At 34.4% G+C, this 71,522-nt stretch overlaps 5 protein-coding genes, 1 long non-coding RNA gene and 2 other non-coding genes across 11 annotated transcripts; 5 read left to right on the top strand and 3 right to left on the bottom strand.

Moving 5' to 3' along the window:
- The first annotated feature begins 3,557 nt into the window (after positions 1 to 3,557).
- LOC114760367 (U4 spliceosomal RNA) lies at positions 3,558 to 3,708 on the top strand. The gene has a single exon (XR_003742044.1). It is a non-coding gene; the product is annotated as a U4 spliceosomal RNA (small nuclear RNA).
- An 8,350-nt stretch (positions 3,709 to 12,058) lies between these two features.
- Positions 12,059 to 12,209, top strand: LOC114760365 (U4 spliceosomal RNA). Its single transcript, XR_003742043.1, has one exon. It is a non-coding gene; the product is annotated as a U4 spliceosomal RNA (small nuclear RNA).
- Positions 12,210 to 12,484: 275 nt separating this feature from the next.
- Positions 12,485 to 13,041, bottom strand: LOC114760291 (uncharacterized). Its single transcript, XR_003742034.1, has 2 exons — positions 12,847 to 13,041; positions 12,485 to 12,749 (listed from the first exon to the last, which is right to left on the bottom strand). It is a non-coding gene; the product is annotated as an uncharacterized LOC114760291 (long non-coding RNA).
- A 10,617-nt stretch (positions 13,042 to 23,658) lies between these two features.
- LOC114760308 (uncharacterized mitochondrial protein AtMg00810-like) lies at positions 23,659 to 25,201 on the top strand. The gene is made up of 3 exons (XM_028949567.1): positions 23,659 to 23,728; positions 24,510 to 24,773; positions 24,879 to 25,201. Exons 1-3 carry the CDS (start codon positions 23,659 to 23,661, stop codon positions 25,199 to 25,201), a joined length of 657 nt encoding a protein of 218 aa, XP_028805400.1.
- An 18,741-nt stretch (positions 25,202 to 43,942) lies between these two features.
- Positions 43,943 to 49,918, bottom strand: LOC114760345 (lipid phosphate phosphatase 2). 3 transcript variants are annotated; one of them, XM_028949608.1, is made up of 9 exons: positions 49,598 to 49,705; positions 48,452 to 48,660; positions 48,254 to 48,341; positions 48,048 to 48,157; positions 47,748 to 47,841; positions 46,746 to 46,934; positions 46,556 to 46,612; positions 45,250 to 45,406; positions 43,943 to 44,181 (listed from the first exon to the last, which is right to left on the bottom strand). In XM_028949608.1, exons 1-9 carry the CDS (start codon positions 49,617 to 49,619, stop codon positions 44,157 to 44,159), a joined length of 951 nt encoding a protein of 316 aa, XP_028805441.1. In that variant the 5' UTR covers positions 49,620 to 49,705; the 3' UTR covers positions 43,943 to 44,156. The 3 variants fall into 3 exon arrangements, with proteins under 3 accessions (XP_028805441.1, XP_028805440.1, XP_028805438.1); XM_028949607.1 differs by lacking the exon at positions 49,598 to 49,705 and adding an exon at positions 49,734 to 49,918 and having other exon boundaries at positions 44,150 to 44,236; XM_028949605.1 differs by having other exon boundaries at positions 44,150 to 44,236.
- A 7,440-nt stretch (positions 49,919 to 57,358) lies between these two features.
- LOC114760361 (flocculation protein FLO11-like) lies at positions 57,359 to 59,843 on the top strand. The gene is made up of 2 exons (XM_028949625.1): positions 57,359 to 58,565; positions 58,685 to 59,843. The coding sequence occupies exons 1-2, from the start codon at positions 57,400 to 57,402 to the stop codon at positions 59,577 to 59,579; spliced, it is 2,061 nt and encodes a 686-aa protein (XP_028805458.1). The 5' UTR covers positions 57,359 to 57,399; the 3' UTR covers positions 59,580 to 59,843.
- Positions 59,844 to 62,355: 2,512 nt separating this feature from the next.
- LOC114760297 (uncharacterized) lies at positions 62,356 to 65,903 on the top strand. Its single transcript, XM_028949553.1, has 10 exons — positions 62,356 to 62,651; positions 62,850 to 62,927; positions 63,026 to 63,290; positions 63,381 to 63,607; positions 63,723 to 63,825; positions 64,334 to 64,434; positions 64,536 to 64,707; positions 64,843 to 65,013; positions 65,126 to 65,226; positions 65,352 to 65,903. The coding sequence occupies exons 1-10, from the start codon at positions 62,409 to 62,411 to the stop codon at positions 65,409 to 65,411; spliced, it is 1,521 nt and encodes a 506-aa protein (XP_028805386.1). The 5' UTR covers positions 62,356 to 62,408; the 3' UTR covers positions 65,412 to 65,903.
- A 412-nt stretch (positions 65,904 to 66,315) lies between these two features.
- LOC114760288 (NEP1-interacting protein-like 2) lies at positions 66,316 to 70,789 on the bottom strand. Of its 2 annotated transcripts, XM_028949544.1 has the most exons (5): positions 69,975 to 70,703; positions 68,751 to 68,912; positions 67,144 to 67,242; positions 66,884 to 67,030; positions 66,316 to 66,784 (listed from the first exon to the last, which is right to left on the bottom strand). In XM_028949544.1, exons 1-5 carry the CDS (start codon positions 70,554 to 70,556, stop codon positions 66,650 to 66,652), a joined length of 1,125 nt encoding a protein of 374 aa, XP_028805377.1. In that variant the 5' UTR covers positions 70,557 to 70,703; the 3' UTR covers positions 66,316 to 66,649. The 2 variants fall into 2 exon arrangements, with proteins under 2 accessions (XP_028805377.1, XP_028805378.1); XM_028949545.1 differs by lacking the exon at positions 68,751 to 68,912 and having other exon boundaries at positions 69,975 to 70,789.
- Between the last annotated feature and the right edge of the window lie 733 nt (positions 70,790 to 71,522).

Raw genomic sequence — 71,522 nt, 5'->3', positions numbered from 1 at the left:
TAAAAGAGTAAAAAAAATTAATTAAAAGCGTTTAACCAACTTTATCAATTTTTCAAATTAAACTCGTTACAATTTTTCCTCTCTTTCCCTCCTCTCCATTTTCTTCAAATTATGTTCTTACTAGAGGAGAGCTAACTACTCCTATTTCAAAGTTTCTAATTTAAGAAGAGGTGGTGTTCATTTCATAAGTTTCAATTTGATTTTGTTTTAATATTTAATGTATTTTTTTATTCTACCTTTAATTATTTATTCTATCTCTTTTGGCAGACTCCCTCCCATCACATTTTTCAATACATTCTCTTTCATTATTTTTTTCATTCATTACAAGAATATATTTAGAAACAAAAGTATATTTCTAACATACTTATTATTTTTGACTAATTTTAACTAATAGTTTGTTATCTGTGAATTAATTATTTGAAATTTATAATAAAGACCGAAAAGAGTGATTGGTAAAAATTAAGAAAATAATTGGCTAAGTTGATTATTTATAAAATGATGTATGTTAATGTTGTTTTGAAATACCCTATGTAATCATTGTTTGTATTAAACTTTTTCGGAGATACCCTTGTTGTTCGTATCCAATAGGAATAGTAAAAAAAAAGTTATAAATTTTAAAAAAAAGTGAATTGAAGCCATGTATTTATGATTGAAAATAAAATCTCAAACTAAATAGGAGGGGAGGGAGTATATTGTTTTACGTATAATAACATTGAATGAATTAGCACAAACCTGCGATGACATGAATGGACTGCATGACAAGAAGTAGGGAGGCAATGAATAGAAGCAGTGTCATAAAACGGTTCAGAGAGGCTAGACCCATCGAATCTCCAACAAATAATGCTTTATCTAGTTTAAATGCCTCCCCAGAGGCTTTGAATTTATATAGAGTTTAGATTTATTTTTTTAATAATTAATATTTTTATAAAATAATAATTTTGAATTCGATAAGAAGTGATAATTAATAGGAAGAAAAGAGGGGAAGAAAACAGGGGAAAAAATTCCAAGTCATAATCTTAGTTCAAACCCAATTGTTCATGCTTTCAAACAATGTTGGTCAAAGAAGAAAAAATTCAGACAAGCTAAGGAATTTACATTCATTTGCAGGTGGCGCACTGAGGGAAACCAAAATATAAATAAATGAATTAGAATAGTATAAGAAGAAAACTTGTTGTTGACGTTGATTTTACCAGATCAACCTCTATGCCCTGGGAAATTCTAATCTAAGATTTGAAGACCTAAAATATACATGCACAACGAAATTCTCTCTCTCTCTCTCTCTCTCTCTATATATATATATATATATCAATGACAAAATTAATCTAAACGTATTATTTTACCAGCGGAACACCTTTTCCTACTTATCGTTTTTAATTTCGGTAATTTGTTTTAAATGACGGATTAAAGCTTTGAACATATATATCGAAACCATCTTAATTATACATTTCATATAAATCACCAAAAAAAAAAATTGCATATATTAACTTTTGAGTTTTTATACGATTATTACCGTAAAATAAAACGATTGCCGAAAGGGTATGACAACTATATATGGAGCTTATTCAGGTAAAAGAAAAGACTATATGTGGAACTTTTACCCGACTTTATTGAAGACTTTCAATTTTTTGGGTCTGTCCTGTAAAATGAAATATTAAGATTTGCAGAAACATTAAAGGAATTAACTTCAAGTCTATATATGTAGCGTACGTAACATTTGATCAACTTGATCAGAAAGACTGACTTTAGTTTTGATCCTCTAGATTTGAAAACATCGTATGGAGGCCACCTTTTGCCTCACCGAGTCAGACACAAAACCGCGTTATGAATTATGATTTGCTTATACTACACTAATTTTCTTTTACTTTTTCTTTTTTATTCGATTATTTGCGTGCATGACGGTAAGTAGAGAACCCTAGCTAGACCTTCATCTCAACTCTCTAGTCCAGTCCGTCCACCTTGATTTGTATATATTCTGTTTTAATTCCATCTGTTCGTGTTCGTTTAGTTAACTTCGTTTTCTTCTTTAATCTATATTGCTCTTATTGTATGTGTTAGAGAAAATCAAGCAATTGAAATTCATCCTACATGCGTCCTTAGAGTCTAGGAAGTTAAGGGTGAGTTCTACTAGGAACCCTGTATTATATATGAGGTAAATTAAGCAACTCGGAGCTAAATTCCCGTTTGATACAAAACATTAAGAATAAGATATAAGGATTGTGTGATTGAGATTGGCAAAGACCATTAGAAAAGTATTTAATATGAGTGATTAGTTGTTACATGAGGTTCAACAAACCCATAAAAGTAGAATTAGAGAATACCACCTCTCCCCATAACATTTCTTGATGTCACCTACATGAGTTTGTCAAATCCCATGTAATAAGCAATCATTTATGCTAAATATTTTTTTAATATATATTTTTAATCCTAACAACAATTATTATTCCCCATTTTCAATGTTTAGTATCAAACGAGACATAACTTATTGGTAAACTACAAGGCTACTACAAAATATTTACTCATGAGTGTGGCAAGCTCTTCTATTCTAGTTCATGATTTTTCTTGGCTATATGGTTCGTCCAAGAGAGAGACGAGATCCATTTCTTCTTTGCTCGAGTATTCCCTAAAAATATTCATTTTTTTTTGGTTCAGCATATTCTAGATGTACAGAAATGGACTATAATAAAACAGAGCCAAGACGCATGAAATGAGGAATGGAACAGAAATTGTATTTGTATATCGTAGGACTGCATAAAAAGAGTGAAGGGAATAAGTGGAAGAATTATGAGAAAGTAGTAAAAGATACCATAAGATCATCTGGTTGACCTTTTGTGAATTAGGCCCAAATCCAATACACACGGAACTACAATGTAAATAACAAAATAATAAGTCCAAAGAGAAGTATTGCCTTTATGACTTAAGATTCAAATCCTAGTAATCACTTATACGGAAGACATGGGAGTATATACGTTTGAGGGAGTTGGTTTTGGAGATACAGATGAATAAATGTTTAAATTTTTCTCTCGGTTGGTTTGATGTCACTTGTTGTGTGTAATTCAAAAACTGTCATATGATTCTATACAACATGCACATACTAAAAATTTTGTAGAATCCTAAGTATGAACTGAAATCCTTTAAACATGAAACACAATAATAAAGGAGACGAATATAACTTCTGAAGGTTCTATTGGCTTTTCTTTTTACCTAATGAAACACGCAATACCTAGGAATATATTATTAATGAAGGTGTCCGAGAGCAATGTTACGTTGATGATCTTCCAACTTTTTCAGACCCTTCTCTCTCACAAATAGAGTGTCACATGCCATTAATTAGCGCCCTAAAATCAGAATCTTGTGGACTGTTTAAGATGTAAATTAGATGCATGCTTTAATTAGATAAGAACATGTATATGTAAGGACGTGGACGTCATAACTGTACGTGTAGTGGGGCACGTTACAGAGCACAGCCAAGTTCTCGTTTTATGTCCCACATCGGCCAAGGAATAGGCGAGGGCTACGAGAATGGGTACAAAAAGGAGACTAGAAGGACAGCAAAACTTATCTTTGCGCTTGGGGCAATGACGCAGCTAGTGAGGTTCTAACCGAGGCGCGTCTATTGCTGGTTGAAAACTATTTCCAAACCCCCTCTTGGGTCTGGGTTTGGCCCAGGCCTTTGAGAATTTCTGGAAGGGCTCCCTTTGGGGTAAAGTCCTGCAATTATCAGTTAAGGCTTTACCTGCTTTATTCGTGAGGTGTTTATATGGGCCTCTATCAATTGGGCTGGTAGGGGCTATGGAATGGGATTGACTGCTCTTGTTGTTTCCCATTCGTGAGATTCCATGTTCTTCTTCCAGGGTCTTCTTTCGGGCCTCGTCGATTAGGCTGTCCGTCCCGGATTTTCTACCTCACTTCAGTTAATTGGGTCCATTTATGAGCAAAATCATGTTCGAATATTGACTAAGATCAAGAAAAAAATTAAAAAAAATTACTGATTTCTACAAACTAATTTGTTCACATAATCTAAAATAGATATAAATATTTTAGAAAAATTATGTAACATATTTTATAATTAAGTATTACCTCCGGTTCTTAATTTAAAATGCAATTAACTGATTTGAAAAAATTAAAAAAAGTTAATAAATTACTTAATTATAGCTTGTCACATGATCTTATTGGAATTCTTATGTGTATTATTAGATTATATATCAATTTACGAGTTAGAAAAATTTGTTTGGAAAAAACAATTAATATAAATACTTTAAAATAATTTATTAACTTTTGTTAATTTTCTCAAATTAGTAAATTGAATCTTATATTAAAGATCGAATGTATCAATTTTTAAATTTTTTTTAATTTCTTAAATTAGTCATCTGAATTTTACAATAAGAATAAGAAGCAGTGTTATGTTTTTCTCTATTTACGTACTTAAGTTTTTTTTCTGCTATAAAAAAAATAGTAAATTTCGTTTTCCAATCAAATCTTACCATATGTGATTTTAATTTTACCAAAATTTTAAAATTTTATTCATCATGTCAATTTTTATTATTAAAAGAATTCATGTGATTTTAATTTTAAAATTTTATTCATTATGTCAATGGATCTAAATTTTGTTTCGTATTTTATATATTATATATTCTGCTGGTAACAGTGAGCGCACACAATTATTTGGGTCTTTATATGAAATTTTAATTCTGCTTAATTGAGCGGGTTTTTCAGCATGTATAATTTCACAGAGGAGGAAAAAGAAATTCACTAATAACTGAAGATTTTTCAGGCCGAGAATTGATGGCAGACGAGGTCGTAATTGTCATGGACAAGATTTTTTTTTTTTGGGTAGAATGGACAGAAGATTAGCACAGGACGCAACTGAAAGTTGAGGGGCTTAACATTTGAATGGCCCAATATTCCTCTGTCCATACAATAAGTCTTCTGTGACTCAAATAAGACATGAATAATGGGAAAGAAATGAGTACCATAGTGATGTACATGTTAAGAAACTTTGCGTAATTGGTGAGAGAGAAACTTTTGAGAAAATGGTGGAAGCAATGAGGAGAAGAATCATCAGAAAACTGTGAAGAAACAACACATGACTTCGGAAGGCTCCATTAGCTTTTCTTTACCAATGCATACCACAAGGAGAAGAATGAAGTTACAAGAGTAATTTTGATAATCTCCTAAGAGAACTTCAAATGCCATTAGCACCTCAAATCTGCATCTTATGGAGTAATTTTTAAAATGTAAATTGGATTAGCCGCTGTGTTATTTAAGACCGCGTATGTGTAGACGTAGCAGTCAGATCTATTTGACCATATGCATTGTAGCCAGCTATACTGGTAGTGATTCACCTAAGTTCGCGTTTTATGTCCCACATCGTCTAATAGATGGAACGAGAGTGACGAGAATGCCTATACATAACAATTGGATCTTATATGAGAAATGGGTTTTAGAACCAAAACTAACTTAACAATTGAATCCTATATTAAAGACCGGAGGAATATTTGTTACGAATAACTAATTTAACTGCTTTTCTTAATCTCTTCAAATTAATCAACTTATAATTAAGACAAGTAGTATTGAAAAAGAGAAGGCAAGAAGAAATCCCACCGTAATTCTAAACCCGACAGTCACGCGGCAAGTTAATCCACTAGCGCGAAGCCGGTCCAAGGTGGTAATGACGAGAGCCTGTTATTAACTGGACCGGGGTTTTTGAGCATGAAGCCCAATATCATATGGACCCCATAGAGTTTAGACGCATCACATTTCTTATAATTAACTAACTTATCTATCTTTTTTAATCTAATCAAATTAGTTAAATAGGTCTTATATTAAGGACCGAAGAAGTAAGTGTTATTTGTTTTAAAATATTCTTATTAATTAAGTGTATTAACTAGAACTACTATTGTTAGAAGGACTAACTTGGGAAAAAGTACATAAATATAAGAGACAAAGTAGATTGAGATCTTATACTTAGGATCAAGATAAAAGTCAAATAAGATCTTATATTAAAGACTATACGTAGTATGGATAAGACTTATGGCGCCATCGCCAAACTTAATGACCCGGACCCGAACTCTTAGAGCCGTTGGGTGCAGGAGGTGACTTTGGCAAAGAACCCAGTTTCCTCATCTTCATATCTGCTAAAAAAAAAAAAGAATCACCACACACACAAACTTAGGCGCCAAATTTGCAGATTGAAAGCATTGAATGGTGTGGAAAACAGAACACAAACCTGAAGTAGCTTCAGTGGACTGAATGATAACAAGAATGGAGGCAGCGAACACAATCGACAATAGCATCACACATCGGTAAACAAGAGACATACCCATTGATCTCCCCTTAGTTTCTCTGCTTTATCAAATCATGGTCGCACCTCCAGTTTATATATATAAGTTCATTGATGCTTCTTCTTAATTTAGTATGGTTGTGTTGAATTTTCAACATAATTTGGCCAAAAACAATTGAGAGACGAGGTCATTGTCATGGACAAAAGACGCAAGACTCAATTATCCCTTTGTCAGCCCCCAAGTCAACCAAATTTAGCAGGAAAATGTTGGCGGGTAGGTTAGTCCCCAAAATTGACTAAGTGCACGGCTGGGCTTGAACACTAAACACTATGATTTCATTTTGTCAAGGCCAAGCCAGGTCATAATATCAACGAAATTGTGACCTCATGCCATAGAAGTTCCTTATAAGTAGAAGAGTTTGTGGGTTTAACCCCACTTATAATTTTAAGTCTTTAGTGTTAATCCTCTAATTGGGGAGGAAGAAAAAAAGAATCCAACTCATAACTCATGACTATTTTGGTTTGATTATTACCTTATTTTGGAGTTTGACTAGACAGCGGCATGTTAATATATGATAATTATGGGTATAAAATGCAAACGTTATGTTAGTTACCTTGACAAAACAAATCAATATAACATCATAATTTTCACATTTGACGAAAATCCACCTTCCATGCATCTACTTTTAATTTGATGACTATGGAGGGAAGAAATTGATGATTAAATATCATTAATAATGCAGCACTTATAAAAATCTGTCGCAAGAAATTGCTGTGTATTGTTTCACATGTGAGAGCCATCAATTTCCGACCATATGAGTCTCTTAATAATAATAAGAATGGTCAGAAGATGAAAACTTAGGATTGGACACATAATAACATCAAAATAAAAGAAAGAGAGATTAAAACGTATGTCATTATTATAACAAGGTTTCCAGAACAGACGTAAAAGGTGGCTGATACGGCCCGAAAAATGGGTAGCCTGGGGGGAGGAAGAGAGGAGTAAGTGGAGGCAGCGGTTGAGTGCACAAAACCCTAGGAATCTTTTACTATTTTTTAAATAATCAAAATGTGAATTCAAAGCATGACACGTAGGATTAAAATAGTTTAAGATGTTAAGTTTTCATTTGCTAGACCACGCATGACGTGGGACTTTAGGAGCATCCAAGAATTTCTCCCTGATCAATAAGTAATTTTAATACACATGAATAATAATTAACTTAACCATATATATTACCTGCAAATTAGTTATCTAATCTTCATGTTAAGTACATAAAATATTTAATTACTCATCCGATCCTTAATATAAGACCTATTTAACTAATTTGATTAGATTAAGAAAGTTAGGTAAGTTACTTAATTATAAGAAAAGTGACACATTTTTCCTAAAATACCATAACCATCTTTCTTATATCCACTCTCCATCTTTACTTGATTATGGTGAAAGAGTATGCATGGGGGTAATTTTAAAAAAATTGATAAATATCTGAAATGGGTTTTATATTTAAAATCAAAACTAACTCAAAATTAGGTTTTATATTAACAACCGGAGAAGTATTAAATAGTACGACTTGTTTCTTAAACTTTGTACAATGCACCCAACCCACACGCAACTGAAAAGTCAATAAAATACATTGATTTGTCGAGGTCAAAGCGTGCTTGGATCTAACTCTTTAATTCTGGTGTTTCGCTTCTCTCCGCTGCCTCTCCCATCCGGTGCCCCCTCGGATGCCTTAAAACTACACTGTTTTCAAAGTCAAACTCCTTTGCTTCCTCTTGACTTCCGCCTCAAGTGGGTTCCTCCAAGACAGAGATGAGAAAATAGTTGAGGGTGCTCTCAGAAAGTTCTTACTAGTAAGTGAGAGATTTTTTAATTTTCTTTTCTCATCTAATTTATTTTTTTCTACCAAATCAGTTTCCACTCATTTTTATTTATTATTATTTCATAAATATTTTTATTTCTTCACTAAAAAATAATCATAATAAAATTTACAGTACATATGTAATATAATATGAAAAAAAGAATAAATAATTACAAAATGTATTCAGAATTTAAAAATAATATGAAATATAAGCATCAACAAACGACGATAGGATTGGTAGTGTGTTGTGATGGCAGTTGCAGTTTCAAATTGGAGTGGTGAATAAATGGGATAAATGTTAAAGACGAGGATATGATTAAATGGTTGGTACTTGTACCAGGATTTAAGAAAGTAGATCGGTGGTCTTTTTTTTTTTAAGTTTAAAAAATGGCAGAAAATAAATGTTAGAAGAGAAGGAAATAAATTAAATTTTCAATCAAAATAATACACATCAGACGCTTGTGTGTCCGTCACGTAAGATTTTTCAGTCAACCTTCAACAGAATCAACAAGGTAACAGTCAAACTTAACTTTTCTATTAGCCTAGGATATGGACGCACCATTTTAATTAGTTTGGGACACTGGATGCATCAAAAATTACTTTAGGACACTGGGTGCACCTGGAAAAATAGTTCAGGATACTAGGTGCACCTTAACCCATCAAAATAACACACATCAGTCACCTGCGTATTTGCCATGTAGGATTTTTTGGTCACCCTTTGGTTGAGTCAGCAAGGTAACGGTCAAACTTAACTTTTCTATTAATCTGGGATATGGGCGTACTGTTTTAATTAGTTTGGGGCACTGGATGCACCGAAAATTACTTTAAGACACTGGATGTACCTAAAAAAATAGTTTGGGGTGTTGGGTGCACCTTAACCCTATTAAGATCAATGTTCATGGGTAACCAGAGCACCTCTTATAATTTACTAGAGGGCCAAAATTAGAAGGTGTAAAAGTCTTGGAAGCCTAAGGGGGGCTAATGACTAGAATGATTTCTTCAAGTATTGAGAATGGTTCAAACTTCAACTTATTTGTTATAAGAACTCATTTGATATGACTATATGAATCACCTACAAAAGAATGTTGGCAAATAAAAAAATCACTACAAAAAATGATAAAAATAATATATGAGTGCGCTCACACATCACACCAGAAAGAAGGGGGGGATCTCAGTGATATTTGATTTCCTGCATCACATCAAATTACTAACAAGTAGAAGTTTATTAGCTATACTAAACCCTAGCTCATACAAGTGGAAAAATACTCCTCCGGTTTTAAATATAAGACCCTTATACACACTAGTATAAGAGTTTTATATTTAGGACCGAAGGAGTAGTTTATTGCAATGTGGCTATCCATTTACACATGTTTTCTTGACGTGCATATTATTTATACACATAGCTATTGCCGGACTTAACGAAGTTGCTGCTGCCGGACTTAACGAAATAGATCCCACCTGTGGGGGCCCCGCACTTGGCAACGCACCCAGTTTCCTAATCCTCTTGCCTATCTCTGCGAAATGATCACCAAAACTCCCGTACACAATGTTTAACGAGTTTACTTTCGGTGTCGCCTTTTCTGTGTAAAAGTTAAAAGAAGGAAAACAAAGTTATTCAACAGAGAGACAAATTCGATCTGAACACAAACCGCCCTTGAGAATTTCTGGAAGGGCTCCCTTTGGGGTAAAAACCTACAATGTTTAGTTACCCTGTACTTGGTATAAGAGAATTGGAAACAAGAAAAGGGAGAAAAAATTTTAGTGAGTTTGATTTAAAAAATTAGAGAAGTTAGATTATAAAATTTTAATGAAGAGAATATCTAAGATAAAAGAATAAAAAAAATTAATTAAAAGCTTTTAACCCCATTTTATCAATTTTTTAAATCAAGTTCGTTAAAATTTTTCCTCTCATCTCCTCCTCTCCATTTCCTTTGTGCCAAACAGATTAAGGGTTACTCCCTTAATATAGGAGGACTAACTACTCCCTTATTGTCTCTCATATTTATACACTTTTCCCAAGATAGTCATTCTAATAATAATAGTTCTAGTCAATACACTTGATTAATAAAAATATTTTAGGAAAGATAACACTTATTTATGACAAATAATTAACTTAACTTATTTTTTTAATCTTCTCAAATTAGTTAACTAGTTCTTATAATTAGGATCGGAGATAGTAAAAAGAAACTTGTTGACATTGATTTTACCAGATCAACCTCTATGCCCTAGGAAATTCTAATCTAAGATTTGAAGACCTAAGATATATATGCACAAGGAAATTATGTGCGCGTGCACAAGGGAATTATGTGTGTGTGTGTGTATCAATATATGGTAAAATTAATCTAAGCTTTTTATTTTACCAGCGGAACACCTTTTTCTGCTTACTGTTTTTGATTTCGGTAATTTGTTTTAAATGATGGATTAAAGCTTTGAACATATCAAAACTATCTTAATTATACATTTGATACAAATCACCAAAAAAATTGCGTGACAACTCTATATGGAGCTTATTCAGGTAAAAGAAAAAACTATATGTGGAACTTTTACCCGATTTTATCGGAGACTTGTCAATTTTTTTGGGTCTGTCTTGTAAAATGAAATATTAAGATTTGCAGAAACATTAAAGAAATTAACTTCAAGTCTAAATATGTAGCGTACGTAACATTTGATCAACTTGACCAAAAAGACTGACTTTAGTTTTGATCCTCTAGATTTGAAAACGTTGTATAGAGACCACCTTTTACGTCACTGACTCACACAAAACCGCGTTATGAACTATGATGTGCTTATATTAACCTAATTGCGTGTACGACGGTAAGTAGAGAACCCTCGCTAGACCTTCATTTCAACTCTCAAGTCCAGTCCATCCGGCCACCTCGATTTGTATATGTGCTGTTTTAATTCCATCTGTTTGTGTTCGTTTAGTTAGCTTCGTTTTCTTCTATCATCTGTATTGATCTTATTATATGTGTTCGATAAAATCAATCAATTGAAATTCATCTTACAGAAGTCTTTAAAATCTAGGAAGTTAAGGGTGAGTTCTATTAGGAACCCTATATTTGAGGTAAATTAAGAAACTCGGAGCTAGGATCCGATTTGGTTCAAAGCATTGAGAATAAGAGGTAAGGGTTGGGATTGAGATTGAAAAAAGACCATTAAAAGAGTATTTAATAATATGAATAATTAGTTGTTACATGAGATTCAACAAACCCATAAAAATAGGATTAGAGAATATCACATGTCCCTATTATATTTCTTAATGTCACCTATAAGAGGGAGTATTGCTTTTATGACTTAAAATTCAAATCCTAGTAATTACTTATACAGAAGACATGGGAGTATATATGTCTGAGGAAGTTGGTTTTGGAGATACAGATGAATAAATGTTTAACTTTTCTCTCGGTTGATTTGATGTCACTTATTGTATAACTCAGAGACTGTAATAGATTCTACACAACATGTACATACTGAAAAATTTGTAGAATTCTAAGTATGCCCTAAAATCCTTTAAACATGAAACACAATAATAAAGAAGAGGAACACAACTTTCTGAAGGATCTATTGGCCAACACCCAATACCTGGGAATATATTATTAATGAAGGTGTGCGAGAGCAATGTTGATGATAGTCCAATTTTTTCGGACAGATTTTGAGACCCTTCTCTCTCACAAATAGAATGTCAAATGCCATTACTTAGCGCCTTCAATCAGAATCATGTGGACTGTTTAAGGGGTAAATTAGATGCTTTATTAGATAAAGCAGGTATATGTGAAGACGTGGCCGTCATAACCGTACGTGTACCGGAGCGCCTTACAGGGCACAGCCAAGTTCTCGTTCTATGTCCCACATCGGCTAATGAAAGGGCGAGGGCTACGAGGATGGGTATAAAAGAGAGACTAGAAAAACGTGGGAGTTCATCTTTGCGCTTGGGGCAATGACGCAGCTAGTGAGGTTCTAACCGATGCGCGTCTATTGCTGGTTGAAAACTATTTCCAAACCCCCTCTTGGGCCTGGGTTTGGCCTAGGCCCTTGAGAATTTCTGGAAGGGCTCCCTTTGGGGTAAAGCCCCGCATTCCTTAGGTTAAGCTGTTTTTTATGCCTCTAAATCTTGGTGGGGTCCATATAATGTTGGGCTTCGTGTTAAAACCCTGGCCCGGTTAATAGCAAACTATTGTCATTACCACCTAAAACCTGCTTCGCGCCAGCGGATTAACTTGCCGCCTGGCCGTCAGGTTTAGAATTATGGTGAGCGTGATTTCTTCTTGCCTTCTCTTTTTTAAGAGTTGGAAACTCCATTAATTCAACATGGAGAAGACCTATGACGCCATCGCCAAACTTAACATTTAATTGCATGCCTATTTGAAAATTTATTCATTTCCTCCATAAAATAACAAGATCTTGCCCCCGTTAATTTGGGACACATTATCTCAACAATACAAAGAGATTGCTTGCGTGATAATGTAAGAGTAAATTTAATTCAGTTTATATGTATGCCTGTATGAAGATAAATGACTAGCGGCCATGGCCACGACGCGGAGACAAATGATGAGAGCCGATGGGTGCAGGAGGTGAATTTGGCAAATCACCCAGCTTCCTCATCTTCATATCTGCCCAAAAAAAAAAAAAAAATCACCACACTCACAAAGGGAGGTGCCAAATTTGCAGATTGAAAGCATTGAAAGGTGTGGAAAACAGAACACAAACCTGAAGAAGCTTCAGTGGACTGAATGATAACGAGAATGGAGGCAACGAACACAATCGATAATAGTATCACACATCGGTAAACAAGAGACATACCCATTGATCTCCCCTTCTTAATTTCTCTGCTTTATCAAATCATGGTCGCACCTCCAGTTTATATATATAAATTCATTGATGTTTCTTCTGAATTTAGTATAGTTGTATTGAATTTTCAACATAATTTGGCAAAAAACAATCGAGAGAGACAAGGTCATTGTCATGGACAAAACACGCAAGACCCAATTATCCCTTTGTCAACGCACAATATGCAAACAGTTCCTTTGAATTCTATTAATAAAACCACACTTGTTTGTTTACTTTCAAACTAGGCATGGATCTTCTTCAAATAATCCAATTAATTTTTTAAACGACGATGCTGGTGGACTTGGCAAAGCAGCCAGCACGTTTTCACACAAACTGATAATATAATAAAGCATGCTTCCAAAGTATATATGTTAGGAATGATGCATTATAAGGAGCTTATGTAACTGCACGTTGGACAAATTTAAAGACTGGAAGTGGAAAATTTGGAAACATGGTGACCTATAACACAAGAAATTAAACGGCTAGGATTCTCCAATTTCCATCGCCATTATTTCATCAAATTAGCATTTTATAAAAATTATTATTATTATGATTATATTATTATATGTTGAATAATTTTCAGCTGGTAAGAACGTGATTCATTATCCCATAAGGACGTATGTTCAAAATTCAAATTCTGTTGTCATTGTGATGATCTTATTGATAATTGATATGTAGGTACCCTATAATAAATGTTGTGTTACGTTATAAGTATCTTAATGTGTGGATCTTTTTAGTGAGTGATGGGTGAGTATTAATAGTTGATTCGCATAACATAACATAACTATTATAATGCCGACCGTATTTCTTTTGGTCAGAACGCACTGAATTTAATCAGTATAAAATATTAGGTACTTACTCCATCCAATCTAAAATTATGCCAAAGTTAAAAAGCCCTACTTCATTTAAAATGTAGGGCAAAAATGTGATGTTATTATTATATTTCCAATCTTGCCCTTCATATATATATATATATATATATATATTGCACCAGATAGTTGGTGTGTTATATATTAATTCTAGTTCAATACTTTATTACGGACGATTGGACATTAACTTCAATGAAGGACAAACTTAAATATATGTACATATTTGTACAAGGTTAAGGACACCAACTACTTTCAGCATTTCTTGTGAAATGCGAAGTGGTTAACTTTATTCACAAGCAGGACACAATACTAATTTGCAGGTCCTGGATAATTATTTTCATAATTAGCTTCTCCATTTTTTCTCATTACCGACCATAACGTGCCCTGTTAAACCCCCAAGTCAACTAAATTTAGCAGGAAAATGTTGGCGGGCAGGTGAGTCCCCAGAATTGACTAGGTGCAAGGCTCGGGTTGAACACTAAACAGTATGATTTCATTTGTTAAAGCCAAGCCAGCTCATAATGTCAATGACTCTGTGAGTTATTGATAATTATGGGTATAAAATGCAAACATTACGTCAGTTACCTTGACAAAACAAATCAATATAACATCATCATTTTCACATTTGACGAAAATCCACCTTCCATGCATCCACTTTTAATTTGGTGAGTATGGAGGAAGAAATTAATGATTAAATATCACTAATAATGTAGCACTTATAAAAATCTGTGGCAAGAAATTGCTGCGTATTGTTTCACATATGAGACATCATCACATCAATCTCGAACTATATGAGGCCCTTAATAATAATAAGAATGATCAGAAGATGAAAACTTAGGATTGGACGCATAATAACTAACATCAAAATAAAAGAAATAGAGATGCAAACATGTGTCACTGCTACAACCAGACTTCCAGGACAGACGTAAAAGGTGGCTGATGCGGCCCGAAAAATGGGTAGGTAGTAATACATAAAATATTAAATTATTAAATAGTATGACTTGTTTCTTAAACTTTGTGCAATGCACCGAACCCATATGCAACTGAAAAGTCAACAAAATACATTGATTTGTCGAGGTCAGAGCGTGCTTGGATCTAACCCTTTCTGATGACAGCAATGACATTTGACAGTCCACAAGGGTTCTAAGTCTGCTCCGTTTCAACGATTGGGAAAGATATGAAGTAACGATGCGCGGTGCATGAGAAGCTCATCATGAGTTGTAAACTCGAACAATTTCAAGGCCTCAGTTTTTGGTTTTATTCAGCCTTATCATATGTTATACTGGACGAGGCTTTAAAATTTGGCAAGATAGCTAGAGCTGAGACTTTGGCTTGAGTCAAAATTAAAAGTACTCCTCCGGTCTTAAATATAAGACCCATTTTGTAGTATAATTTATGCTACAAAATGGGTCTTATATTTAGGATTATACTACAAAATGAGTCTTATATTTAGGATCGGAGGAGTACTTTTAATAAGTATTAACATGTAGCAGAACTTGATATGTTGACGGAGTCTTTTTTTTCTTCTGGTACATAAGCAAACGATCTATAGAAAGCTAAGTGGAATTAAACCCCAAACAATCCTTCTCAACTAAATTTCGCATATGACTCGGACAAATATCAAAATAGGAGGAAGCAGAGATCCCTTGTTTGGCTAGTGCATCAGCAACTTCATTAGCCTGCCTTCCAATAAAACACAGCTTGATCTCCCAGTTGTACTTACAGCACATTATGAATCTGCATTAACAAAAGCCTACAAGAGTAGCTGGGATTATTCTCAGCTAGATAATCAATCAAAGCCTTTGCATCAGATTCAAGTACAACCTTTTTGAATCCAAAATCCCGAGCCAACTTCAAGCCCTTAAAAATAGCCCAAGCTTCTGCCTCAAGGACACTGCATGAACCAATTTGAAGAGAGAAACCAATAATCCAATTGCCAAAATGATCTGTAATAACACCTCCAAAACCAGCTTTCTCGGAGGATTTTGAAACAGCACCGTCAACATTTAATTTGAACCATCCTTGAGGCGGAGAGACCAAGAAACATAGCAAACCGTAGACTCCTTCACAGCATGTATCATAGGTTCAGTCACAACCGTAAAATTTTGCTAGCTATGATTGATCACAGCAGTAGGATCCGGAGGCTTTACAAAATTAGCGTCCAACGTTGCTTCATTCCTCCAAAGCCCAAGCTTCCATATTGAAAATCCCCAGACCAAATTCCAATCATCATTCCCATCAAGACCCATGTTTTCCTGATTAAGGGCAATCCACTCTCTCATAGATGCCGGAAAAAAATCTGTTCACGTACTTATGATGTACAAGAGAGTCCCGCCCAGATTTTGCATAGTCATAGTCTCTAAGAACATGTAAAATGCTTTCCATACGTTGAGGCAATAGAACACAAGGGAGAACATTGAGACCATCTGCTTCTCCAAAGATTGGTAGGAAGTCTACCATGAAATTAAAGATTCTCTAAATGAAAACCCGAATCCCTTCTGCACCTCTCCATTTCCAAATAAGTTTATAAATCTGACTGTAGAGAGAAATAGGATTCTCCTCAATAAGAAAATAAGCACCCTTTATACTGACAATGCCAGCCTTTGAAGCTTTCCACATTAAAACATCCTCCCCAGCAGAATCAAAAGGGATCATAACACAAGTGAGTCTGGCCAAAACTTTGGCCTGAACCACATGGAGCAACTTTGAAAAATCCCGTGTACCATCACTAACCCAATCAGCCACAACAGTATTCTGTTCTTCAGCAGATAAATCTCTTAAACAAAGGTCTTTTATATGTTGACGGAGTTCATTGTTAACGACCTTAAATAAATCAAGAATTTGATTAATAAAACTTAGGAAAAGTGCCCTGATTTGTTAATTAATTTTCTTGGTTCCTTCAAGCATGTATCGCTACTTGTGAGAGAGAGTCCTCATCAATTTGTTTGTTGCTTCAAGCTAAGACTATTTCGATCATCAAATTAATTCATATAATTTCTTGTCTTCTCTTTAAGAGTTGGAACGTTTATTAATTGAAAATGGAGAAGCCTTGAGATGCCGTCCATCGCCAAACCAAACTGAACATCTAACTAATTGCAGGACACACATTTTTTAATGATAAAAAAGAAATTATTACTTGCGTAATAATGTAACAGTAGATACTAATTTAATTCAGTTTTACTGACTTTTACACACACACATCAATGATCATCAATGACTAGCGTTAATAGCCATTTGCCGGAGGCACACTGTGCGATCCGACGGGTACAGGAGGTGAACTTGGCAAATTACCCAGTTTCCTTATCTTCATATCTGCATAAACAACACACACACACACACAAAAACAAAGTTAGGCCCCAAATTTGAGTTGAAGGCATTATTTCAGTTGTGTGAAAAACACAAGACAAACCTGAAGAAGTAGCTTCAGTAAACTGGATGATAACAAGAATGGAGGCGATGAACACAATCAATAACATCACACATCGGTAAACAGAACACATCCCCATTGATATCCCCTTCTTTCTTTGCTTTACCAATCATGGTCGCACTTTACACACACACACACACACACATATATATAAAAATTGATTCATCTTTTCTCTTAATTTAATATGGTTGTGTCGGATTTTCAACATAATTTGGCCAAAAACAATTGAGAGAAACAAGGTCGTTGTCATGGACAAAACACGCAAGACACAATGTCCCTTTTGTCAACGCACTACGCAAATTTCATATTTGAACTCTAGAATAAAGTTACACATTTGTGTTTATTTTCAAACTAGGCATGGATCTTCTTCCAATAATCCAATTAATTTTTAAAACGAAGATGGTAGTGCGGTTGGCAAAGCACCCCCAATGTTTTCACACATGAAAGCATGCTTCTAATTAAGGTGTGTTAGGTATAATATAATGCACAATAAGGAGCAGACTCGGCGTGCTATGAGAAATAAAAACTGATTCTTTCTTTCTTAAACGACTACTTGCTAATTTGGCATCTAATACTATATTTATTAATATATAAATTTCAGAAGGAGCATGCTCCAAATAGTAGTCATCTACTTTTGGTTTGCCGTATGTATTTGGTCGTTTTTACTTGTTTCGTAGTTTTACCTTTTTGGTTGGTTTTTATTTTGTCTCCTATGCACGTTCAAGCTCAGATATTGCAGTATAATAAGGTCCGTCGGGGTTCCTTCCTGTTCCTGGCTTTTCGTCAGGTTTCAGACGTTTGGTGAAAGTTTTTCCTAGTTATCTTTAATTTTCAGTGTCCCTTCCTTCAGATACCCTTTCCCATCGGTAATTGTTATAAGTTTTAAATAACTAATTTATGAATAATGATTAACGAACTAGTTAAAATTAATTAAAAACAATAAATAGGTTAAAAATATTTTTTTATTTTTAAATATAACCTTATAATAAATCAGAAAAAGGATAAAAAAATATGTAGGAAAACGTGATAAGAGAGATTATGACAAGGAGAGAGAATAAATAATTAAGGATGAAATTAGAAAATATGTATTAAATGTTCAAACAAACACAAAATTAAAACTTATAAATAGGACGGGAGGGAGTACTATTATAAATAATGTAATTTACTATATATATTTATTAATGGTGATATATTGATTTGTGGTAAATTTACACGAAATTATTCGTTCCAATATTTTATTTTAGGGTTAATACAACGATTGGTCCTCATAGTTTACCTCCATTTTGCTTTTGGTCCCTGAAGTTTCAAACCGGAGCTTTTGGTCCCTCTAGTTTGCTCCGTTTAAAACTGTTAGTCCCTCTAGTTTAAAAAGGACTTGGTGTTTGTGTTAATGGTGTTAATTATACTTGCATGTCTTTTAACACCGTTTAATTTGCTGACGTGGCATGGTATATGGACTTATGACCCGGAAATCCTTTTTTAAAAATAAATTTGTGATTATATGGGTGGGTGACCTGGACCTGAAAATTGTTTATTAAAAAAAAATAGAGGTGAATGGAAAACACACACAGGGTACGAAGGAAAAGGGAAGGCTAGGGCATCAGGAGAGATCTTGGTTGAGGTTAAGGGGAACAAGGAAAAGGGAAACTTGGGCATCAGTGCTGGGCAGAGCGTTAGAGAAGGTAGAGAAGATTCAACAAAGGTCAGAAATATTTGGTGAATGCAAAGGAGGTCCGACAAAGGTTAAGAGCATTCGAGACTTTCATTGAAAGGTAAATCATTTTCATTTTCTCCCAATTTACAGCCTTCGATTTCATTTGCAATCTCATCTTCTTCTCTATATTCAACCTCGTATATAATTTTATTTTATGTGCAGTGAAATTTCATGGCTTCTACTAGAAGTTCATTATCGAACACCATGGGTAGAAAGGTAGCCTAGAGGGGTGGTAAACGATGTAAATGTGGAGATGAGGTTATAATTTTGACTTCATGGATAGAGCAAAATTATGGTAGGAGGTTTGTGAAGTGCCCAAATTATAAGGTTTGTGGATTATATCTTCATGTAATAATTTGAGTGAGCAACTGGGGTAAATAATTTGTGTTATTGTGTATTGTTTGACATATAGGAGCATTGGGGGTGCAACTACTTTGATTGATTTCATGGACCAGTTGACAATTCAATTTTACATGAGCTGAAGAAGATGAAGCAAGAGAATATTGATTGTAGAAGGAGATTGAAGTTTGCGGAACAAATTATATGTGTTGTGGTTGTAATGAATGTGTTCTTAGTTTGGAAAGTACTCAATCTGAATTTGTAAACTTAGAAGCTAAAGTTGTATTATTTTAGTTGAAGTTGTGCGGTAATCTGTGTAACTGTGTAAGAGATGTTTTGAAAGGATTGATGTTGATATGGTTAGTAGGGAAATTGAAGAGAATTTGTAATGAGAATTTGGTATTTACCACACAACTTTGTTAAATCAGATGCAGATTATTTTCTTCTGGAAATATGGCTTATTCAATGCATTGACTCCATTCCTCTCTTGTCATTTATTCCCCATCACGTTAAGAAAAACTAATCATCAAAGAACAAACCACAAAAAAACATAGCACCGAAGCTCTATTGATTATAGAACCAATAATAATAAAAGCAGAGCATTCAAAGAGCACACCACGACAAGCTATTGCTTGTGCTCTTTTTGAACAGACTAACAAGAAGAATCCTTACCTTTCAACAAAATGAAATGCAAACAACAATGCTCCTATGACCTTCACCGACCTTCACCCACGATCATCGACATCAACTGCACCAGTGACGGCCATGTAAGGCTTCTCCGGCTGTGGGTCCAACTTGACCTAGTGCTTTTTTTTTTCCTTCAGCCTTTAACCGTCTTTGTTTTTTTCCCACTCAATCACACTTGTGCGTTTTGTTTCAAGTGCAGGTATTGTTTTGTTTTTTCTTGTTTTTTTAAAAATCACAAATCCAGGTTGGCAAACTAATCACTCAGCCTTGTTGCCCAGTCAACATGCCACGTCAATGAATTAAACGATGTCAAAAGACACGTCAGCATAATTAACACCGTTAACACAAACACCAAGTCCTTTTTAAATTAGAGGGACTAACAGTTTTAAACGGAGCAAACTTGAGTGACCAAAAGCTCCGGTTTGAAACTTTAGGGACCAAAAACAAAATGAAGGTAAACTATGAGGACCAATCATTGTATTTTCCCTTTATTTTATTCTGATTTCTTCAGTTGTCTCGTGTTCACTTTACATTTATTTCCCTCAAAATTATACGAAGTCCAATTAAATCCTTCGGAATGTTTGTTGTCCGCACGCAAGCCCCTGTGGCGTGCTACTTAACGGCAGAAATGTCAAGTTAAACTAATTATAAAAATCATTATTAATTATGATAAAGCATGATATGCCGACAAAATATGCTCACATTTAATAATTGACATCGACTTGGCAACTTCAGTTCAAAAATTAAAACAGAATGAAAGAGACATATATGGTCAAGGTCAGTGTAAAAGGATTCAAAATGTTAACATTAGATTTTTACTTGGAGTTGGTGATGAGCTTGAGTAAATATAGGAAATAGGAAAGGTATTTTTGTACTTTAGGATATTTACTTATTTATCTTGCTTGTATTACTTATATGGGCTTTCTTTTCCTTTCTTGTTTTTTTTAATAGTTTTCAATTATGTTGTTTTGGGCTCTATAAAAGGAGCCCGGTTTGGACTATTATGGAGTAGTCCGTTTTCAGATGTATTTGGACTTAGTTTTTCAGTTAATGAATATACAGAGCATTTTCCAGTTAAGCGATGCGTTTAAGGGTTATTGGTGAGGTATAGAGTTAGTCAACATGGTATCTAGAGCCGAAGGTTTGCCTTCAACGGAGTAGCTAGCCTCAGACCAAACCCAGATCGTCGTCCTCGCACCGGAGAAAACTCAACGGCAGAAGCAAAATCGGCTACAGAGAATCTTCTATTTTCCCATCCCCTGTTTTTACACCCATTAAACACGCAAGGAGCTTCAATCGTTCAACACATCTTGACAGGCACCGAAAATTGCACAATCTGGAGTCGTGCGATGAAGATCGCGTTGATGGAAAAGAATAAATTAGGGTTCGTCGATGGATCCTGCAAGAAGAGTGACCAAGATTCCGAATTGAAAGAGTAGTGGGAGCATTGCAATGCGGTTGTTCTTTCATTGATTTTAAGTTCAATCTCGAAGGAATTAGCAAATAGAGTTATCTTCTTCCAAAATGCACATCTTGTTTGGATGGATTTAAAGGAGCGTTTTGATAAAAAGAATGGTGCACGGATTTTCGCCTTGCATCACGAAATCACGTCTTTAAGGTAAGGCTCTCTATCAGTATCTGCGTACTATTCAAGATTAAAGGAACTCTCGGAGGAGCAGTTAGCCTTGGTAACTTTACCTTCATGTACTTGCGCAACATCAAAAACCTATCTAGATGTCATTCAAGAACAAAAATTACTTCAATTTTTGCTCGGGTTGAATGATTCATACTCTTAGGTATGAATCAAGCTTCTCCTGATGAATCCTCTACCATCAGTTAATGAAGCTTACTCGATGATCATACAAGATGAGACTCAAAGGTCTATTATCAACGGAGAATGAAGCTCACCCACAGAGGGTATAACAGTGACGGCTAGAGGTCATGGACGTGGCAGGGGCAGAGGACGTGGTGAGAACTTGCCAGAATGCTCACACTGCCACAACAGAGGACATATAAAGGACAACTATTATCAGATCATAGGCTACCTAGTGAATTTTAAAGGAAACAGAAAAAAGACAAATAAAGAAATGAATTAAGGAGTCGCTGATTCGTTTTCTGCTCAAGAAGCACACCTGAATGAGGCAACTTCTGTGGCGCCTAGTTTTACTCAAGAGTAGTACCAGAGGATTTTGGAGCTACTTCAAAAGGACTCAGAACCTAAAGTGCACGCCCTCATTGGTACAGGTTTGGCTATTCCTATAACTTATAATGCTTCTTATTCAACATGGATTCTGGATTCTGGGGCCACTACTCACATGGTGGGTAGTTTAAGTCTTTTAGAAGATTATAGAATTTATGATGGACCGATCAAATCCATAAAGATACCTGATGCTGACTATGTGCCTGTCACTCATATAGGAAAGGCAAAAATTTCTGATGAAATAACTCTAATTGATGTTCTATTTGCTCCTAAACTCAAGTTCAATTTAATATCCATTTCAAGGCTTACAAAAGAGCATAAATGCATAACTTCTTTTTTTCCTGACCTATGTTTAATGCAGGGCCTTTGGGATGGGAAGATAAAGCTTATTGGTAAAGAATTTGGAGGGTTATATGTTTTTGAAAATAGCAAGAAATCATCATGTTGTGAACACTGTTCAAAATAGTTATGGTATTCAAAATTGTTCTGAAATATCTCTATGGCATAAAAGATTAGAACATGCGCCCCTTTCTATAAGGCAACACCTTGATTTTGTAATAAACTCTGATGTTTCATTGAATAAAGGTTGTGATGTTTGTGTTCAATCCAAGCAAACAAAATTTCCTTTCACTACTAGCTGTATAAAGACTAAATGCTGTTTTGAGCTTCTGCATATGGATGTGTGGGGTCCATATAGGACACCAACACATCATGGTTATCAATACTTTCTCACTGTGGTTGATGATTTCTCTAGAGGGACTTGGATTTATGAGGAATAAATCTGAATCTGTCATGCATGTTAAGACTTTTATTGCATATGTTTTGAATCAGTTTGATAAGCGTGTTAAGAGAGTGAGAAGTAACAATGGAACTGAATTTAAAAATCATGAGATGAGATCTTACTTTCAGCAAAATGGCATAATGCATGAAACATCCTACCCCTATACCCTTGAACAAAATGGGGTGGTAGAAAGAAAGCATAGGACCATAATATAGCTAACTAGAAGTCTACTAATAGAGTCTAATGTTCCAACATGCTATTAGGGGGAATGTGTGAAAATAGCTGTTCATTTGATTAACAGAATTCCTTCCAAGATAATAGGTTATAAAACTCCTTATGAGAAGGTTTATGAAAGTAAACATGATTTATGTCATTTAAGAGTTTTTGGATGTTTAGCTTATTCCATTAATCTGAACCTTATAGAAAAATTACAATCCAGAGCAATTCCTTGTGTTTTTCTGCGCTATCTAGAAAATCAAAAAGGATTCCTCCTTTTAAATCTGGAAAATAAAAGTGTTTTGGTTAGTCGTAATGTTAGTTTTGCTAAAGAAAGATTCCCTTTCAAAGATGTCATAACTAAAGAGCAAGGGGGAGTGCGCCAAGATTTAAAGGACATGTTTTGGTATGAATTAGTAAGAGTGTCAACAGAAAGTAATCAAGAACCAATCATTAATAATGGGAATAATCAAGTTCAGTCTAATGATGCTGGAGAACCGGTTTCCTAATGGTATTGATAATCTGAATGGTACTCCTCCTGCTGGAAATTAGACTAGACCAAACAGAGAGAGACATCCACCTGTATGGTCTAGGGACTATGTCCTCTCAACTGCGGTCTCCCATGTGAATGTAAAGTATGAAGGTAAATGCAAGTATCCTCTTCATGACTACATTTCTTATGATAATATTTCTTTTGATCATTTGTGCTTTCTTTCATCTACGGATTCTAAATCTGAACCAACCTGTTATGAACATGCTACTTTAGATGAAAATGGGTTGATGCCATGAGATGTGAAATGAAAGCTTTAGAGGATACAACACTTGGGATATTGTACCTTTACCCAAGGGAAAGAAACCCATAGGATGTAAATGGGTATACAAAATCAAGTATAATTCTGATGGGAGCATAGACAAGTATAAGGCTAAATTAGTCGCCAAAGGTTATAGTTAAAGAGAGGGAATAGACTATCATGAGACTTTCTCACCGATTGTAAAAATGTTTACTGTTTGTCTAATCCTTAAGCTGGCTGCCATAAATAGATGGAGCCTTCATCAAATGGATGTTCACAATGCATTCTTGCAGAGAGATTTAAATAAGGAAGTTTATATGAGAATTCCTCAAGGTTTTGAAAGTAAGGGGGAGAACTTAGTTTGTAAATTAAAGAAATCTCTATATGGTTTGAAACAGACTTCTAGACAATGGAACAAAAAATTATCTAGTGCTTTGATAAGGGGAGGCTTTAAACAGAGTTTGAATGATTATTCCTTGTTTGTTAAAAAATCTGATAAAGGTGTTCTGCTGGTTTTAGTATATGTTGATGATCTATTACTCATTGGAAGTTCTAAGATTGCAATTCAAGATACAAAAGATTTTTTACACAGCAATTTTAGAATTAAAGATCTTGGTTTAATGAAATATTTCCTTGGAATGGAGGTAGCTAAGTCAGAATCTGGTATAATATTATCACAAAGAAAATATGTGCTTGATATGTTGACAGACATTGGAATGACTGGTTGTAAACCTCTAGCTATTCCAATGCCACAGAATCTTAAACTGTTGCCATACATTGAAGGTAAATGCAAGAAGGAAGAACTGTTAAATGAGCCAGAAAGATATAGAAGGTTAATAGGAAAGCTTATTCATTTAACTATGACTTGCCCTGACATTTCTTTCTCAGTACAGACTTTGAGCCAATTCATGCAGAACCCAACCAGATCACATATGGCAGTAGCAAAGAGCATTGTGAGATATCTCAAGGGATCTATTGGTTTGGGGATATTTCTTAGTTCTGAAAGAGAGCCAGAACTCGCATGTTACTGTGATTCTGATTGGGCATCATGTGGAATTACTAGAAGATTTGTCACAGGATATTTATTGAAGTTTGGAGGCTCATTGGTGATATGGAAAATGAAAAAACAATGGACTCTGTCTAAGTCATCTGCAGGGGCTGAATACAGGGCATTAAGCATGGCAACTTTTGAAATCACGTGGGCCCTATGACTACTGCAAGACCTGAGTATTTTTCATAGAGGACTGGTTAATATTTTTTGTGATAGTCAAGCTGCTATCCACATTGCTGCCAATCTGGTTTATCATGAGCAGACCAAACATATTGAAGTGGATTGTCACTTTGTAAGAGAGAAATGGGAATCCAAACAGATTGATTTGAAGCATGTAAAATCAAGTGAAAAAGAGGCAGACATACTCACTAAAGCAGTCATTGGAGAAGTACAGAGAAGATTGTTGAGCAAGTTAGGGACTATTAATTTGTTCAGTCCCAAACGTGAGGGGGAGTGTAGGAAATAGGAAGGGTATTTTTGTACTGTAGTATATTTACTTGTTTATCTTGCTTGTATCACTTATACGAGCGTTCTTTTCCTTTCTTTTTTTTTTCAATAGTTTTTGGTTATGTTGTTTTGGGCTCTATAAAAGGAGCCCAGTTTGGACTATTGTGGAGTAGTCCGTTTTCAGATGTATTTGGACTCAGTTTTTCGGTTAATGAATATACAGAGCATTTTCCAGTTAAGCAGTGCATTTGAGGGTTATTGTTGAGGTAAAGAGTTAGTCAACAGTAAATTCTTACTTTATGTTGAAACCACATACGAATATTGCTGAAGGCGAAAAATTTTCTGGCACCAATTTTAATTATTCACGCTTTAGTGGGGTTGCTAAATCCTAACCACCACTAATTAAAGTACATACATATGGGTTCTCATGCCCGTGTCTATTCAGTTATCAGAAAATTAATTAACTCATAAATTCTTACATAGTTTACTTTAATTTTGAATTAGATATCTGTAATTTACTTTGTTTGATTTGACTCTTTATTGTTTGATTCAAAAATTTTAATTTATAGATTTAATGCAATTTTATTTATAGAAATACACAATTGTTAAAATAAAATTAAATGAAATGAAAGAATTTTTATAAAATTCATGAAATTTTGTAAATTAAAATTAACAAATTTTAAACTCAAGGATGAATCATAACGGATCAAAAAATAAGGACTCATTTCAAACAAAATAAATTACGAAAACTTGGTTTAAAATTGAGGTAAAAAAAAAACTAAAAATTATAAGTACCTGCCTACGTGTTAATTTTATCTTCAATTATTATTAGGGTATTAAAACCTAATTTGGATTAGCCAGTCAAACCAATGAATCAGTAAACCGGTTTCGTGATCGGTCCAATACAAAGTTTTGAATTGGGAGTCAACCGACTTGAATTTTAAAATTTTCCCTTTGCCGAGTCTAAACTGACATCATTTTGCGTTAAAAAAATAGCGGCATATCAGTTTTTTATTAACTGGTATTTGATTGGATAATGTCTTTTTATTTAGATATTACTCTTTTTTTCTGGAATACATATGAATATGTCTGTATATTTTAATTAAGTTATATTATTTTAATCATAATTGGCTTAGCTCTTGTCCAACCACCATTATACTACTGATTTCTAAGCCAATGTCTTCACTAAATCAATGACCAGCCTGATTTTCAGTACCTTAATTATTATGAATCATATTTTTATTTGTTACAACAGAAAAATTTTATATCCCAAATCACTAACCACATTTCACCTTGTTCTTATTGCTTGAGTTAGCCTCAAGTATGAATTTATAAGAGGACAACACACACACACATTTTGCACGGACAAAGACCATCCTAATGCAGTTTTATTCTTTTCATTCTGAAAAACTTCTACTGCGGCGGTGGTGGGGAAGCCGCCAGAGGATGGCTTGACGGATTTGGGAGTGGTTTGATCCCTTTAGATGGTGATGGCGGCGGTGGCGAGCTTGGCAGCGGGCCCGCTAGTCTTCTCATGGTCATACCTGCATATATAATTGGTGCGTGATTATTAAAATTTACACTGACTTTTATATAAAATCTAGAACAAATCAAGAATATACTATCTCTTATCCTTAATATAAAAGCTAGTTTGACTTTTAATTTGGATATAAATATAAAACTTTAATCCACTTTGTCTCTCGTATTTATTCATTTTTTATAAAGTACTCTTTGTAATAATTGCACATATTAAATGTTCAATCAAATAGTAGTTTTAGCTAATACATGATTAGCAAGGGTATTTTATTAGGGAAAACAACACCTAATTACTACAATTAACTGACTTCACAAACTTTTTAAATTTATTCAAATTAGTCAACTAGCTGTTATATTAGGGATTGGAAGTAGTGATATATTATCTTCGAGCTAATTGACTAACTTGAGTAGATTAAAAAACCTAATTCAATTAGTTATTTGTAATAAATATGTGCTGTTTTTCCTAAAATATTTTTGTTAATCAAATGTATTGGCTAGAACTACTATTATTACAAGGACTATTTTGAAAAAAAAAATGGATAAATATATATGAGAAACAAAGTAGCTTGGGGTTTTATACTTAGAACTAAAATAAAAGTTAAACAGACTAACTTATTTTCATTTTAAGATTCAAGGCAACACAAAGAAAAGCATGTGTACGGGTGTGCGTTAAATCAGAGAGCCATGCATTAGAAATTCAAATTTTCCTGGATATGATAATTTTAACTTTTTTGCCAACTTGAAATGAGTATTATTTGGCTACAAGTTTGTAAGGACATAAAGGCATACCTGCACTCGCATTGTGAGACAGCGTGAAAAGACTGGAAGCAACAAGAAGAAGTAGCAGCATCAGAAATTGGGAAAAAGAAGACACAGCCATGTGTGTATGTGTGTGTTCTTGCTGGTCTGGATCTATATATGCTAAGGATACATATAATTATGAGCTTCATGGCGTCTAAATTTATACATGTTTCAGGGCAATTATTATATTGTCTTGCATTTGAGTTATCTGTTCCATGTAACTTCGCAGAAACCCAGTTGAAGTGGACTTACGACAGACACATATATCATTAAAAAAAGGCAAAGAAAAGGAGCATTTATTTATTATCATGAACTACTTGGTTCCTTCAAGCATATTGCTACTCAGAAATAACAATGGTTCTTTATTATTTTTTTATAGCATTATGACTGGTTCAGTCTTCAAATAAAACTACTTATAACCAATGTGTCATTCTAATTTAATTTCTTCGCTGAGACCTTTTCATTATTTATTTTCCTTTGGCGCAATTGGAGGATGTCAAGTATATATAGTAATAGAAGATGAGTTAAAAAAAGATATCGCATTGGCCTCGTCACAGTTACCACATACTAATAATTGAATCCATCAATACTTAGCTTGAATGAAACCTTTCTTATCCAACAAATGTGTGTGACTGTCTCTTTTCAACATGCCACCTCCAGTCCTTAATATATGACATCATTTCACTTTTATTTTGGTCTTAGATATAAGACCCTAATTCATTTTGTTTGTCATATTTATTAATTTTTTTCCAAGATAGTCCTCTTAATAATGGTAGTTCTAGCCCACACACTTGATTAATAAGGATATTTTAGGAAAAACAACACCTATTTATTAAATAACTAACTTAACTTATTTTCTTAATCTGCTCAAATTAGTCAACTAGCTCTTATGTTTAGCACCGGATGAAGTATATATTTAAGGAATCAGTTTGACATTATAGTTGTCACTTTTGATTGTTTACAGCATTTGGTGCCTTGAAAGGCAATAAATTAAGGAGGTTTAAGTTTACAGCTTGAATTCTTCAAAAGAAAGTGATCCCTTGGTCGCATATATATGCAGTACAATAAAAAAACAGGTTTTTTGAGTGGAAACACGCAGTTTATCTATTTTATTAATAAAGCTTAATTTAGTTTCTTACGTCTCCCTAGTCACGCGTATATTAAACCAAGTATAACAAATACCGATCGTTTCTAGGAATTTATTTGAAGATGGTCAAGGCTTAATTTTGGAATAACAAATAATAATCTTTATCTTCCACTACTTACGTGTGTTTTTCTAATTAGTAAGGTGTAATCACGTACCTTAATTTTGGTGACATTGACTAATTAAGGCCAGTTATAATAATTCGTGTTATGATCCGAAAAGACGAATATTACTTCTGATCCTTACATATAAGAGCTAGTTGATTAATTTGAATAAATTAAAAAAGTTTGTTTAGTTAGTTACTTGTAATAAATGTGTTGTTTTCCTTAAAATACTTTTATTAGTCATATGTAATAGCTAAAACTATCATTTAATGAAACATTTAATATGTGTAACTATTACAAGGACTACTTAAAAAAATAGATAAATATGAGAAACAAAATGAATTGGAGTCATATATTTAGAATTAAAATAAAAGCCAAACTAGTTGTTATATTAAGAATATGAGGCAATATTATAGTTAATCACTAATTATAATCATTTCAGAGATTAATTAGATTCTAAGAAATCAAAATGTTCTCGCTTCTCCCATGATTGCTTGTACTTGAACGCGATTATTATGGATGCGAAGCTGATTAAATCAGCTAATGATGATATTGGAGCTAGCTTGCTTGCAGCATATAGAGATGCCGAAATCATGATCTGATAATCTTTCTTTATTTACAATTGTATAATTCTTAATTCTTAAATCAAAGTTGATTAATATAGTTCATCAAATTCTTTGCGCTGAAAAAAGGAAATAAAATCACATAGTGAAACATTACAGTTGCCTATAGAATCCATCACAACATTCTCCAACCATGCAACAACTGAACTGGAGGAGCAAAGGAATTTAAAAGAAAAGATCCAAAAAAAAACATACACGTACGGCATGTAACTAATAATTTGGTAGTAATAGTTACGAAATTAAGACATATATATTAAAAGACACAAGATAATTTATGAGTACATTTATGAGCGATCTCTATGAGTCTTGAGACTCCTGCTTTAACTAAAATAAACCTTTAAAATCCAACACGCCTAATCTTATACATGATTAAAAAAAGGCATATATAAACTCATGCATATATGAATAACAATACATATGTTATGGATGTGGTGGGCGAAATGCTGGGCGGGGTACAGGGGGACGCACAGGTGGACGTGGAGGACGTGGCAAATCACCGCTGCCTGTCCTTTTGGTTATAGCTGCATATATAAAAATATAAATTTTATTGTGAATATATAGTTGGAACCTGCACTGCTTTTCATCTTTCATCAAAATCTTCATAGTTGGAAGAAATTACCACTATTGATCATCAATCAATATTAAGTATTAATCAATATAAATATGAAATTTATGACAAATTACATTGGTTACAAATTATAAATATTATGATTTTTTTTTACAATTTTGTGTAAAATGCGCAAACAAGTAGCTAGTTATGTCAAAAACTTGATAACTTCAATCAAGATATACAACAAATGAAAAGGGAGTGACCAAATTACTTGTTCTTCATTTAACTACACACGTGATTCGGTGATTGCATGCATGCGCGCAGATGTGTTAAACTAAAATGACTTGAAATCTTAAGGCTTAGCACAATTATCATTTAGCCGGATTTCTTAAGTATCTAGTATTCATGGTGCATATGGAGAGAGTTTCATAGCCTACCGTACAAGGAAATTAGCCACTACTACTAGCGGTAGATACAATGGGTTTAAAAAAAATATAAAAAATAAAATCAACCAACCAATAAAAAGTTAGTCTACCCTAAACCCAAAACCTCAGTCCCGGAAGAGACATTTTTGTAGGGATGGGAAGCCATGAATTTGAATCAGATCAATCAGTTGCTCAGATAACTGATAATGTGATCCAGAAAAAGCACTGGATATACCAAATGATGATGATGATGATAAGGGACTTCAAGAAAAGGGAGAAAAGAGATTGACCCAAAAAAAAAGAAGTAAAATACTAGTCCTATTTTTTATGGGACCCACTTTTGTGTCTATTTCACTATTTTCTCTTGCAAGTGTATTTATAGAAATATATAAATTTTAAGATACATGTACATACATACCTACACGTGCATGGACGGGCTGCGTGAAAAGAGCAGCGGTAATAAGAAGAAGCAGCACAAGAAAACGGTATAGAGAAGGCAGGGCAGCCATGGATCTCTATTCTTCCTGGGTATGCCAATGCTCAAGTATAGCAATTAGCTTCGTCATATATCAGGCCAGGTTCTAATTTATAGATCTTAGTATATAGAAATATATAGTGCACAATAATATAATACTCATAATAATCAAACAATGCCCTTATTTTCAAACACATCACTTCGCAGACACCCACCAGTGCTAGCAATAAGTAACATATTTAGAGCCCAATATTTGACCTGCTTCTCTTTTGACCCAATCAATATAATTACTTCTTGCCCTAAGAAAGTCTAGAAATCGACAAAGACAATTTCAGTGACTTAAAAAGTCCAATAATAAGGGACCATTCAGAAAGATCTCAAGATCTTACGGTAATGAGGAGTAGAAGTAGTCGTTATATGTCACCAACTTCAAAACCATGGCTTTTCGTCAAACAATTGAGTTGAATTCAGCATGAAACCGCGTATATGATGACAACAATTGATACAATCTAAACACAAGAAAGACTTTAGCTCTTATCCATTCGAAAAATAAAAAAGAAGGAAGAAACGTATTATATATATTTGATAGAGAACTGACGAGGGAAAAAGGAATCTGATTTGTTATAACTCGGGAATAATATGATTTGTTACATATTTTATTATATATATTGATAAATTGAAAATGATTATATAACTATATATATATCATCACTACAAAAAAATTGACTTTCAGTGGCGACAAAAGTCGCTGCTGAAAGTATAAAAGTCACCGCTGAAAGTTTTTAGCGGCGACAAGTCATCACTGAAAAGTCGTTGCCGTAGCAGCTGTGGCTGAAAACTTTCAGTGGCGACTTTTAGAAGTTTCGGCGGTGACATTTGTCGCCGCTGAAAGACACTTTTGGTGGCGACATTCTTGTCGCCGCCGAAAGTGTTTTTAGCGGCGACTTTTTTGTTGTCGCTGAAAGTAATGCCTAAGAAGAATTGACTTTACCAATGCCACGTCATCATCGCTGGCCGCCACATCACCGTCACCGGCTGCCACCTTATCACTGTCGGTGCCATGTCATCGTCGCCGACGACCACATCATCACTGTCGGTCGCCACGTCATCGTCATCGACGGCCACATCATCATCGCCGACCGTCACGTCATCACCGCCGACCGCCACGTCATTGCCACATCACTCCTTCTCGTCACGTCATCGTTCAAATATTTTCACCTTAAATGTGTCTTCTTCAAGGTTCGAACTCGTGACCGCCTCCCAGATTGAATTTGTTTATTAATATTGTAAAATAAAATATATATTATTATATTACACTTTCAGCGGTGACAAAAAAGTCGCCGTTGAAAGTCTTAGTTTCAGCAGCGACCTTTCAGCGGCGAAAAAAAAGTCGCCGCTGAATGTCCACTTTCAGCGGCGACAAAAAAGTCGCCGCTGAAAGTCTTAGTTTCAGCAGCGAACTTTCAGGGGCGACAAAAAAAGTCGCCGCTGAATGTCCACTTTCAGCGGCGACAAAAAATGTCGCCGCTGAAGTTCCACTTTCAGTGGCGACACTTTTGTCGCCGCTGAAAGTCTTAGTTTCAGCAACGAACTTTCAGCGGCGACAAAAAAAGTCACCGCTGAAAGTCTTAGTTTCAGCAACGAACTTTCAGTAGCGACAAAAAAAGTCGCCGCTAAAAGTCCACTTTCAGCGGCGACGAAAAAAGTCGCCGCCGAAAGTCGTCGCCTAAAGTCTGTTTTTTTGTAGTGCATACTGATTTTGCGTACACAATCATCTGATTACAATAGGAAATGACTGAATTACTTGTTTTAATAATTTCTTTTACTTCGATAGTTTCATCACTTCTCCGGTTCTTTCATTATTTAATGTCCCTCTCTTCAATCAAGTGAAAAATACTCTTTTCCATTATCACATCTTATTTATGTGCTGAAAGTTTGTTTGATCAGGTTAACTTCATGAGCTTGATTCTACATGTGGCAGAGTGTTCGGGTTAATAAAATGTGTTTTCTTAATTACGTCTCACTAGCCACGTACGCATGTAATACTAACTAGTGATATATACAGACGAAATTTAATTCGTAATTAGGATCCATATCAGTATAGTTAATACTTTCTTGTCCTAAATATAAGACATGTTTTATAGTGTTATTATATATGTAGTAGCCCATTGGTATATAAATAATTAAGAGTTAAGGTGCGGTCAATATCGTGAATTATTTTCTCAAGTTTATATAGTGTCCTGAAGTTATTTGTAGTACAATTATACTCCTCAAGTATTTAAAATGGTGTGATTTCATCCATCTCCAACAAAATGTTTAATTTGACCATTACGTTGCTGATTCAGTATAAATTTGACCAAAAAATCCTAATTGGCACATGACAGTAGATGATGTGGCCTTTTGTGATTGGATTTTTTTTTTTTTAAATTTTTGTTGACAAGCACTTTTTTTTCCTCTTTACTATCTCTAAATGGTTTTTTTATTCATCTTCCACAATGATTTTCCATCGATGAAAAAATCACATCCACAGGTCAGGCACTCTTTGTTTGAATCTCCAAAGCGAAGACAATGAATGGATATCAGATTTTTAAGCCTTCAAGTCCTTTTCTTCCACCAAGGCTTTCGATTTAGAGGGAGCTAGTCACTTGGATTCATTGCTCAATCTTGAAGAGAAAGAGGAGCGTGAATGGATTCCAGGTTCAAAGACAAAATTGGAGTATTTTGATTTTCCAAGTCTGTGTTGTAATAGCGTGAACCTCTCCTGTTGGCATTCCAAGAGGAATTTAACTGGGATTTTGTGAAGTCCTGGAGTTCATTCTTGCAGAGCTTCAGGAATGGCGAATGAAGCCAAGACTGCAAAATAATTGTGTGCAGGGATAAATCATAGAGCATATATCTGTGTCGGTAGTCGGTTATGCCTCGTTCATGTTAAAACTCATAGTCAAGCTCGTGGGTAAGCCTGCAGGCAAAGACCAGCGAATTTCATCGGCCGACTACTCCTCTTCGCAGACCATGTCCAAGATGAACGAACCCTAAGTTTCTTCTCCCCCCATCTGTGGATGTGAGTTTTGGTCAAATTCGTTCTTAGTCAGCAACTTAATGGTCAAATTAAACATTTTGTTAGAGATGGATAAAATCGCACCATTTTAAATACTTGCAAAGTGAAATTATACTGCAAATAACTTCAGGACACTAATTGTACCTGAAAAAATGGTTCAGGATATTAGGCGAAACTTAACCTGATAATTAATTGCAGAGGGATTCCTCAACGTCAACGCTACGCTGGGACTCAAATATTAATACTACATTTTCACTTGGAGCCGAGCTTGAACATATATATACATATATATGTGCGTGTGTATTATTTCCCCACCTTTTGATGAAGTGAATGCAAAAAATTAACGAACTGATTCGTGGGCTCCGTTATTCTTGTGATGAAGAAAATTCAAAATTGCAACAGAACGATGACATGTCATTGTACACATATGAGATCCATATACTCCTCCGGTCCTTAATATAGGACCCAATTTTTAAGTTAATTTTGGTACTAAATATAAGACTTATTTATCATATTTATTAATTTTTCCTAAATTACCCCTATGAATACTCCCTCAATCATAATCAAGTAGAAGAGGGAGATGAGGTATTAAGAAAGATGATTATGGTGTTTTAGGACAAATGTGTCATTTTTCTTATAATTAACTAACTTACCTAACTTCCTTAATCTAATCAAACTAGTTAAATGGGTCTTACATTAAGGACCGGAGGAGTATAACATTGTGGGACTTACAGAGCAGTAAGCTTGAGAAGCAACATACACATATATACCCAAAAACCCCTACATTAAACAAACAAGAACTACATATATTTTCATCCCAGCTGCTCCCAGAGAGGACAAATAAACTCATATATATATATATGATGATCTCTATATGTTGTCTTGACTCAGCTGGAAAATTTCTAATGCCTTGGTGGTAGATCAGATGCCTTTGGTGAAGGCGGTGCTCGGGGCAATGCACCCGCCGGTTTTCTCATGGTCGTCATATCTGCATGATTATTTAATTTAAATTATCACTATAACTGTTTTAATTTAATTTAATTTTTCTCCCAATTTGTGTGTGTGAGTGTGGGATATAAAGATATATATACCTGCAGTAGCATGGGAGGACAATAGGAAAAGGAAGATGGTACTAAGAAGAAGAAATAGCAGAAAACGGTAAAGAGCAGAGACACCCATTAATCGCTATTCCTATTTGGGGTGGATGTGCCGATGCCAGTTAATTAGTCGGCTATTGGCTTTATATATGATGAGGTTCAAATTAATTAATGATTTTTTTTAATGAAAAGAAATCTTGGATTTGAATAATCAATTAATTCAATCCACACGTATTCATCTTCAAACAAATAATTTCATAGAAACCACCATGGCAATAATTAAGTAATTGAAATTGACATAAACCTAAAATCAAATTACAATGACGTGTTAGAGAGCCACCTGAGAATTGACCAAAAACAACTTTAATAATTAATTACTCATAAGCTTTAATAAACCCAAAGCCATGGTTTTTTGATTTATGCCAGTACGCCTTTAAGTTCATACATGCGCGGTGTTGTTGTCACTAAGTTTTAAAACAATCGTCAATATCATAATAGATAGGCTTTTAATTTATTTACGTTGAAGTTAGACTTCGATTTCCAGCATGATCAACTCCTTAATTAACATATCATCACAAGACAAGATAACATAAGATAAGAAAATATTTAATGTCGATCCTCCACTTTGAAGTCAGTGCGACACGAAATTAATTATATGTTGATTAGATTGACCTTGAAAAGAATGTGGATTTGTTTATTATCTTGACTCCTTCAAGCAAAATGCAACTAATGAGGAACGGTATTTGCCGATAGCATTAACAATCTGTAGTTCTATCTTTAAATTAAATTAACTCACGTCGTATGAACGCTCTAGGCAAATACATTTTCAAAAATTCATCTTATACTAATAAAAAAATTCTCATGAGATGCATCCGGCTGTTTGGAAAAATATAATGAACCCATTATTAAAAGAAATAACACGGTATTCATAGTTTATAAATGGTGCAGCTTCTTATAAATATTATTTGTTTGTATTTATAAGTCATTTGCACTCTCAGTTTGCAAATCAAGAAATACATTAAATTGATAATTTTTTTGCACCTTTTGCCCTTATTAAAGAAATGGTATTAAAAAAATATGTTCTATATTTTCTCCCGCATATTTAAGTCAACAAGGGTAAAATTATTTTAAAAAAACTCATTAATTATCCTACGAGTAATTTATATTTAGAAACGAACTTTTTTCCTACAAATTAACTTATAAACAAGAACAGCGTCAACATAGAAATTCACTTGATTCTAATCCAGATTTATTAAACTATTATTGACCGTTTTTCCTATAAATTAGTTACTGCATCACATGGAATAGGCATGCCAAGGGAAGATCTCAATTGATGAAAATAGACAATTAAGATGAACTTAGAGGCCTAAGGGCTTGAAAGAGATTATATGCATGTGTGAATAATTAACGTTATTGTGTGTGTATGAGAAACTTATGAATTTGCTGGCTAGTCCGTGGCTTTGGGTTTACTATTATGTTTTAAACTTCAAGGCAAGGGTTCGTTAGCAGCCAATCAGGGGAAAAAAACAAAACAAGAAAAAAAATTAAGTTTGATACGTATATATAGACAATACGTAAGCAGAAGAGAAGAGACACCCACCCATCTCTATTCTTCTTCAATTTGATAATGTCAACTATAATTATTAGCTTCATGTGGTTCAGATTTATAAATCTTACTTGGTAAGAATATTACAACAGAAAAAGGACATCCTTGTGCATAAGGGCATAAGGGATCCACCATTTTAATCTGTAACTTACAAGAAACTGAGAAGCAAGGAAGAATTTGAGGGGAAAAACAAGGATCAACTCACACACACACACATGAGGAGAGAAAAAACCTTAAATTAAACAAACAACAAATGTTTATTTCCATCTCAGCTAGTCCATGCAGACAAGGAAAAAACTCACACACACACACACACACACACTCGTATCAATTCCCCTGATTGTGTGGTGGTTGGTGGAGATGAGTCAGGGAAGCCGTGGACGGGGACATGGGTACTTCCTCGGTGGTGGAGATGGCGTTGGGCCAGCCAATTTTCGCATGGTCGTCATATCTGCATCATACATACATACATACATACATATATATATATATATGTATGTCCAGATTAAACAAGTACTCCAAATATATATTAGTGATTATTTAGATTATCACTTTTCTAATTTTTTCCACTTTTTCTCTTCCAATTTGGTGTGTTGTGTGTGGTAAGTAAAGACACGTATACATGCACTTGCATTGGGAGGACAGGATGAAAAGAGAGATGGTAAGAAGAAGAAACATAAGAAAATGGTGAAGAGAAGAGGTACCCATTGATCTCTATTCTTCTTATGTGTGTTGGATATACATACATACATATATATATATATATATATATATATGCTAATGCTATTTGTCTATATATGTATTGGCTTTATAAATGTGTGTGTGTTTGTGCGTGTGCATGGGGTTCTAATTATTGATTTGTTTTTAAGTAAAGAAAATTAATCTTAGATTTGAATAATCATCAGTTAATCCACACATATGCTTAATCTAACAGATTACAATGTCAACGTCTGGCGCGATCAAAATTTGCCTTTATAAAGCCTGAAAATTGACCAAATAAAACAACTTCAACAAATTCAAAACCACATGGTTTTAATTTATGCTACTACGCCTTCAAATCATCAATCAATTATATTCTTGAAAACTTATAATACCCAATTCGCTTAAAACGGGTTGGGTATGATATTATAAGATCCGAATATATTCAATTAATAATAAGATCTGAATAATATTTTGATTAGGATTTGGGTATATTGAATTAAATGAGGAGTATTATTATTCAATGAGATTTTAATGGAGGTTCAAATGAAGAAATTAATAATTAATTTTGAATTTTAATAATATCTTAATTGGGATTTGAATATATTAAATTAAATGAGAAGTATCATAAAATAATATGTCAATTGGGGTTTAAATGGAGAGATAAATAAATAATTTTAAATTTTCATATGTTTCCCCTAAATTTCACATCTTTAATTCAAATACAATCTAAAGGAATAAAAAAAACACACTTCTATAAAAAAATAAATTTTGAGCTATTTTAAATAATACAATTTATTAGAATTTAAAATTAATTAAATATTTTAGTCCATGCATCGCATGGGGGAGAAATTTCTAGTTCTTAATGAAACCGCGTACATGATGTTATCATTGCTTTTGTTTTTTTGGGGGGGGGGGGGAATCTTGTCATCACTTAATTTAAAAGTATTGCCGATATAATCCTATAATATAAAATTTAGATGAAGCCACATTATGTATGATTTTATTTCTTCTTGCCATTTTTTCCACATTATATATTACTTGTGACTTGACTTGGCACTAAAGTAAGAAAAGAAAAGGAAAAAATATATTTTTAAAATTTTTCGAGAAACTGATCAGAGAGTAATGTAATATACTTAATTTCAACGCTTACATTTGAAGTCAGTGCAGAATGACAATAGTTATGTATATTCAAACAAAATGCAACTTAGAAACGGTATTTGTTGTGAGATTTAAGAATGCTTTTATCATCCTCAAATTGAAACCCTGCATGTGCATATACAATTTGGCAAATTCATCTGATTCCAACAGAAAATTCTCATGCATTGTTCTAACAAATGAATAAAATATATTCATGATTTGTGAATAGTGTTAATCTATTATATTGATTAGTATATTAACATATGTATTGATTATCAAAAGAAAATTATATGTATTGATTCTATGCATACAAAATCATTTGATTCAATAATAAAAAATTGATCGATTAATTAGTTACGTGTAACTAGCATATTAGAAGCACATGACCTCAATTGATGAAATTAAAATAGATTTCACTTGTACATATAACTGTGAGTTCTTCGGATGCTTTATTTAAATTTTTCCTGGTTGCAAGTGTTGCAGACATAATTTAGGTAAACTTATAAGCTTACAGCCTAAAAGAGATTATCTTTGTGAATCGATTAATATTATTTGCAGGAAAAAAATTGTAATACAAATTAATTATTTTAATTATACAAACACTTTCTCATTTTCACAAGTTAACTACATCTATTCATTCCAATATTTTATCTTGATTTAATTTTTTGTTAACATTATTTTACTTTAATTTCTTAGCTGTTATGTTTGCATTTATTTCAATCAAATGATAATAATCACATTTTGTTATTTACAGCATTTGGCTCCTAACTAAATACATATGTGCAGGACAATATTTGGGTTAATTAATTAATTGTGTTTCCTTACGTTTGCCTACTCGTGTTAATATTGAACTAATGAACGCCGGAAAAAAAAAAGGACTTCAATAATCCTTTCTTTAAAATTAAAAATAAAAAGTAACTATATTACGGCAAAACTTGATATGCCGGATTATGCTCGCTCCTAATCGAATTGCGATGACAGCGTTGGATTCAGTATTAAGTTATTGCAGAGTTAATTACTACCTTCGGTCCTAATTATAAGAGCCAGTTGACTAATTTAAGAATATTAAGAAAGTTAGTTGAGTTAATTATATGTCCTAAATAGGTGTTGTTTTTCCTAAAATATCTTTACTAATCAAATGTATTGACTAGAACTATCATTATTAGAAGGGTTACTTTAGAAAAAAAATATAAATATGAGAGACAAAGTGGATTGGAGTTTTATGTTTAGAACCAAAATAAAAGTCAAACAGGGTCTTATATTAAGGACCAGAGGTAGTATTACCTAATCTAAATCAAGCACTTCAGGAAGGGGGGCAGTTTTGTAAATTACCTTGGTTCCTTCAACCATATCTTGCTACTGATGATTAAACGGTCTTTTTCTTAATTTTTCAGAGCACTAGGACAATAAAATTTTGTTCACTCTTCAAATTTCTTAATTTATCGTAGCAGACAACCTTTGCGCTTATCATATACTCTTGGTTGCAAACAAGTTGGTAATTAACTTGTTTTTGTGAAATGCATATATAGATGCAGAAAGCCAGAAACTAATCATTACATTTATTTACAATTGCATAATTCTTACATCTAAGAATAAAATATATGAATAATCTCAATTTTTGTAATAAATAATTAATAAATACTTTGTCTTCTTAATTTGTGCTGGAAAAATCACCCAGTGAAATGCCACAATAAAGCAATATAATATATAATCACATATATCCTTCTATATATCGAATACATCACATTCACCAACCGTACAAGCTCGAACAGCAAGGGAAGGCGGGGGAAAAAAAAAACAAAACAAAACAAAGGATATCAACCAAATTAAAGATGAGGAGACATGAATTGATACTTAATACATCTTATTTCGTATGAGCTAAATTAAGACATATGACAAAACACGTACTTATGTTTATGGATTTGCCGGTGAATCTTGCTTTGGCTTCGACTTTACTGATGGTGTCCAGGGACCATGTCCTTCGGGCGACGGTGGTGGTGTTGGCCACGGACCTTGGCCGTGTCGACCTGCGCATTCACGTGTATATTTGTTACTACCTCTGGTTTTAAATATAAAGCTTTAATTTATTTTATTTTTTATATTTATATTTTTTTTCAAGGTAGTCGTTCTAATAATAATAATTTTAGTCAATAAACTTGATTAGTAAGGATATTTTAGAAAAGATAATACTTATTTATTGCAAATAACTAATTTAACTTATTTCTTTAATCTTTTCAAAAATTAATCAACTAGCTCTTATAATTATGAACAGAGGTAGTATTTTGTGAATATGATTAGAATTTTTACTTCTTCTCTCAAATTTTGATATTCTCAAAGAAACTACAATATATTTCAGTCAACATTAATTGTCTTTTAATTTCATATCAAATAAAGTTATCGATTATGAGAGAAATAGATACAAAAAGACAAGTCCTGTGGAACTTTTTTTTTTTTTTTTTTTTAACTTTTGCCTCTAATTAATTGTTCAACTACAAACTTTGGTCTCTTCTGGACATGAAGAGTATCCAACTAAATTATTACATACACAAGAATTTTCTTTATTTTTTTTAATTTGTATATATGTATTCTTATTCTTTGTTTTTCCATCATTTTTCAAAAATTCTTTTCTATCTTTGTTCTTTGGAAAAGTGCTCAAAAATCCATCTTTACCAAATCCATTGCTCAAAGGCATCTAGAACCTATTTGTATACAATATATCTTTAATTATATGTAATATATCTTTAAGTCTGAGAACGAGGTTGTACCTAAATTTTTGAACAAATTTCAGGTTCTTTTAGGTGATAAAATTTCGTAATTGGGAATTTTTCATCAATTTTCCTTTGTTTTTTTTTTTTTGCTCGCTAAAATGATCCAAAACTCAACTCTATATGTAATATATATTCTTTTATCCAAAACATATATAATAAGTATAATACTCTTTAACCCTTAATATATTAAAAAAAGGTTAAAATAATTAAGAAAACAAATATAAAAGCTCATATATAATTTTTTTATGCATATGGACACATACCTACGACACGTGCATCGATGCATTGCATGAAAAGAGTAGGGGTAATAAGTAGAAGCAGCATCAGAAAATGGTAAAGAGAAGACAAACTCATCGATCTCTATTCTTCTTCGATGATCTAAGAACTTGGATTTAACTATAAAGCTTGTAGCCCCGTTGGCTTCAAATTTATAGATGATAGTGTCTAGTTACAGAATAATAAATTTGGATTTGATTGATTGCACTTATTTTCAAACAAATCTTTTATTTTATAATACTTATTTTCGAACATATAATTATTACCGATAAATAAGTAAGTAAATATTAGACTTTTTTAGAACTACAACTGACGTATAGGATCAACCGAAAAAAAAAATATATATACAATGTCAACACTTGACCAAAGTCACTTCTGACTCAATCAAATTTCCGGTAACAAAATGTACTCGTTTTGAGAAAGCTTAAAAAAATTTATAATTTATTATTTAATTCGTAAATAAATATTTTTTAGGGAAAATTGCAAAAAAGACCTTGGAATTGCAAAAACGCAGATAGGGACCCTTGACAACTTCACTTTGGGTTTTGACAACTTCAGGGCATATTATTCTTGTCAAAACCCAAAGTGAAGTTGTCAATGGTCCCTATCTGCGTTTTTACAATTCCAAGGTCTTTTTTTGCAATTTCCCCTATTTTTTAGTTATATTAAGAGTACAAATAACTTCTTAATCGAAAGTTTAAAGTAAAAAAAGAAAAGAAAAAGGACCAGTTATATTATTATCAGTAGTAATAATTATTAGAAAAATTCAATGATTATTAGGGTTTCGGCTACATTACAAAGAGGGCAATAACAAGAAAACACCCATAAGAGCACTAAGACCAATTCAAACTTTTAGCTTATAATGGTTCAATTTTTCTTTCCAGGGCTAGAATGGTTCAAACTTCAAATTAATTATCGTCAGCAAATGATTAAAAAAAATTACATAAGACAAAAAGATTGGCGTCATGAATATCCAATATATTAAAAAAAGATATTGTATATAAAGTTGACATTTTCTTTCCTTCTTTCTTTGTTTTACCCCCTCAAAGTTGACGTATTTGTAGCGTTATGCTTACAATAAAAGGGTATCTTTTACAAATTTATTATGGAAGTATGGTGAGTGCTAGTTTGGTACGTTAGAAATGCAAAAATTATTGCATAGCCTCATGCCATAATTTTATTTAAACTATGTGCAAAAAATAAAAATAGAATAAATTAATAATAATTTTTTCAGCGTGCTGTATGTGTGTTCTCTTAGGTGAAAAGCTTTCATTTTACCTTATCTCTTTATATCTAGGTTGATTTTATTGAGAGGGTGGAGTGAACATTTTTTTTCTCACTAAAACATAAATATCCTTTATTAGAGACACTGTCGGACACTAAATGTAGACATCTCTCCTAATAAAAATTCAAACATTAATTCACCATATTATGAGGGATTAACTCCTTCCGTTAGACCCAACTCATTAGTAATAGAGTGAACATTAATACTGCACATTTATGCTTCTCTATGACAGGTATTAATTTGGGCACGGGCCTAAAATTAAAAAGTTAATCTATGTAATAATTATTTTACATATTTGTCAAAATTATGAATTTCATCATATCCGCCAATTTTGTGAATTAGATTAACAGAACCCTAGGGCCATATGTTTCTCTTAAAATTCTCATACTCCTTGCTCTATTTATGCTGTCCGACAAGAGGTACCTATCTACTAATTTAGTGAATCACTTTATTCGACGCCAATTTTCGTTTTATTCTTATCTTTATTTCATTAACATTTCCCCCCACTTCGATCCGTTTTTTTTTTGGGGGGGGGGGGGGCCTCAATCACGTAAGGCCTTGATTTTGAATTCCCAAATCAAATGCCAACTTTTCCTTTTGGTGACAAAATGCCACTTATTTATAAGATATTTTACAATGATCGTTTCATTGATGTGAATTTTAATAATAAGACCTAAAAGAAAAATGAAATATCCTAAAGAAACAATACTATTTTTTTTTTGCCTGAAAAACACTAATATATTAATTCGATCACAATAAGTGCATTTGTGGTAATTTTTTTTAATATTTAACATTCCAATTGAATATTAAGTTATACGTATTTAATTACGCGCTTTTAAATATGCAACATAAATAAATCAATTAAAGAATTGCTTATAGCCATTAAAGGTCAAGAGAGGCCTCCGTACCAATGTGAGCTTCATTCAAATAATCCAATGGATAGCTTCAGGGTAAAAGAACCAGCAAAATGAGCATATGGATTTCATGATTACGTCTAGGGTGCCAGGATAGGACACTTACAAACACAAGCATGTGGTAGGGGAGGCTGATCTGTAGTAGAAGTAGGGAGTGGGCTTGAAAGTCAACCCATTTTCCCTTTGTCAAATCTGCAAAATTAGGCCCATAATGTGACAACTTCCAAGCTCCAACACTAAGCATGCCCTAAAAATATATGCATATAATGAAACTCATCATCCACCACTTCAAAGTCGTGCAAGTTAGTACACTTTTTGGTAGAATATTTTCAGGAGGAGTAAAAAAGCATATAGAAATTTTACTTCAGCAATTCTTAGAATGTTCAAAGAAAGATGCTCCTTCCGTTGCTCATCATATTTCTATGATGAAACTGAACAAAAATGTATAGCAAGAGGCCAACCTGCATCAACTTTTATGAATTTGTGTATAGGTAGATGCTCAATGCAAACTGATGCTTCCCTTAATCCTTCCTGCTTTTGTTCTATGGTTGCTAAGACTATGCTCAACATATAAGAATATGATGGGTATCTAATTGGGATTAGGAATCCAACCTAGACGCTTACTATTGAGGTAGGAGAACCATCTCACTTCAGCAATTCACACTACTTGATGTGGGACTCAGTATTCTATACTAGCAGAGTATTAGTCATGAAAATAATCTAGAACTAACATGCGTCTCTCTACTGTTAATAAATATTAATGCATCATTTGTAATATATATTAGGTGTAGCGGATTTGAATGAGCAGAGCACCAACACATTTTCTTCCTCATTTGCTATTTTTCTCGGTTCGGAAAAATCTATTCGCATTTACAAGCAGAGCAGATAAGTCAAAGCTGGGGGAAATGCGACTACGCAAGACAAGGAAGCAAAATAAGTTTTGGACGGAGATCCACGAAATCCACTATACTCAATATGTTTCATATTGAGACGTCAAAGATACACAGTGTTCTCAAGTTTGAGGCCCTTGGCAACGTTAGACCTTGACAAAACATATCTTTTACAATCAATGGCCAACGCCATGACAAGGTCAACCGAATATGTTTTCCAAATTCAGATGTCAACAAGTACCTTCTTACATGTACGTGAGGCACCGCAACTAATTACACATGCTTACACCTATGACAATATTTAATATACCATAAGCATAGAGGAGCACCGTATTTCATTTGGTTTAAGGTAAAGGTCAGCATTCAGTACCTTCTTCCGGGTTCCAGTAACTCAATGTGCACACTCAAATCTTGTGAGCCACTTGCATTTGCAGATTTAAATTGTGGTTGCAGAATGGGAAGACAATCCTCCGTCGAATTACCTTCTGTTCTACCCAACATTTCAAAATAGGCATGAGGGGCCCAACCTGCACATTTGGAAATAAGCAGAAGTCCCGTGAGAGTTCAAGAACCATAATATTTACTTTGGGATTTAACCTGTTTAAGCAGCCTCCAAGAGGAAACACAAACTACTGACAAAACTATAACCCCAATATAATATGGGAAGATGAATTGTTTTCTCAGCTGATTAATTTGTTGACTCTGAGAGGCTGATGGTTAATTAATCTTCTTAGAACATCTCCGAAGTTTTAAAAAAAAGAAGGCATGAATGCAACACGTATACAGACTACCGTGTACAATACTTGAAAGGCTCAAGAGACCACAACAAAAATAAATTAACACTCAGAAACTAACACCTTGATGATTCAAACTGTAAATAATCTTGATGGGCCCCAACCCACCACTGCCACCAAAGCTTAGAGCAGGAGACAAAAAGGAGAAACAGAGGACAGAAAAGGGAGAACTACAGGTTTAGAAGAAGTCCAAAGGTTAAGAACCAAATAAGACAGAAAAGCAGAGAAGCAAAAGATGTAAGGTAGGAGACAGCAGTTGAAACAGTAACAGGGGCAACTCAGAAACAAGCGTGGAGAGGAACTTCAGTCACGTTTTGGTGCAAAGAGCCAACCTTACAAAAGATGGAAAATTTTCACTGTTCTTTAAGGTTCTAGTTTTGTATTTTCTTGTGCTTGCCGCATTTCTGTCAAGCAGGACACCTGAGTTCTTTCTGTTACGAGAGATTCCAGGGCGGATACTTACTTACAGTGGATGTGTCGTAAGCTCTATTGCAAAGCATATTTCCACATTAATATAAGAACTCAACTGTTTCAACTTCCTGTGTTGTATGCGTTGTGTTGATAGAAGGTTCCCATCAGATGCTTTATGCAACACTTTTTATTTCATTTTTAGCATAAAAACCCGCCCATCACTATTCTCAGTTTTAAAATGGAACATCAGCGAATTCCAGTGGCACAAACAGAGTAGAACTATTGTGACAGATGCTAGAGGATGAACTTTATGAGCGAGCTCACCAAGCCAAATATTATAACTCCCAACATCACAAAAATGGACCTTCTATAGCAAATAAAGCCTAGCAGGCAACAATTCTTACAATGATGAAAATAATTCACATTTGTGTTAAGAAACTACAAAGTAGTTAGGGAAAAAAAAATGCACACCTGATTGATGAGGAAAAGGAAAGAGTAGTAAGTAGCAGGTTGAAGAGACAATAATCCCTGCAGGAAAAAGGGGCAAAAAAAGAAGATAGAGTCGAAGTCAAAGCCCCTGCCATTTAAATTGCTTAGGTCTCTATTTGACAGTAATAATTCCTAAATAGCCACTGGATTTTGATCCGTTGCAACTACCAACCTAGTAGGCCTCCAGCGAACACGTCCTGCCAATGATGCCTGTAGTCATCAACCCGGGAAACTCCCACAAAAGCAGCAAGAAGTAAAGGAAGCAATAAAAGACATAATTTGCCTATGTGACCCCTGCGATCAAGCACTCGAACTTTTCCTGATAAATACCATGCAAAAAATCCTAAACCTGCAAAGGCCCCTGCAATTTGGATGAACGTGTACGCATACACATAATTAAATTTGAAGGGCTAAGTTTCATAAAAGGTTAAAAGCACACTACTTCATCACAATAAAACACCCCATCTCCATCTGTTAAATCACATGATAAACCAGATGCTAAGTTATTTTTTTTATACCAGCAGAAAGCACACTCTGGACTGAATCTGAAATTGGCGGTATTTTCATTAAATGGAGAAACGTTTATTCTAGCTACAGATTTGAAAACGAGATTAAAAAAATGATATTTTGCATAGGGAGATGCGTGTAATAATTAGCCTCAAATAGTAAGGTACAGGAAATATGTGTGTCTAAAAGAAGTTTGCTCAGAATGCTAGTATTTTAAGAAGATTTCTGCAGCTAAAGAATAATACCTTCTTGACCCGGCATTGTATAAGCAATAGCAGATTTTATTTCCAGCAAAATTTTCTTCTTTTTCTCTCCAGTGAACATTAATTACTTAAAGTACAATTGTTGGAAATAATTAACAAATGGTTGGTCCCTTTGGTTGCATTGCTATGCAAACGACAGCCCATTCACTATGTTCTTTGTTTAGTCATGATAGAAGCAGCTTCATTCCTCAACAAAATACAGTTGGATACATTTTGTTACTAAGAACATCTTTGAAATAATGTGTGTAAGAAAAACCAATTCAACAAGACAATAGTGAGTCACAACAAGAGGACGAGGCCTATGCCAAATGTACGTTTTTATATGAAGCCATGCCCATCTAATGGTAGAGGTGCTTCATGAATTCATGAATACCCAAACAACAGGAAATAGATAATCTACTTACATGAAGTATGCCCACTTGGAAAACTTTTGTATCCTTCCTTTATAATCTTCTCATCCCCATGACAAACAACATCATTTGTGATGGCATCAAATACCTGCATATCAACGAATGGCAGCCACTCCCTCAGGTAGTACCATTAAAACAACTACCATTACTAAACAAGAGCAACAAGGGAGATAGAAAAGATTTTCCAAACTCACTTCCCCCTTCCTCCTCATATCATGCCCCTTGTAGAAGAAAGAGAGAGAGAGAATAGTTTGGAGGAGGAAGAAAAGATCTTGAAAAAGAATGAGAACACACCGCTTTACCATCAGGGAAACATCGCCAAAAGAAGCTCGGTCTTGGTCGACCAACTGCAACTTTAACTAAATCTGTGATGACCCCAGTTATAAGTGCAGAGAAAAGAATACCTGAAGTTCCCAAGAGTTCATTCAAGTAAGATACCATGAGCCATGAGCATGGGAATAACAGTAAACCAGTTACAAAGTCAAAGCAATGGAAAATACCTAATATTGAATGGTGCAAGTCATAAACATTCCTTTTACAAATGTAGAACATAAAAAAGACAGCAATAGGAAATAATATGGTAACAATCTGTTTCAGCAAAGATGAAAAAAGTCAAGGTTGTTCGTTCACAATATCAACATAGCTATATAGTTAATTAAAAGCCGAATGTGTATTCTTGGTGCAACACATAAACGTACTTGAACAACCCTAAAGGGTATAGTTTCATCTTTGTATGGGTATTTCAAATCCGTCATCATGCCCTCTCCCACAAAGCGGTGGAAAGGTTCTAATGAATCCAAGAATAGGTCAATAACCACTAGAAGCAGAAGTACTAGCCAGTCAAGTTTATGTGTCCTTGCCACCCTCCCTCCATGTGACTTTATAGTGTAGCATCCCATCATATAATCTGGAAAAGTTACAAAAGGAAAGGCTCTGTCACTTGTTTTATAACAGATGATTGGAAAAGGAAAAATAGAACTTGGAAGTTTAGAGGTGCTTGAGAAGCAAAACAACCAAACGAATATAACCAATGCCATGACCATTATCCCTATAGGCATAAAGTAGCAAATTCATGAGTAACATGTGTGGATGATTGATGCACTATTTTCTCGGAAAACAGATTCAAATAAATAATCTAATCCCAACTGCTAAGTATCTCCTTTTTCTTTTTTCTTTTTGTGGGAAAAAAGAACGGATTCCATGTTCTCTGTATGTATGAGAACTATGCTATAGATTCATACAGGCCAACATTTATAAGTAAAAGCGGGAAAAAGGTTCAGGCTATGTTAATAGGGGATGAGCATTCCAAATAACAAGCACGTGCACAAGGCCAGATAAAATTTCCAACTTAATCAATTTCTTTTGTTTCCAGACAGATATTTGACCCAGTATTACAATGATCCAGGTTTTCTCACATCCTCCATGAAAAATTTTAGTAGCATCCCATTGCTGAGATGACTATTGATGAGCTGTGAGGCAATAAATAGTAAAATTTCATCTTGCAATTAAGTTTTTAACCAACTAATACCCTATTTACAGTATACAGATCTAGCATGGTTGAGGAACAGGAACAGGGAAACATCAAGCGGTTGATGGCTCTCCCCGTCAGTGTAGTCATCCTTCCCAATATGGACTAGAGACATCAAATGCGAAACTGGTATTCATTAAGAAGCATAACAGAATGTGCCCAAAACACAGAGTAAAGAGAAGAAATCCAGTTCATCCATGATGTACGGAATATTAGTCCAATCATTCCAAACGCAAAAACACGTGGCGTAAAATTTCTACAGGAGAACATTTAAAACTCATGAAGGAATGGCACATATGATGTCAAGGGAGACAACCTTGATCAATTAAGCGAGACATCTGAGAAACAGCAATACAACTGAAGATGAGGAAACGGGGAAAGCTGATAACCCAGCCAGAAGAGATGAATGAATAACAAAACTAAATTATGAGAAAGCGAATGTCAAAAGGAACCTCTTTTCAGTGTTTTTATTCACAAATCGTTCGACAAGATAACCGCAAGGATTAAAGAAGTTCCACTGCCAACAAAAGAAACAGAACGACAGGGTGCGTGATTCGCAATGTAACCGAGGCGCGCGCCCAAGAGGAATGTAACTGTAGCTTACATTGCATAAGACAAGCTAACCTGTGACAGAATCTTTGGGGAAATTGGGAAACCAAAAGAAGGAAAAAGGAAAAGCAAAAATTTCAATTTAGATTACTTTTTAAAAAAAAAATTCTTTTCATGCCAGATTGCTCTGGCATTATGCTTGACTTTTTCAGTCTCCATATCTTTTTTGACCAGCTTTCAGTCTCCATATCACTGAGACGAGATAAATATCGGTCAATTACCCATCTACAGCACCAATCTTAGTTGTATAATTCTTCTTCATTTTATATAATTCATCTTTTTATCAAAAACAAAATCTATCAATTACAGTGTTACCGAAAAAACAAACTGCTTTGACAAACAAAAACAAACAAACAAACTGACGCATAAATCTTTGGGAAAATTCTAAAAAAAGTCCTTGAAATATAAGAAATTCCAGATTGAGTCCTTGAATTTCGAAAATGACAGAAAGGGTCAGTGACCGAATCTGTCATTTGCAAAATTAAGACGAATTGACAATTTTGCCCCTGGCTAAGCAAAAGTGAGTAGTTATTCTCTAAATAAATCTAAGTAACGCTTACACTGTTCTAGTGATTACAAGATTAGTTATAGTTAATAATAAGGTACCTGACCATGAAAAAGTGAGTAGTTATTCACTACACGAATCTAGGTAACGCCTAAACCCTTATAGTGATTCCTTAAATCATTGTAGTGAATGAATATAAATGAAGGTAAAATTATTAATTTCTCTTGATTTTACGAATAACAAATTGAGTCACTGACCCTTTCTGTCATTTTCGAAATTCCAGAACCCAATCTGGGATTTCCTATATTCCAAGGACCTTTTTTGGAATTTTCCCTATCTCTTTTGTATGTGAATGTAAATAAACCATCCACACTAGTAATTTTTTATTTGATTTTGGTGGGGGAAAAACATCTAAAAATTATGAATATTTTTGGCCAAAAAAAAACTCGTACAAATGACATTTTATATAAGATAATAATAGGTTGAATCTGATTGAAATCAAATCTTACTATTGTTTTAAAATGAACATAAAAGTAAATAAGTTAATTTTTTGACTGGAAAGTAAATAAGTTAATTTAAAGTGCCCAAATTTAGATAATTTCATTCCTTTCGTTACATTAATTTAAAAGGTCAACAATTAAAAAAAATAATTTTCCCTTACATTAAGAAAATTCTTTAAATTTGATAGGGGTGTTCATGGGACGGGACAGAATAAGACAGGGACGACCCCATCCCAATCTCGTCTTGATAACTAAGATGGGACGGTTTTTCCGTCTCGTGTCGCATCCCGTTCCAATTAAGACAGGATAGAGACGTTTCATTTCTTTTTTTTTTGAATTTTTTTATTTTTTTAATTTAAAAACTAACTATATAAGAACTGTAAGAACTTATAATAAAAGCTATGTGAGGAAAATAGATAGAAATGAGAAAACAATGACAAAGAAAAAAAATATTTTTTTGTAATCAAAAGAGACAAAAAATAAACAAACCTAAAATATTCACTATAAAGAATATTATGTAACCCATCCAAAAACAACTTATAAACAAATAAAAAATAATAATTGATAAATATTATTACCAAAATACTATTATAGTGACAAGTAAAATAAATATATAATAATTAAAAATAAAGATAATATATTGCGATAGGACTAAGATGGGACAACCGCATCTTGCGTCCCTCGTCTTATCCTGTCCCGAAACAATTTTGTCTTGTTCTGTTTTTGTCCTATTATGAAATCTTTAGAAACAGGATTGTCTCATTCTAAAATAATTGGAACAGAAACAAGATGCTGCCATGAGACACAGTTGAATAATATTCACCAATACTTACAACTTGCCTTCGTTTTTCAATACTACCTCCGGTCCTTAATATAAGACCCTGTTTGACTTTTATTTTGGTCCTAAATATAAAAACCTAATCCACTTTGTCTCTTATATTTATGTATTTTTTCCTAAAATAATCCTTCTAATAATTGTAGTTCTAGCTAATATAGTTGATTAGTAAGGATATTTTAGGAAAGACAATACCTATTTATTACAAATAACTACCTTAACTTCTTTCCTTAATCTTCTCAAATTAGTCAACTGGGTCTTATAATTAGGACTGGAGGTAGTACTAAATTACTAATAATAATATTCACACCTCATTCTATTACATTTAACATGTCATAAATTTTGCTGCTAAGAAAATATCATAAACTTTTTTTTTTTTTTAAAAAAAAAAGGAACATTCTAACTGCCACTGTAACTGTGGGTCCGATTATGCATGCTACAACTTATAATCTTGAAAAATTCTATGAAAATTATTCTTCTGGTTGTTATTAAAAACACTACATAATTAATTTGAATAAATTAAAAAAATTAAGAAAAATTACTGAATTTTAAAAAATGTGACATAATCTCTTTATTATAATATTATATTATATTCAATTTACAAATTAGATAAATTAGTTTGAGGAAAAAATAATAAACTTAATAGATAAAATAAAGTAAGGTCTTAGTTTTAGGGGGAAAAAATTAAAGTGTTACTTGATCAAAATTCAAAACCAACTTCTTCATTAGCTTAGACATGTATAACAGGACGAGTAGTACAATTTACGGTTCTTAACAAGGAATGGACCAACAAGTCAAGTAAACTTATATTGCAGAAAGTGAGAAAACTCCCAATTCATAAATTCTAAGGTTTTGTTTACAAAACTGGTGAAAATAAATTATGTGATTCTAAAAATTAAAAAAAAAGGGCTAAAGCAATACTCAGCACTCCGATTTTAATTTTTGGGGTGCACTTAATGTCTTAATCTTTCTAGTGGTGTAATTTTATTTATAAGCTTTTAAATTTGATGCAATATCACCCCTTTTATTTATTTAAAATTACCATTTTCATCTTATTCATCTTAAATTTTTAATAGTTAAAATTAACAATTTTGATTCTTTTTATTAAACTATTAACTATTTTTGCCTAAAGTAAGCAATTTTAGCTAGTCAGCATCAAAGTTCAAGTTCAGGTGGCCATAAGTAAGTGGAGCTCTAATGTAATGCCAACGACCGATCCGTAGAAACTATTTTTGAGATTTTTTCAACTTTTATAATATGATTAACAACTCCTGGTAACGATATTCATAATTTCATTAACACTATTAACCACATGTTTTTTCAGGTTTTAAGCTGAAATTTTTTTCAACATTCATAACGTAATTAACAACTCTTACAACGATGTTTACAAAGCTATTAAATACATGTTTTTCAGGCTTTTAAATTGGGATTTTTCAACTTTCATAATGTAAAAAACATGTAGTTAATAACGTTAATGAAGTTGTAAATATCATTATAAGAGTTGTTAATCCTAAAAAAACATATGGTTAATAGCGTTAATGAAATTGTAAATATCGTTATAAGAATTGTTAATCGCATTATGAATGTTGAAAAAAATTTCAGTTTAAAAACCTAAAAAAAACATGTTATTAATAGCGTTGATGAAGTTGTGGATATCGTTACAAGAGTTGTTAATCATATTATAAAAGTTAAGAAATCTCAAAAATAGTTGCTGATCGCTGACACTCTGGCAACCGATCATCGTCCATCCACTAGAGCTCTGGTGACCGGTGGCCACCTGAATTCCGATGCCGGCAGGCAAGTAAGGGTGGCTTGAGGTTTTTTTTTATAAAAAAAATTAAAAGTTAATGTTGCAAACTCATTAACATTTCAAAATTTCAATTTAGTCATTATGACTAATTTGCAATTTTATAAGCTTAAATGAGCATTGAGAGTTTTGCAAATTCAAATGTCATTTTATTCAAATTTTCTTAAAAAAATTAGGGTATTGAATGTCCTTGAAAAACAAGATTAAAATGTTGGGTGCATCTTTAAATCTTGGGAAAATTAAAATCCGAAGAACCCTATACATGTATCCTTATTGATGAGTATTTTTTGTGGAATGGATCCAAAGAAGATATTTTGAATAATAAGCACTTGAATGATATATTTAGGAGTTTATGTCAAAGTACTTGTGCCATAAAGAATAAGATTTTGAAGAAAACATTTAAGTGCAGCATGTGCCGGTGTCACATTTAGCTGGTAATGGCCTTAATTGTTTACAATGGAAATCACAAGGCGTCAGAATCAACATGTTAAATTATTCTCAAAATTTGGTAAAAAAAAAAGAGTTTCTCAATATTTATAACAAACACCTTATTAAATGAGAACTAACATATAAGCAATGTGACGCAGATGGAAACAGATATCAAATTCCACAGTCATAAAAATTCCTCGTAACAGTTTTGTACGGTGTATGACTCTCTAAACCAGATTAACGCTGTACTATTTTGAGCTGTATTTTGTCATTTTGTTCGTTTGCACAAGATCACGCCATCTCTTTTTTTCTTTTGCTTCTTTTTTTTTTATATCATTTGAAAGCTATGCTTTATTAACATTCTTCGTTATTTAATACTCCTCCGGTCCTTATTGTAAGGCCCAATTTGACTTTTTATTTGGTCCTAATTATAAGACCCAATCCATTTTCTCTCTTATATTTATGCATTTTTTTCCAAGATAATCATTCTAATAATGATAGTTTTAGCCAATATACTTAATTAGTAAGGATATTTTAGGAATAATAATACTTATTTATTATAAATAACCAACTTAACTTACTTCCTTAATCTCCTCAAATAAGTCAATTGGGTCTTATAATTAGGACCGGAGGAGTATTAAAATCATTAACCTCAATTAATAAATAACATGTAGGGCACTTATTTGCAGATTCAAGTAATTCCGAGCTTTCTTCTCAAATCAGAATGCAATTTATGATGATGCAAGAATTTCATAATAACCGGACAATGACATTATCCACTCTCTTTTTTCTTCCATCGGACAATGACGTTATCCACTACTCCATATATTATCTCCATGCAAAATTGCAAATTTATTTTTTCTTGAAGGTTTTTTTTTGGCCAAACGTTTATTATTCTTATTATTTTAATAACCTTGAATTTTGAAAAGCTCTATAATCTATAATTGATTTGCAGCTTTTTTTAATTAGAAAAACATACACTAACAATTTGAAATTATAAATGGAATCGAACTTATTTTTCACACCATTATTTTACAAACTCATTTGTTGATTTACCATTTCTTTAACTAGTAAGTAGTAGTTGGCAAAAAAAAAAAAAAAACCTAGTAAGCAGTAACGCTCTACTACTATTTATTACCAAAAAGGCAATAACTTCAAAATTATATGCTTCCTCCTGTCTTGGATGTAAAAGTTAAATAATTAATTTATAAATATTAAAAAAATAAGTTAAATTAGTTATTTGTGAAATACTGTATACTCATTTTTTTCTAGCATATTTGCATTGGAAATTATTTCATTAATGATTAATATATGTAATCAATAAAAAAATTAAGAAAAAACTTATAAATTTAAGTGACAAAATAGATTGAAATGTTACACTTCAGAATGATCAAAGACAAATCCTTTTATTAACTCTAAGATAGGAAAGAGCATGAGGAATATTAGATAAAAAAATTATAGCTCCAATTGATAAAAGAAGATATGAAAAATTACATCCAATGATGCTGGTAACATGATGCAATTTGGGGATGCAGAATGTGAATTGTAAACTTCGAAACATAGGAGTCATCAAACTGTATCTAGCAAGAAACAAAGTTAAGAGAGAATGTACTTCTTGGCTTATTTAACGTGTTCATTGAATTGAACCAGACTCTTCATCTGTATGCATAATTACAGCTTAGGAGCACATCCACAAAGAACACAATGTTAATCTCAAGAACGCATGTGGCCATCAGAATACCAGAAACTGGCGCATCAACATAAACATATTATTTATTAAGTACTAGAAAAGAAGTAATTATCATAATCATAAATATATTTCTCAATTCTGTTGCCCATGTTAGTCCTCCTATAGTTGCTCCCTTGGGTTTTGTTTTACTCAACCATTGCACCCTGAGCCTCCTCCTCGTGGCTGAAGGGAGGCCAACCTATCAAACACAAAATATTATATATATATATATATATATTTTAAAAAAAGGTACAGTTTTTATAGTTATTAAACTTTTTGTAATAATGCCAACTGTGGTTGATGTGCAAAAACCCAGAAATCCCTGAGACAAGTCATGGATGCAACACTAGTGAATAAGACAATTCATCCCCATTTAGACTTAACCGTGGTCAATCTCATTCAATAAACAGTACTAGATGCCAAATAATTTTATTTTAAAAATTTAATAAAGTTGGATGAGTCAATAACGTATTTATATATATCCATTAATGGAGTAAGATATAACGAAGCGGCTTGAAGCTGAGACTTGAATCATCCTATTCCTTGTGGATTTCAAAAGAGTTTAGACTTGAGTCCATTATGCAAGTATTCCTAGCATCTTTTACTTTCATAAGACTCATCAAAAATTGGAAAACAGTAGGTCCCAGGAATATTATATATATATATTTTAAGATTGACCAAAAAGATCCAAGAAGTTTAGTGTAGAATAAAGAAGCGGGGGACAAAACTTCATAACAGCCTGAGTTGCGTTTATAAACAGCCACTCAATTCAAGCTGTAACTTAACAAGCCATGCACAAGTACCAATACATCATCACCCACGTGCATCTGTTTTCCCTCCCTTGCCTTCACAAACTTTGACTGTCTCTTACCTATCCACTTTCAAGTATTTGTGAAACTCAAGCAACACTACAAGATATGGTATGATCTTCTTCTTTCATGGAGTTTAGAAGCAAACGCGTATGAAAAAGATACAATATAGCTGTAAATATGTCTTCTTCATGACAAAACAAAGAACATGAATTTCCAAGTTATTATAGTATGCAAGCAAACTTGGGTCAAAATGGAACCTATAATGTTACTCTTTCTCTCTGTTATGTAATCTGTTCATGACTTGCAGAACAATGTGAATGTGATAACATGTGAGAGGTCACGTTTTGGGCACTACTGTTAGAGTTGACTTCCACCTGAATTTATATGATAACTGATAAGGTGCTGGCAAGGGCCATTTAAGAAACTCAGCAGAAAGATATATCAGATAAAAACCTAAAAATTATCTGATACCTTCGTTGCTGATTATGTTTGGTAGATTAGTGAAGTGAGTTTCTCTTAAGCATAAGCCAAAGGTCGAACTTGAAGTGATTCTTGCCACTTCAATGGTGTTTAATCTATGGTGGGTTTTTGTTTTTTTTGTTTTTTGAGATAAATCAGTGGTGGTATTCTAAAACTACAAGTTTTGCTCTTTGAAACTTGTCATTGAATACTTTGGGAAAAGCCATCGGTTAAATTAAAAAATTAGTAAGAGAATAACAAGCTGTGGCCGACTCAGCGTCCCTTTGGAGCATCCATTTGTGGTTGCTTTTCACTTATAAAGTCAAAGAATGGAATTACCTATAAGAGTATCATCTTCCACTTGTTCTCTCTGTTTCTATTGCTTTCATTGAATTCCGGCCCTCGGAGATAAGTCGTAGAGGCAGAGTCTCTGATGGATCCACCCCCGCCGGCACCACCTTCAACGGCACCCGTCCAAGCAGCTCCAATCACAACAAACGCCACAAGTGCTCAGTTGAACTGCCCCGAGTCGGTGGAGAGCTCTCCTCGGTCCCGCATTGTTGAAAACTGGGTTGATGAGCCGCTCCCTGCTGTTCCTGGAGCTAAGCTTCGCTTGATGTGCAGTTATGGCGGCCACATCATGCCGCGTCCACATGATAAAACGCTTTGTTACATCGGCGGCGACACTCGGATCGTCGTCGTCGATCGACATTCCTCCCTCAAGGAGCTCTGTGGCCGGCTCTCTCGTACTCTGCTGAATGGCCGACCCTTCACGCTCAAGTACCAACTCCCCCATGAAGATCTCGACAATCTCATATCAGTCTCCACAGACGAAGACTTAGAGAACATGATCGAAGAACACGAGCGTTTAACGGCTGCTTCTCCTCCTAGGCCCACAAGGTTAAGGCTTTTTCTCTTTTTCTCTAAGCCAGAGTCTACAGTGTCAATGGGCTCACTTCTTGATGATGCCAAGTCGGAGACATGGTTCGTGGATGCTCTCAACAATTCTGGGATTCTCACTCGGGGGGTGTCGGATTCTGCCGCTGTTGAAGGCGTGGTGAACCTTGACAAGGTTCCAGCCAGTAATTCCAGCAGTAATTTGGAAGCTCAAGCTACAGAGCTTCAGGCTGATAGCAACAAACAGGTCAAGAATTTGCCTGAGATTCATTCCTTGCCAGACTCCCCTCTGGTGGATAACAGTTCTTCATATGGGTCTTCTTCTTCATCCCCTTCAATGGCTAACCTGCCTCCAATTCGGGTTCGTATTGATGAAATTGGTAACAGCAGGCTGCAACAAGAACAGAGGCCAGGGATTGAGGAACAGTTGGCGCAAATGACCTTTGTTGCTAGTGGGATTAAGCAAGATGAAGGGTATGCTATGACTATGCTGTCTGCTCCTATGCCTACAATCCCTGCGCCTATGACCATGTCTTCACCAGCTTTGGTGACCAGTGATAATATGAATCGGGTCATCTCTGATGATGAAAGATCAGATCAAGGAGCACCTGCTGCGCTTCGAAAGCCTCCATTGCCTTTGCAGCTTGCACAACCAAGGACTAGTGGTGGTTTAAACTTGCCTTCTCCAGATTCAGTGGCAAGGTACTCTCATTTTGCATCTTTCTTTTATCAAACTTCAGTACATATATATACATGCCTCTTTTTGTGAAAGAAGAAACTACATTTTTTTTCTCATGATTTTTTTTTTTTTTGGTGTTCAGTGATAGCAGCATTGCATCTGCAGCCTCTTTCTCAAGGTCTGTTTACTATCAGGATCAAGTCCAAGCTGCATATGCAGATCAGAAAGCACCAGCACTATCACATTCTAAGAATGACATGTCAGATCCCAATGCTGGATACCAAAGAGAACGAGCTCAGGATTCTAATTACACAGTACCCCCACCGTTGGATCAAAGTCAGCAAATCCAGCAGCAGCAACATCAACAGCAGCAGCAACAACAATTTGTTCATGCCAGTACCCACTATATCCCCCACCCAGCAGCCACAGGTCAAGTTCCAATGTCTTCCTACTACCCAGTTTATGCCACACCTTCACAGCAGCAGATTCCTCATCCAATTAATCAGCAGTACCCAGTTTATGTAATGCCTGTAGGACATGCTCAACCTTACAATATGACTATGCAAGCTGACCCAAATGTGATGACCTCAAGCAGGCCATTGATATCCCAAAGTGTTGCTGGTACTCCACCTGTTTACCCCACAAAGCCAGCCACTCCTTCCATGCCTGAGGTGGCTGCTCAGACTGTTTATAAAGCACCTGTGCCCCCCACTCCAGCATTTGTTCAAATGCCTTCCGGGCAATATCAGCAGCAACAGTATGTGGGAGTATCTCAAATCCATCACCAACCACAGTCCATAACAGTTGCTTCCTCTGCTGCTTCTGCTCCGGTTCCTGCTACCACAAGTAATTATGGTTATGATTATGGTGGACCTGCGCAAGAACAAGCATATTACATACAGCAGCAGCAAACTGCTCCTTTGCCTTCTCAATACCAGTCCATGACCCCCGCGGCAGCGGCGGCGTTTTCAGATGCATCAAGGCAATTTCCTGCAGAGAGCACTCAGCAGCCAAACAGAGCCACACAGCCATTGTGATGTGAGGAGGGAGATATTTGGGGTTGGAACATGGCTTTCATTCTTTGATGATGGAGATACTTTAGTTGCTCACAGAATCTTAATAAGGACTAGGTTGTGTTTAGTTTCATTTTTTCCTTTGACCATTATTATCTTTACATGAAAAATGAATGCAGTGTGAGATCAGACAAAGCAAATCTAGTTTTTCTCATGTTTTTTATTTATGGATCATAGAAATTCATTTCAATAAGGCAAGCTACTGCCGCTAGATCTGTTTTCCGGTGAAAATCCCTCATTAGCATTGTTACTAGTATCGCGTCTGTGGAGTTGAAAGTCACTTTAGCCTTTTGTGTTCATCTAACAAAAACGTCAGATTTCAGAACAAGTTCAATTTTTTTCTTCAGTTTTGTCCTGTCTTGAGCAGAATCTGAGTTTCCTAAAAAAGAATAATTTAAAATAAGCATCTCATGTGACGTAGATATTAAAATAGTTTAGCAAAACAATGAACTGAAATCTGAAGGTTAGATTGGAGAATTGAAGCTTTTTTCCCTTCCAATGCGGTAAGAGCATTTTCTAAACATTTCATTCAGTCTTATACATGAAAGCAAAAAAAAAAAAACAAACTGTTTCATAAGATTTGAAAAGGTTTAATTATTTCTTTCAATTATGTCTGAAACTGATTTTTCCACGCCAAATGGAAGGGTTTCTGGACTTGAAAAGGGCACGGTGGTTCATCCATCACAATCAAATTTTTTCTTCCGGGAAACCGAAAGTCAGAGTTGGATCTCTTGGATTAGAGATTTGCGAATTGTGCAATTTTTGCAAATATATCATTTAATGACTCCCTCAAGTAACAGCTTTTTTCTCATTTTTATCTGTCATTTTCATGCCAAAAAAAAAAACCCAAATTCATTCCCCATTTATATTTTGGTTGGTACTGAATTTATTATGGGATCTGATGCATTACTTTTAATTACTAATTTTGCTTTTCACCGAAAATATAGGCATGGCCTGTACATCCAGCTTGTCATATCTCAAGTATCTTCAAGGAAAATTAAAAGAATTAAATTTACAAATGAGTTATTAGAAATATCTTCAAATTATGAGTATTTAATATTATTCACATAATACAAATTTACAACTAAAAAGCCATTTAACATTATTTACCACCCAATCAATACAAATTTATAAATTACTCAATGAATTTGTATTATTAGTAGTCCTTAAAAATTAAAAAAAAATTATCTCTCTCTCTTTTTTTTTCTAGGCGTCTATTATAATTATAGAAAATTAAAATAAATTAATTTATATTTTAAAACAAATTATTAAACTTGAATTATGAAATTCAATCAAGAGATTCATAACAGTAGTTATCTCTCCTATTTTACACATAAAAAAGGGGAGACACCCCCACCACAAAACTCATTTTGAGATCCTACAAACTCATCTAAAAAGGATAGGAGTTGCTACTTGTACCAAAAGTTTTTACTGAGTATCTAAATTATCTTCTCAAAACATTTTTACATAAGTTAAGATAAAGTTTTGGTAAAATTATTTTTAAAAAGATAATCCCAACATTATTAATTCTATAACTATATTATTTGTCAAAGAGGAACAACTTTCTTTAATAATGCATTTGCTGTACACCTTTTTTGCCATTATTGTTAATGAGAGGGTATGAGATTGTGAAAAATGTGCTTAAGTGTTTAACAACAACAAGAAGAAAGAGATTAAAAAAAACAGAAAAACAAAAAAAAGCCCACCACAACCCACCCCAGATCCAATTCCGGATGTCGTCTTCTCTTTGGAAACGAAAGTTCTTCCATCACGCCACGCAATTTAACATGTGCGCTGTAAATATTATCTTTGTTTTAATTTGACCGTGAATATAAAATTTTAATTTTATTTATTTTTATATTTATTTTTTAAAAGTAATTGTTATAGTATTTATATATATTAAATATTTTATCAAATAATAATTTGAGCTAATACATATGATTAGTAAAAATATTTTTAAAAAATTTATTTATTACACATAATTAACTTAATTACTTCACACACAAAAACTAACTAAGTTAACTAATTTTTTAATTTATTCAAATTAATTAACTAATTTTTATACTACCTCCGATTTTAATTATAAGAGCCAGTTGACTAATTTGATAATATTAAGAAAGTAAGTTGAGTTAGTTATTTGTCAGAAATAGGTGTTGTCTTTCCTAAAATATCTTTGCTAATTAAGTATATTGGTTAGAATTATCATTGTTAGAAAAATTATTTTAAAAAAAATATATAAATATAAGAGACAAAATAGATTGTGATCTTATATTTAGAACCAAAATAAAAATTAAATAAAATTTTATATTAAAGACGGGAGACAGTATTAGCTTATATCAAGGAGTATTTTTTTTCCTTAATTTTTTTAGTCTTATGACTATGAACACCAATGCCCGCGCCGCGGCGCCTCGCACAAGACTAATCTCTTCTTTTTGATTCCGAAATCATGGCGTTGAATAATCAACTGAAATTAGCCATTGTCCTTTTGATCCTGGAAACGCGGGTAAGAATTAAGATTTTTGACGTTTCTCGTGAGAGGACTCTTCCCTATCCCATCACATTTTCGAATTACTTCCCACAAAGGCGAACCTGCCATCCCTATCATCTACGTAATCCATAAATTTGTTATATTGCATCCAGAAATAATCCTGACTTAGGGTGTTCTTAACTTCTCATTCTTGGTGTTTCTCTTTCTTTGAATCAACGAGTTTCGGCCTCATTGGCTCACTGCCCCAAATATCTCTCTATCATTCTCTCAAAGTATCACTTGTTTACATAACCCAATCCCGAATTATGCTTCTTAACAGGATTAGCCCTGGATTCTGGGTCACTGACCCCAAACCGAAGGCTGTGAGTTTTGTCAGCCGGAGGGTATCGGTGCCTTCACCGGCGAGGCCTGTGGCATTTCTTGGTTGGCTTCAACAGAGGGAAAACGATAAGCGCCGGTCATTATGCACCGCCGATGAGCTTCATTATGTCTCTGTTTCCGACTCCGATTGGAAGCTCGCTCTCTGGCGCTACCTGCCCTCTCCCAAGGTTCTCTGTAGCATCTTCTCCTTTTTGTAATTTCAATTTCTGCACTTGGATGATTCAACTTTGCATGTTCCTGGGGATCTTAGTATCCATTATTTGTTTGTAAATGGCTTCGTTTAGCTATATTTAGTTAATCTATCAGAGAAAGCCACAATTCGTCGATAATTGAAAGTAATGCAAAAAGAAAAACTTCATTCCCAGGCACCTACCAGGAACCACCCACTTTTACTATTGTCAGGCGTTGCAACCAATGCTATTGGCTATGATCTCTCTCCTGAGGTAGCTCTGTTCCTGTGAAATGCCATAACCTCACAATCTTATTCTCTATTATGAATTCTCTGTTGTTCTTTTGTATAACAAAATATGTTTGCTTTCAGTCTTCATTTGCTCGGTATATGGCTGCACTAGGATTTGATACCTGGACCCTTGAAGTTCGAGGTTCTGGGTTAAGCACTCACGGAGTTTACTCAAAGGAAATTTTCAAAGACCTTGGAGCTTCGTTTGACTCAGAAACTCCTTACATGAAAATCAGAGGGTTAGAATCTGAGATAGTGACTAAATATGACAAGCTACGACCAACAGCGAAGCTAATGGATGTCTTTCCAAGATTATCCAATGAAGTTTTAGACTTTATCAGTGGGGGTCTGTGTCATGACCTGGAGAGCTTCTACTTCTTACCATCTACTATTTTATGATTAAAACTGGACAATATGAAAATATATTTTTTTCCAGATTTGCGGGGAATGAGGGAAAGTTCTACTGTTGCTAGTCAAATGAGGGATTTGATCCGTAGGCTTCAGGCTATTGCTGCAGGGGATCGGCCATTATTCCCAGCTCACGTTTTGGCGATGCAAGAGCGTTTTATAACCAGCATTCAAGAATTTCAGGAACAACTTGAGCTGGTTGCGAAGAATGATTGGGACTTCGACCATTACCTGGAAGAGGATGTACCTGCTGCGGTGAGGTGACATTCTTTCGTGATAATTTCATAGACATTCCAAAAAGCTGAAGTAAATTTATAGTAGTATTGTTTCATAAGTTTATCACTGATTTCATACTTCTGACTCGCCTTAGATGGAGTACATAAGGACTCATTGCCAACCAAAGGATGGAAAACTGCATGCTATTGGTCACTCAATGGGGGGTATCCTGTTATATGCTACTCTCTCACGCTGTTGTAAGTTTTGCTGAATTGCATTTTTTATTTCCTTTCACGCTTCCTTGAAAGAACCATCAAAATTTAATTTTCCCTGCTTTTGGTTCAAGCTTGTTACAATATATAATTCATGATCTAACTCGAACTTCAACTGCACCTGGCACCCATTAGTAGTGGCAAACCCAACCATAAGCTGCCATGCTTCATGTTGGGCCCTAGATGCTTAGAAGTGCTGGGAAAATTGTTTTCCATTTGGACTTGGAAGAAACAATACTCTGAACTAAACAAGTATGGAGCTAGAATTGAAATCTTAAAAACATGAGGTTTGTGAGTCAATTCACTTGGATAACTCTAATCTAATCCATTTATTTCCCAGGTGAAATTCTGTGTTCATCTCAAAATCAACAGCGTAATACCTGTGATTAGAATGACTTATGTGTTGAGGGGTTTTGGTTATTTTTGAGTTGCAAAATCTTATTCCCAAAGAATGTAAACGTTTTGGTGAAGTTCTTGATGCTTGCAATTTCAGGTTTTCATGGAAAGGATTCTGGGCTGGCATCAGTTGTTACATTGGCATCGTCACTTGACTATTCACCTTCAAGATCATCTCTCAAGTTGCTTTTACCACTGGCAAGTGATGAATGAAACTGTGATGCCCCCTTTTTCCTTCAATGATATGTCTCTAAGTTGAACATTATAACAAATTAAGTAAATGAGTTCTTCATTTGCAGGCTGATCCTGTTCAGGCATTAAAGATTCCTGTTATTCCAGTGGGGCCAATACTTGTTGCTGTTTATCCTCTCGTGAACTATCCTCCCTATGTTTTATCATGGCTAAATTCTCAGATTTCAGCTGAAGAAATGGATGAAAAGCTATACCAAAAACTTGTTCTCAACAACTTCTGTAAGTGACAAATCTAGAAGTGTTACCTTTGGCTTTAGTTTTGCATTTTATGCAACTTCTTAAATACTCTAGCCGGCACGTACTTCTACAAAACATTTATCCCAACTTTCAGAGACTGAATCATAAAAATGGAAGGTACAATACCTTCTAAGCTTCTCTTGCAGTTAAAATCAGTTTTCGAGAAGGGTGGTTTATGTGATAGGAGTGGATCTTTCTTCTACAAAGAACATCTCGCCAAGAGCAAGGTGCCTATCTTAGCAGTTGCTGGTGACCAAGATCTAATCTGCCCTTCTGAAGCTGTGTACGGTATGTGGAGTTGAAAAGGCTGTTTACATATATATATTTTTATCGAAGAGTCTATCAAACATGGAAACTGACAAAAAGTTTTATGATGGATGTGATCACATATATGAAACAGAAACGGCTAAGCTTATTCCTGAAGAATTACTTACCTATAAGGTTTTCGGTGAGCCCGGAGGTCCACACTATGCCCACTATGACTTGGTGGGGGGTCGTCAGGTGAGATTATTTTGACTGTTGTTTTTTTATGACTTATGAGACAGAGATTGCATATAATCTGACCAATTGAGTTTTTCATTTGAAGTAATTTCTATTGTTGTCACTTTTTTCCTGTTTTAATGCAGGTTGCAGATCATGTGTATCCATGTTTAACAGAGTTTCTCATTCATCACGACATGGATTAGTTCATTTCTCTCTTTAGATGACAAGCACATCTTTCCTGTTTCCTCTACTTCAAAAGGATCACAAGATCAATTCTTTGCAGAGAAGATACTCCTTCATAGATAGGTAGGTAGGCAGGTGGATAGATAGATGATGCAAGACAAAGCAAGGCTTTCTGTTGTATGTATTACTAGCCCGACGCTGAAAGTCCATATTTGTAAAGAATAACAACGAATATAAAGGACACAGACGCATATCTATTGCTACATAACTAATTTAACGAGATTTAAAAAATTAGTCTTAATTATTTGAGGAAAAAAATGTGTTGGCAGCCCTTACTAAAATTCTCTTTAACATAAATTCTCCTTGACATGTATAAAAATAGTTTGAAGGAAAAAATTCTAAGTTTAGACAACAGAAGGGATAGAGGTTATGTATCTGGGATCAAAGCAAATTCTCTATATTTAAACCTATTATGTCATGTCTAAAGAATATGCTTGTATTTCTTAAAGATATCTGCCCTGCCTTCCTGTGATTTTTTCCCCAAGTTTTTGTTGATAATGCATGGAAAAGTTTGGTGATCTTTCATTCTGCTTTGCATATTGGAAAATGTTTGGTCCCCACCATGTCGCCTGTCTCTTTTCGTGGTATAGCTTTCAAGTGCGTGACTTCCATGACATTATTGATCTTCAAAGGGGAAGTATGAAATAACGTTGTAACATTTAGAACGGTGAAGAGTTACTTTTTTTTCCCTCTTCTCTTTTTCACATAACAGATGGCAGTTTTTGCCATCTATTTAATCAATAATAATGGAATCACGAGTGTTTCCTTTGGAAGCAGCTTCTTTTACCTTTTGTTTGTCATCGAGGCTTCTATACGTACGTACATACATATATATATATATATATAGAGAGAGAGAGAGAGAGAGGCTTAAATTAGTAATTAATTTCATTATATAAGTATAGCCTGCAATGACCATCTCCGTTTCCAGAATACAATCCCATAAACAAGTATTGCCAAGTCAAATGCAAGCCGTATAATTTTGGTTAAGTCTCGTCATCATTGACAAATATAACATATTGCCAACTCACAAAGCAGACCAAAAGACTAAAAGATTCAACGAACAGAAGATTGAAAGCAAAGAATGGAATCTCGCTTGTATTAGATATGAAAAGCTATACACCAACTTCAGGGTGAATATAAGCAGGCCTTTTTTTTTGAAAAAAGAAAAAAGGAAAAAAAAATATCAGGGTCAAGTCTCCTAGTGACGAACCACAACTTCTTGCTTACAGACTGGGCAGAAATTTTTCTGTGCAAGCCATTGTCTGATGCACTCAAAGTGATAGCTGTGTTCACACTTTAGCTTCCCCACCTCATCATCTCCTTCATATTCTTCCTGTTCATCACAATCCAGATTAGACAGATCACATTATATATCATTTCACAACGTGATATCCGGACAAACCCATCAGGTTGTAGAGATTTGCAAACTCACCTGACAAATGCTGCACTTTTTGTTAATATGGTGCTTCAATGCTTCACTCAAAAATGGATATTGAATCTTCCTTATGTGGCATCCTATCTCGTCTTCTTTGAGACCAGTGTTGACAAAACCAATCTTCTCTTCAAGCTCAAGAAGTTGCTGCAGGCCGCAGAAACCAGAGACATAAGATGAAGATATTCAGGCAGTCCAACGATGTATTAAAAGCAAGAAGAAATGTTATCGTGAAAGAAAAATTGAGAGAAAGAACCTACCTCATATGACATATTATCAACATCAAGTCTCCAGTCCCTAAACTGGTCATGTGAATCTAACATTCCTCCCATTAGCAGACCTCCTTGAAGCATCATTATCTACAGGGATCCAGCAATAATTACAGAAATGCAAATAAATGATCAGATATATTGATAAAGACCAACATGGATGGAAGAAAATCTAACTAAAAAAAATCAGAAACGGTTAGAAAATAACATAACAAGTAATCAACCTAACCTAAGACTTATCCATGGTCATGGAAGCATTAAGCATGTAACAGATATTGCCCTTCATGCGACATTCATAAACAAATATTCAGGTTCTGTTCAGCTGACCAAAATCTGCACCTCAAATTAATGGGTTGTGCATTACCTAGAGTTTGTATGATCAATCAATCTGGTGAAATGATCAATCAATCTGGTGAAACTGACCCGTCCATAATTATCCAAAAATGGTTATCATGGTAACTATATTTAAAAAAAACAAAAAAACGGAGCATCCTGTTTATTGTTTCTTGTTAATCTCATAGAGCACGGTTATCCCTACCAAATACATGGGCTCGAATTTGTTTTTGTTTCAACAAATTGCAATTATCCAACTCTGCCACATCCAAATGCAAAATTGGTTCATTCTAGTTCGGGATTGAATAGTCTGAGGTAGAACCATAGAGGTTGTACGCATAAGAATTTAGTCTTGCAAATTACACAGCAATCAAGTCTAGAAACAGTCTTCACAATACCATAGGACGAATTAACAGGTCCATTTTACTCCATTAATCGGGAGGCCAGATACTCATAGAAAAATCTGCAACCAGATCACCACATACTTGCACACAAACACATCATACTTGGCCAACGGTACCAAACAAATTCCAAACACTTCAACTTTAAGTCCATCAGCATCTTCACCCTATATTGGAGGCCTATTCTGACCTGAGTGTTACCATTACTGAATGAATGCTAACATAATGGTTGAGGACCTAATCTTTGAGCCTCTCAATGACAAGAAATAAACCGTTTAATCACTAGGTCACATAACTCCAGAACTACTGCTTAATCTCTCTTCTATCTATATCATCCCATTAACCTGTGTGCATGAGCTGCTGACAATGGGGTAATTGGCATGGCTCCGGAATACTTAGTCCTCCAATGGATCATTGCCTTATAAAAGCCCAAATCCATAAAGTCAATCCTATTACTTAGAAACCAGATCTCAGTGCCATCTGCTACCTAATGTAGGGTGATCAGCACTTTTCAGCATTCACCAGCCTTGTATTGTCCATTTCATTTCAGGAAAAGAAAATGTAGACCAGCACATTCATGCCATCCTTTCTAGCTGGGCAACACAAATACATGCAAAACTTACACACTTTCACATATTCATCCTTCTTTACAAAGGAAATAACAAGGCATGATGAAGTATATTTCGGACAAAAGTCATATAGGAATATTCGAGGTGGTCAGACAAATTATGAAAGGCATATTCCAATGATCAACTCCAAATTCAGAATTTTCAACTGTTATTTCCCCAAAGAAAAGAAAATCCTGATAATCAAACAAAGAAATGGGATCATTATAAAATAAAGAATATAAAAGCCAGAACCAACCTCAGCAAAACCTTCGGATGAAGGATGTCGAAGATGACGATAATATCTTGAAGATGCATATGAATCAGGAGCAGGAGGACGCGTTGGGAAGATATCAGGATCATTATCCAGAAACGAGATGGTTTCTGGGTTAACTGTTCGTCTTCCAAGATAGGATACACGCTGGCAACATTTATGAACCATCATCAGGCCTTGAAGAAATCTCCCAATCCAAAACAGGATATACAATACCACACATGAGATCAAAATATCAGCTAATCCTTTAAACATCTATCAACAGCTCAATATCTGTCTTCTTCATTCACACAATAATCCTATGATGATGATAATTCTATTTACCGGGCGGTTCCCAAGTCATTAAACTTTCGTCTGGCGTCCGTAACTATAAAAGCATATGCGTGTACGCGGCTGGACCTGGATCGGCCGGTTGGTACTCGTAATACGTCAGTAGACTAGGAATATTATAACCAGCGGCCATAGTTGACCAAGTCTAAAGGGAGGGAATCAAAATTGTCCGCTTTTTTTTTTAAAAAAATGAAAGTATCGACTTTTATTATATTGAAAATCTAAAAATATATAAAAAATAATCATTTGACCAAAAAATTTAAGCTTGGTAAATAAAAGATTGTAATGCTAGATACTTATTTTTTTCCCCCTTTAAAAAAAAAAAAAAAAAACGAATCACACACGAAAATTCACGGAAAGAAAACCCATTCCCCGTTATCCTGTAGTAATGAAGAAGGATGAGACAGGAAAAGAATGGCTGTCTCCTTTACTATATTTGAAATTTTAACATGTAAGTTGAAAAAATTTTGTGCTGTGTGAATGAGGGATGCTAATACTGACTACTGTAAAAAAGAGATATCGAAAATCAAAAAATGAATTTGAAAGGAAGAAAACCGATCCCTCATCATCCCGATGAATGATGAAGAAAGAAAGAAAGACAAGACAAGAAAGAAGTGCTTACTAGTCATGAAGGTCTAATGATGACAATAATACCAAATTTCCCATTGCGAATTTAGAAAGTAAAGATCACACAATCACCAAAAACAAATGGGAAATTTATTTCAACAAGAAACCCATAGCAGAATATAAGATTCGGTTAAAGAAGGGAACGAGAAAGGGTAAACTGGAAACGATTGTGTTTTTAACACTCGTTGGATGAAAGAAGAGTGAAGAAGAAACAGAGGAAGGGCGAATCAAGATGCAGAGAAACAATAATACCTCTCTGTGAGTCATCCTCTCCACATCAATCTTCCCTCTCGAAGAAACATTCTTCCTCGCCACGACGCAATCAACAGACGCAGCAGCATCGGCCGAAAACCCAATTCCAGGACCACACCAGACGTCTTGAAAATCAACGCAATTAGCAGAACCAGAACCATCAACAGCCCCAGGACAGGTCTTGGTGCTATTTCTTTTATGCTTCTTCTTTCTAGCCTTCTTTCCTTGCCAGTCCGCCGACGACCGAATCACCGCCGGAACCGAAACCTGCTGCGACGCACCGGCGGTGCATCCGAGTCCTCTGAAGGTTGCAGCCGCAGAGAAATTGTTCTTCTTCTTGCTACGGCCGCTGCCACTGCCGCCGATGTTGACTCCGTTACCCTGTACACTCTCATTCGACGCGTTGTTGGAGAAAGTAGAGAGAAGAAGAGACGAAATGGTTGATTTGCAGCGAGTGAACTCGATTATCGAAGGGATTGGCGGGTTCGGATCTGCTTCTTGAATGAGATGACCCAAATGGCTTCTTGGCCTTCTGCATTTTATGCGTTCTGCAGTTGCTGAAGCATCTGAAACAACAGGCATGATTCACAGAGACAGAGAGAGAAAGAGGAGATGAAATGAAACAAAGAGGGAATGGAGGGATTTAACCCTCTTGCAGAGAGAAGGTGGAAGCAGTGGGAGCACAAAAGATTAGAGCTTTGAGAAGAAAGAATTGAAATTTTTTAATTGTGGGGTTGGCTTTTTTTTTGAGTGGTTAGGTGGTCTATGATTTGTCTTGTTGCTGGAATTGTGGGCATAGTAGTCTGAGAGGCTCTGGAATCTGTGACTGTTTTTTGCTTCTTTTTGTGCCTCTTAAGCTATCAATCCGACGCTGCTTATCACAGGAAAAGTCGAAAGTCCCTTCCTTTAACCCTCCATTCACACCCTCCTAGCGCACAGTGCCTGAGGATTGAATTGGAAAAGGACCTAGATGATGGCGCCATGAATCAATATTATGTACATTAAAAACCACTGTAGAAACAGAGCCACGCAAAAAGGTCAGATTTCAGGGGTGAGAGTGGACGCCATTTTAAAGGGTCCCACAAGGAGAAATCACGATTCACAAGGTCATAAACCACATGAGTGCATTGGGATTATAATAGCCATCATTTAATTTCCACCCCCTGAATTCCGCTCATTGAGGAATGTCTTCCTGGTCAAGCATCCTTTCCCCCTTTTATCATCGTAGCTGTAGCACTAAGGTTCACTGCATTCCATTGTCTATTCCCACCAATGAACATTAAAATAAATCTCAAGTTCGTATTTTTTTGCCAAAAGATTCATTTTTTTCCAATTGGGTATTGGTTATTCGACCGTCATGGGACTTGCACCAACCAAGAAAATCGGCAGACTCGCAAAATGAAAGCGAATGACTAGAGCCCTTTTTGATTAGATCTCCTTTCTTTCGGTGTAAATAAAAATTAACGACATCTGATCTATCTTACCTGTTCTATTGACGACCCTTGAACCATATGAGGCGTGTTTTCCAACAAAAATGTTTTCACCAAA

This window comes from Neltuma alba, unplaced genomic scaffold (genome assembly GCF_004799145.2).
Source record: "Neltuma alba isolate B1F8T4 unplaced genomic scaffold, ASM479914v2 tig00010970_pilon, whole genome shotgun sequence".
NCBI classification, from domain to species: domain Eukaryota; kingdom Viridiplantae; phylum Streptophyta; class Magnoliopsida; order Fabales; family Fabaceae; genus Neltuma; species Neltuma alba.
Note: the sequence above shows the minus strand (reverse complement) of the source record. Positions and strands in the feature narration are given on the sequence as shown.

What these genes read in the sequence shown, in the direction of transcription:
- LOC114760308 (XM_028949567.1), top strand. Translation starts at nt 23,659, where the DNA reads ATGGGAATAATCAAGTTCAGTCTAATGATGCTGGAGAACCGGTTTCCT. An exon ending in TGGTATTGATAATCTGAATG is followed by an intron (nt 23,729 to 24,509) that starts GTACTCCTCCTG and finishes TGCTGGTTTTAG; the next exon opens with TATATGTTGATGATCTATTA. An exon ending in ACTGTTGCCATACATTGAAG is followed by an intron (nt 24,774 to 24,878) that starts GTAAATGCAAGA and finishes TTTCTTTCTCAG; the next exon opens with TACAGACTTTGAGCCAATTC.
- LOC114760345 (XM_028949605.1), bottom strand. Translation starts at nt 49,619, where the DNA reads ATGTCTCGCTTAATTGATCAAG. An exon ending in TACCCTTTAGGGTTGTTCAA is followed by an intron (nt 48,342 to 48,451) that starts GTACGTTTATGT and finishes TTGCTGAAACAG; the next exon opens with ATTGTTACCATATTATTTCC. An exon ending in GTTCGCTGGAGGCCTACTAG is followed by an intron (nt 46,613 to 46,745) that starts GTTGGTAGTTGC and finishes TTTTTCCTGCAG; the next exon opens with GGATTATTGTCTCTTCAACC.
- LOC114760361 (XM_028949625.1), top strand. Translation starts at nt 57,400, where the DNA reads ATGGATCCACCCCCGCCGGCACCACCTTCAACGGCACCCGTCCAAGCA. An exon ending in TCTCCAGATTCAGTGGCAAG is followed by an intron (nt 58,566 to 58,684) that starts GTACTCTCATTT and finishes TTTGGTGTTCAG; the next exon opens with TGATAGCAGCATTGCATCTG.
- LOC114760288 (XM_028949544.1), bottom strand. Translation starts at nt 70,556, where the DNA reads ATGCCTGTTGTTTCAGATGCTTCAGCAACTGCAGAACGCATAAAATGC. An exon ending in AGAGGATGACTCACAGAGAG is followed by an intron (nt 68,913 to 69,974) that starts GTATTATTGTTT and finishes AAATGTTGCCAG; the next exon opens with CGTGTATCCTATCTTGGAAG. An exon ending in AAAAGTGCAGCATTTGTCAG is followed by an intron (nt 66,785 to 66,883) that starts GTGAGTTTGCAA and finishes TGTGATGAACAG; the next exon opens with GAAGAATATGAAGGAGATGA.
- LOC114760297 (XM_028949553.1), top strand. Translation starts at nt 62,409, where the DNA reads ATGCTTCTTAACAGGATTAGCCCTGGATTCTGGGTCACTGACCCCAAA. An exon ending in TTTAGACTTTATCAGTGGGG is followed by an intron (nt 63,291 to 63,380) that starts GTCTGTGTCATG and finishes ATTTTTTTCCAG; the next exon opens with ATTTGCGGGGAATGAGGGAA. An exon ending in TGCTACTCTCTCACGCTGTT is followed by an intron (nt 63,826 to 64,333) that starts GTAAGTTTTGCT and finishes TTGCAATTTCAG; the next exon opens with GTTTTCATGGAAAGGATTCT.